Source organism: Sus scrofa, chromosome 6 (genome assembly GCF_054392235.1).
Source record: "Sus scrofa isolate SSC_HxYL_T2T_F1_AM1 chromosome 6, Sscrofa_HxYL_maternal_Yorkshire_Landrace_v2.0, whole genome shotgun sequence".
Lineage (NCBI taxonomy): Eukaryota > Metazoa > Chordata > Mammalia > Artiodactyla > Suidae > Sus > Sus scrofa.
Window position 1 is genome coordinate 39,673,462 of NC_139388.1, and position 72,089 is coordinate 39,745,550.

Below are 72,089 nucleotides of genomic sequence, written 5' to 3' on the forward strand. Positions count from 1 at the left end.
CTTTGTCTTCCTTTGGTCAATTATCTTGTTTTGTCTTTCACACCTGAACAGACCCAGGGCCCTCCCCCGATCTGCGTGCACATCATTTGGCCAAGATGAATTTCCAAGCGGAGCATGGCGGGAAGGTTGTCTAGACTTATTATGGCCTGGCACCTCCCCCCCCTTCTGACTCAGAGGAGTCTCTTTGCGCATGTGTAGTTGGGGTCTCCCTGACCCTGAGGATGGGGAGTGTTAGGGGCTACAAGGGGGCTCCTTGTTCAAATGGCTCATTGTGCTGACCTCGCAAGTAAAATATGAGGGCACAGTGACCCACGAGACTGACCACCTTGCTCAAGTGACATCCTGTTTTCGCTGCTGGTGCCTACTTTCCTAAGACCACCCTACCATGGGACACCTCACACCTCCAGCTTTCTCAAGAATACGAGACCACCCTACCACGTGGGACACCTCCGACTTTCTCATGACTACATGACCACCAGAGTCCAGCTGCAGGCGAAAGAGACACTACCACCACCCACTTCAGGGGATTCAATTTCCCATCCTCGGGGTATAAGAAGGACCCACCAGGGCGGGGGGCTGGCTCTTTTTCAAGGGTCAAGCACTCTCTCCTTTCCCTTTAATAAATTTCCTTCTCTTTGCCTGAACACCTGACTCGTTCTCTTTTTCTCTGCACTCACCTTACAGGGAGTACATGACATCTTTGTTCTTCTGTCCGAGCAGGGCTCTGCCCCCTCTTTTCATCCTGATTACCATTGTTTAACAAGTTTACAGAAGACAAGTACCAGTTATATGCCTTGTGCCTGTTGTTATTTCTTTTTCTTTTTTCTTTCTTTCTCTTCTTTTATCTTTTCTTTTTCTTTTTCTTTTTTTCTTTTTCTCTTGGTCTTCTTAGGGCCACACCCATAGCAGGTGGAGATTCCCGGGCTAGGGCTCAAATCGGAGCTGTAGCTGCCAGCCTGCACCACAGCCACAGCAACTTGGGATCTAGGCCATTTCTGCAACCTACACCGCAGCTCACGGCAATGCCAGATCCTTAACCCATTGAGCGAAGCCAGGGACTGAAGCTGCGTCTTCATGGATCCTAGTCAGATTCATTTTCTCTGAACCATGGCAGGAACTCCTGTGCCTATTGTTATTTATATCTTGAAGTATAGATAGGTGGCTGGTTGTAAATATTTGTCTAAAGGCCCACCTATCTCCTTCCTCGGGAGGCTAGCCTCTTTCTCATAAGAGGCTAGTGGTACCTATCTCCTGCCTCAAGAAGTGTTAGTAAGAGGCTAGTTTCAAATGTCTATCCTGGAGCCCAGCTATTTCCTGCCTCAATACAAGTGAAAATTTATAGATGCTTACTCTGTGTATCCTTGTGTCAAGAGCTTTACATGTGTCCTCTTATTTAATCATAATCATCCTGCAACTGGGAATGACGAATGTTCCCTGCCATATCTGTAAACAAAGGATGTTGCAGCCATCAAGCCATCACAGTACAGCTGTCCCTGAAGGAACTCATGTTGGAAACAGGATGTTCATCATTATGCCATCAGCCACGGCAGCCACGCTCCAATAGTGCACCCTGAGGAGACCCAGGATGGTAAAACACAGGATGCTGGCCCCAGATAGCTGACATACAAAAGGGATGATTTCAGTGAGCCCAGGCTTTTGCATGTTCCCATAAATAGGAAATGCTGAATTCATTAACGAGATATATATATTTTTTAATTAACAGTAATCTTTTGGGAGTTCCCGTCGTGGCTCTGTGGTTAACGAATCCGACTAAGAACCATGAGGTTGCGGGTTCGATCCCTGGCCTTGCTCAGTGGGTTACGGATCCAGCGTTGCTGTGAGCTGTGGTGTAGGTCGGTGGCTACAGATTAGACCCCTAGCCTGGGAACCTCCATATACTGCGGGAGCGGCCCTAGAAAAGGCAAAAAGACAAAAAACAAAAAGCAAACAAACAAACAAAAAAGCAGTAATCTTTTGCTATTCCTTACCTGGTTTTTGTTACAAAACCCCTATGAATCCTGGCTTCTCCCTTACCTCTACAGAGCAGTCTCTCAGAGCTTTTGAGAGGCTGTGTCCTGGGCTTAAGTCCTCAGTTTTGTCTGCCAAATAAAACGTAATTCTCAAATTTTAGGTTGTACAGTTTTTTCCAGTCCACACAAGCTAGGAGGGAGGTTTCATTATTATCTCCATGTTGCAGATGGGGAAACTGAGATGGGTGGAGGATAAGCAATATGTCAATAAGTAAATGGTAGGATTTGAACCCAGGTCCTTTCAAGTAGAGACACCAAGCTCTTAACCATTGGAATGAAATGAATTACAATGTCAGTGTAAGATGGAATATTGCACAGACATTGAAATTATGTTTTTGAAGAATTTTAGTGGCATGGGAAAATATTTTTGTGAGAAAAGCAGGTCATAAAACCTGCATATTGCATAATTTCAACCACGTCACATTATTTTTACAAATTTACAAACAAAAAAACAGGAAGAAAATTGTAACTTTTAAAATATTCGACTCTCTGCTCTTCTATACTTTCAACTTTGTCAATTCTGTGCTAATCAGAGGCTGCGGGTATGGGTACTATTAGAATATTTTATCGCAGTGTTTTTTTCTTTTCTTTTATTTAATTTTTTTGTCTTTTGGAGGCCACATCCATGGCATATGGAGATTCCCAGGCCAGGGGTTGAATTGGAGCTGTAGCTGCCAGCCTACGCCACAGCCACAGCAATGCCAGATCCTTAACCCACTGAGTGAGGCTAAGGATTGAACCTGCATCCTCATAGATACCAGTTGGGTTAACTGCTGAGCCATGATGGGAACTCCTGCAGTGTTACTTTCTTAAGACCAGACAAAACATATGGAAATCCAGATAACTGTCCAGAAGCAAAGAGAACTTCCAAAGTGGCGGGTCAGAAGCTGGGTGACTACCAGGGCAATTTCTAGATGGAATGATGGTCACTAGACGGGGGTGTAGACTGGGAAGGCAGCACAGCAGGGGGGGCCCTTCTTTTCAGGTCCCCAGGGCCCTCAGCACATTTCTTGATTCTCTCCCCAACATTTTCTCCTGCCTCCTTTTCTCTTCTTTGTCTTCTTTGTCCTCCACCCACTTCTTTCTCCTCTGGCAGATCTCCATCGGGCACGGAGATCAGTCACTAGTTGTGAATGGTTGTGTCTAACAGAGCGGGCATCTGTTTTTTTCCCCTCCTCAGCACATACCTTCCCTCCTTCTGGTAACAGTGGGACCCTGAGATCTCTTTGCAAACCATCTCTTCCCATAGGAGCTGGTGGAGCTGTCAATCAAGGTGCCTGCCCTCCCCTAGCCAGAGGATGGGCTTGTGACTCTGAACTTGGTTGGGTGAAGTCTAGTAAGACTCTGCCTCTTGAGCGGATGACACAAGGATAGAAAATTGAGAAAGCAGATCATCCTGGAGAAGACACCTCAAGGGGGCTGCTCCCTTGAAATGCTGATCTTCTTTGGGACCGATCCTTCTTGAAGCCTTGTCCTTTTGCTTTTCTTCCATCCCATAAACTACCCCAGACGCTTCCAAGTTTCATTTCTGTTGTTGCTGAGTTTGGCTTGAGTTGGCCGGTCTGACTCAGTGACTGTTTATACAAGAGTCTCGGTAAATTGGTTCAGACACGCAAAGGTTGTCATTTCCTCTTCTCTTCATTCGAGATCCTGTGGCCTGGACTTAATGTACCTTGTGTACAAATTGAGGAAAAGGCTGCCAGTTTGGCCACATGTTGTCCAGTCAGGGAGTGATCTTGTTTTGTGGTCTCTTCTCTTGACATTTTATCTTAAAAACTGAAGCCAAGGGTAAGGGTAGGCTGGCAAGGCAGCTGCTAATCTGGAGGGAAAGTTACATCATCACTTGGAAATATGGGGCCAGTGAGCTCAGGTATCCCTGGGAGCAACCTTACAGAACTGGTGGGAGGCTAATGAGTCTGCTCCACTGAGAGCAACCTTGCCCTCTGGGGACGATCAAAACACTCTATATCTTTTGTTGGTATTTTTTGAGATGCACACATAAAAAAAGTCCAGTGAGGAGTTCCTGTCATGGCTCAGGGGAAACTAATCTGACTAGCATCCATGAGGTTGCAGGTTCGATCCCTGGCCTTGCTCAGTGGGTTAAGGATCCGGCTTTGCCGTGAGCTGTGGTGTAGTTTGTAGACATGGCTTGGATCTGATGTTGCTGTGGTGCAGGCTGGCAGCTCCAGTTCCGATTCCACCCCTAGCCTGGGAAACTCCTTAAGCTGCAGGCACAGACCCCCAGCCCCCAAAAAGTTAAAAAAATAAAAAAGTCAGATGAAGTTTTAATTTTGAATAATGTATATCATAAGGACATTTACCTTTCATAAATGATTTTTTTTATCATCTGTTAAACCCTTTAATGTGATTCTATGTGGTTTTCCACTATGGGAAACTATGTCTTTTTTTTCCTTCTTTAGGGCCACACCCACAGCATATGGAGGTCCCCAGGCTAGGGGTTGAATGGGAGCTGCAGCTGCCGGCCACAGCCGCAGCCACAGCAACACCAGCCCCAAGCCAAGTCTGTGACCTACACCACAGCTCATGACAATGCCAGAACCCTAACCCACTGAGTGAGGCCAGGGATTAAACCTGTACCCTCAGAGAGTCATCAGGTCCTTAAAATGCTGAGTCAAAATGGGAACTCCCAAAGTTATTTTCTTTTAAAAAAATTAAGAGAGCTCATAGATATAAACAAGTACTATCCATTTTCTAAGTGTTTATATCTATGTGGTAAGTATTAAAGGCCTGGAAATGTAAACTTCTTCCAAACTAATATGTTACCCCTGGGGGTGGAAGAGGGAAACCAGAATTAGGAGCGGTAGTCAAGGAAACTTAACCTTGTTATTGGATATTTATAGTGGGAATGTATTTATATGTTGCCGATGAAATTAAAAACAAAATTTAGGAGTTCCCATCGTGGCTCAGTGGAAACGAATCTGACTAGCACCTGTGATGACACGCGTTCGATTCCTGGCCTCACTCAGTGGGTTAAGGATCTGGCATTGCCATGAGCTGTGGTGTAGGTTGCAGATGCAGCTCGGATCTGGTGTTGCTGTGACTGCAGTGTAGGCCGGCGGCTACAGCTCTGATTCAACCCCTAGCCTGGGAACCTCCATATGCCATGGGTCTGGCCCTAAAAAGACAAAATAAATAAATAAAAAGCAGGTAAAATATAGCAGCTCTGGTTGAGGAGGATGGGAGCCCTGCACCCCTTACCTGCTCCTGGAAATTTTCCAGATGTCTTGGCACTGAGTTTACTCCAAACGGTTCATGTTTCATTTGGGGAAACAAGGGCCACGGAATTCACTAGATGGCTTGTCTGAGGTCTGCAGTGTTATTTTCTTGATATCAGTCAAAACTCAATGAAAGCCAGAGAAATGTCTTTCTCTGCACCACTCCTCTTTCTGGATAGTTCTCGCAAAAGTCCTGGGGAGAACTCTGACTGGCCAGCTTTGATGATATCTCCATCCTTGAGTCAATCCCTATAGCCAAGGAAATGGAGCTCCCCAGTTGCCTTGGCCTGGTTCATGTGCCCATCCCTAAAGTGGATAGCCTGAGTGAGGATGAGGGGTGGTTCCCTAAAGAGATGCTGATCAGAGAGAAAACATAGGACCACCATATGACTGATGTCATGTCTGGCAAGAGTTCATGGATCCTTTACAATCCATCTTGGGTCACCTGTCCCAGGGACCCAAGGCAACATTGCTGTCTCAAAAGATGGGGCTGCTCCAAATGAACATCTCCACAGAAAAGAAAATCATGGACTTGGGAAACAGACTTGTGGCCATCTGATGGGAGAGGGAGGGAGTGGGAGGGATTGGGAGCTTGGGCTTATCAGACACAACTTAGAATAGATTTACAGGGAGATCCTGCTGAGTAGCATTGAGAACTATGTCTACTCATGTTGCAACAGAACAAAGGGTGGGGGAAAAAATGTAATGCATACATGTAAGGATAACTTGATCCCCTTGCTGTACAGTGGGAAAAAAAAAAAAGATGGGGTTGCTCTTTGGCCTGCACACTTTGGACAGAATGCTCTACTTGTTACTGTGGTTAGCTGCTCTGCCTGTTGCAGCGGGCTGGGAATACTCTTGGCCACAAGTGAACATAAAGCACCCAGTATTAAGAGCAAGTGCTAAGTAAGTGTGTGGGCAAGGATGTGGTCTTTACCTCATGACAGCAGTTACCTGGTTGCTAGTCAAAGAAAAAATATGTTGAAAATATGAGAGGGCATAGCCTTGCTGTTTTGTAATTTTTAAAATTTATAGCATTAAATATCACCCATTCTTCTTTTTACAGTAGATCATTTCATATATAAAGCCAAAGTCCAAGTTCCCGATGTGGCTTAGTGGAAATGATCTGACTAGTATCTGTGAGGATGCAGGTTCAATCCATGGCCTTGCTCAGTAGGTTAGGGATCCGGCATTACCATGAACTGTGGTGTAGATTGAAGACATGGCTTGGATCCAGCATTGCTGTCGCTGTGGTGTAGGCCAGCAGCTACAGCTCCAATTCGACCCCTTGCCTGGGAACTTCCATATGCTGTGGGTGCAGCCCTAAAAAGACAATCAATCAATCAATCAAAGCTAAAGTCCAACCACCACTCCTAATTCCATGACTCACTACTATTGCCAGTTTTTTTAAGTTTGACCTGTTAAATATACTTTTAAAGTAAACATATTTTTATTTAAATATTTTAAACATAAAATAAACTAAAAACTGTGTGTGTGTGCATGTGTGTGCACATCTATTTGTATTGGTGTGTGTGTATCAGTCAGGATGCGCTAGGCTCTGCTGTGGTAACAAATGATTCCAAAATTTCAGTGGCTTAACACTCATTTATTTGTCACTCCAGCATATATTTGACAAGTATTAAAGGGGATCTGTTTATTAGTCACTGAGGGACCCAGGCTGACGAAGGCCAAGAGAGGAAGGAAAAAATGATGAGATGTGCTGTTTGGCATCTTCCACCCAGAAATGAATCACGTCACTTCTCACATTTCACTGGCCAGAGCAAATCACATGGCCTTACCTAGCTCCCAGGAGAGGGAATCTTGTGCTTGGAAGAGCTGGAAATAATTGGTAAATAACACTAATGACTACTCCAGCAGATTTGGCATATTATCCACGATTTGTTATTTTTATTCAACAAAGTTTCTAGAATGTATCCATGTTGATCTAGTTCAGAATGATGAGTCAATAAACTGGACTAGGGAGTAGATGCAATATGATTCCAACATCCCTGAAGCTTTTCATCTCCACTTTAGTTCTCCTAACTATTCTTGGCCTCCAGTCCAGCAGTTGGTGAACTAAGCAATTCAGCCTGAGTGGGTTATTTAATCAGTGCTTTACAGATGCCCTGTGCCAGAAGATACTAATGATCCAAGAGGGCAAGGGAGCTGTTGTTCTGCCCTTGAGGTGCCTAGGGACTGATTCAGGGAGCAGTGGGAGGCCTCCTGCTGAGGTATGCATTGCCAGGGCTAAGAGCATCATGGCAGAGAGGAATCCCAGAGATTGGAACAGCCAGAGTGGGATTCCGGGAGGGGGTGGGGCTGAGGCTGGAAGGATGGGTAAGGCAAGGAAGGGCAGGAAATGTACAGTGGTCTTCAGATGACTCCAGTCAGATGCATCTCTAACCTCATTATTATCTGACCTTGAATGCATCTGTGCATCCAAGGCCCAACTGTGTCCCCCGAACCCGGTGTCATCATTGTCGGCAATGGCTACTCCAGGGTACCTGCACTAGAGTGTTGAGCCAAGGCCCTGCGGCAGGAATTTTCTTCCACATTGGGGCTTGACTAATCTTCTAAAATCCGTTCTGTGCCTAGAGCTAAAAATCATGGTCAAGATGACTTAAGAGGGTCATTGTTGAATGCTCAGTCTGTGTCAGCCCACTGTGAGGTGGGTACAACAAGCTCCATGTCACTCAATGAGTGAGCATTATGCGAGGAGGGGGAACAACACAACTGGAACTTACACACTGCTTGCTGCACGCCAGGCTCTTTTCTAAAGGACCTGGTGCGTGTTAATTCACACTTGCCTCCTGGCAGTCCATGACACAGCTGCTTTTATCATCCTGACATTACAGGTGAGGACGCAGGGCACAGACTGGTCAACACCAGCCCAAGGCCACATCACTGGGAAGTGGCAGGCATGCGATCCAGATATGATTTGAATGCAGGGGAGACTGAAGAAAGCTCTGCCTCTGTCTTGGACTGTTCAGGCTGCTATCTCAGAACATCACAGCCTGATGATGTGTAGACAAGAGAAGTGTATCACTCAGAGTCTGCGGGCTGGAAGTCCAAGGTCAAGGCACAGACAGATTCCATGTCTGATGAGGACCCACTTCCCAGTCATGGATGGCTGTCTTCTTCCTGCAGCTTCATCTGGCAGGAGTGAGGATGCTCTCTGGGGTATTTATTCACTTTTTTTTTTTTCAGGGCCACACCCACAGCATATGGAAGTTCCCAGGCTAGGGGTCGAATTGGAGCTGCAGCTGCCAGCTTACACCACAGCCATAGCAACACGGGATCCTTAACCCACTGAGAGAAGCCAATGATAGAAACTGCATCCTCATGGATACTAGTCGGGTTTGTTAACTGCTGAGCCATGAAGGGAACTCCCTCTGGGGTCTTTTTATAAAACATATCCATGAGAATGCGGGTTCGATCTTTGGCTTTGCTCATTGGGTTAAGGATCCGGCATTGCCATGAGCTGTGGTGTAGGTTGCAGACATGGCTCGGATCCTGTGTTACTGTGGCTGTGGTGTAGGCCACCAGCTGTAGCTCCGAGTCGACCCCTAGCCTGAGAACTTCATTATGCCACACATGTGGCCCTAAAAAGCAAAAATAAATAAATAAATAAAAATTAAAAATAAGAGAGCACTAATCCTAGACCATGAAGGCTCTATTCTCATGACCTGACAACCTCCTAAAGGTCCCACCTCCTAACATCATCACTAGGGAGTAGGTTTCAACATATGAATTTGGGGGAACACTCAGATTCAGTCTATAGCTGCCTCTCTCTGCCCACCTTGCAGTCCAACAGGCAGCAGCATTGTCCTGGGGCCCTAGTGTTACTGGCAGGTCCAGGTGGGGCTCTTTGGGCCTGGCTGGGGGTGCCCAAGCTGCCTGAGCCCCCAGTTTTCTTTTCATCTGACAACTCCTACTCCCAGTAATGTTGCCTGGTGAGTAGCTGGAACCATCTGCCTGTGGTTAATCAGACCATCTTTGCTGGTCTGATTAACCACAGGTCCTACTTGTAAATGCTTTCCAGGGGGAGGCAGAAGAGTGAAGCTTCTGGAAGGGGAGGGCACTTTCCCCACAGCAACCTGATGGCCACTCCTCCAGCCACTCCAGACCCCAGCCTGGCCTCAGTGGAGCTGATAGGAGAGTCAAAAGTAGGAGCCTAAGAAGAGATTCTTAACCTTTTTGTGCCATGGTTCCACTGGGTGGAACTTCCAGACTCCTTTGCGGAATAATAATGTGTACAAGTAAAATACATAGGACTGCAAAGGAAGCCAGCTATAATGAAATGCATTTACTGAATTGTTAAAAAAAAATCTGTGATATAGTAGTAGAGGTGTTACTTTCTTAACTCATAGAATAAGATCTAGAGGCAAGATTAGTGACTATAAAAATTTCAGAGGAGAGCAGACAGGGAAGGCCTTCCAGAGGATGTGGGCTTGCTCTGTGCTGAAAGGATGGGTAGGATTTGCAAAGACAAGGAGAATGGCACAGGATACTGAATGGAAGAGACTGGATCAGTGTCAGAGAGAAGGTGACTGAGCTCAGCAGAACAGAATAGGGGAGTTCCCGTTGTGGCGCAGTGGTTAACGAATCCGACTAGGAACCATGAGGTTGCGGGTTCAATCCCTGCCCTTGCTCAGAGGGTTAAGGATCCGGCGTTGCTGTGAGCTGTGGTGTAGGTTGCAGACGCGGCTCGGATCCTGCGTTGCTGTGGCTCTGGCATAGGCCAGTGACTACAGCTCCGACTGGACCCCTAGCCTGGGAACCTCCATATGCCGCCGGAGCGGCCCAAAGAAATAGCAAAAAGACAAAAAAAAAAAAAAAAAAAAAAAAAATGAACAGAATAGGACACAGAAACCCGGGGTATGTGAGTCACTATAATTGAGGCTGCAGGTCAATTCTAATATTTTGACTACTTCATATTACTATCAATGCACCTCCATTACAAGTACCTAAAATAATAAAAAGGCATTCAATTAAAAATAGTTATGTGAGTTCCCACTGTGATGCAATGGGTTAAGAATCTGACTGCCATGGCTTGGGTCCCTGTAGAGGTATGGGTTCCATCCCTGGCTTGATGCAGTGGGTTAAAGCATCCAGTGTTTTTTGTTTGTTTGTGTAGGTTTTTTTTTTTTTTTGTCTTTTTTGTCTTTTTAGGCCTGCACCCATGGCATATGGAAGTTCCCAGGCTAGGGGTCTAATCAGAGTTATAGCTGCTGGCCTATGCCACAACCACAGTAACTCAGGATCTGAGCCATGTCTGTGACCTACACCATAGCTCACAGCAATACCGGACCCTTAACCCACTGAGAAAGGCCAGGGATCAAACCTGCATCCTCATAGAAATCATCCAGTGTTGACATAACTGTGCTGGAACTCACAGCTGCAGCTCAGATTCAATTCCTAGCCCTTAGATATAGCAACATAAGCACAAATGAGAGAAGAAAAATAAATAATCTGAATATCATCTAAGTTAAAAACTGAATGTAAAAAGGCAAACCACAGAATGGGAGGATATATTTACAAATTATATGTCTGATAAGATATTTGTAATAGAGTATATGAAGAACTACTACAACTCAATAATTAAAAGACGAATCTTTTTTAGAGTTCCCTAGTAGACTAGTGGGTTAAGGATCAAGTGTTGTCACTGCTGTGGTGTGGGTTCAATCCCTGGGCCAGAAACTTCTGCATACTGTAGGCACAACCAAAAAAAAAAAAAAAAAAAAGATAACTCAATTTAAAAAATGGGCAAAGGATTTGAACAGTCAAGGTCAAGTCAAGTTCAAGGAAGATACACAAATAGCCATAAGTGCACAGAAAGATCGTCAACAGCATTAGCCATCAGAGAAATGCAAACCAAAACCACAATGGGATACCACTTTACACTCACCAGAATGGCTATAGAAAAAAAAAAAAAGATGTACAATAACATGGGATGGCAAGGATTGGGAGAAAACATACCTCATACACTGCTGGTAGGAATGGAAGATAGTGCAGTCACTTTGGAAACAGTTTTCCAGTTCTTTAAATGGTTAAACAGAGTTACAATGTGATCTAGCAATTCCACTCCAAGGTATATACCCAAGAAAAATGAAAATATGTTTCTACACAAAAATTTGGTCATAAATGTTCATGGCAGCGTTATTCATGATAGCCAGAAGTGGAAAAAATCCAAATGTTTATTAATCAATGAACAGATACACAAAATGTGGTGTATTCATACAGTGGAGTATTATTCAGCAATAAAAAGCACTGAAGTGCTGTTACATACCATAATGTGGATGAACCTTGAAGACATGTTATGTGAAAGAAGCCAGTCACAAAGGACCACATACAGTCTGGTTAGATTTTTTTTTTTTTTTTTTTTTTTTTTTTTTTGCTATTTCTTAGGCCGCTTCCACGGCATATGGAGGTTCCCAGGCTAGGGGTCCAATTGGAGCTGTAGCCACCGGCCTATGGCCAAAGCCACAGCAACGTGGGATCCGAGCTGTGTCTGTGACCTACACCACAGCTCACAGCAACGCCGGATCCTTAACCCACTGAGTAAGGGCAGGGACCGAACCCACAACCTCATGGTTCCTAGCCGGATTCGTTAACCACTGCGCCACGACGGGAACTCCCAGTCTGGTTAGTTTTATGTGAAATGTTAAAAATAGGCCAATCTGTAGAGAAAGAAGGTAAATTAGTGGTTTCCTGAGGATGGAGAAGATGGGTTGGGAAATAGAGTGGTAATGGTCAACAGATGTAGCATTTCTTTTTGAAGTAATGATTTTTTTCTAAAATTGTGATGATGGAAGAATGACCCTGTTAATACACTAGCAGTCACTAGACTATACACTTTAAATGGGTGAATTGCATGACAGATGAATTATATTTCAATAAAGCTGTTAAAAATACCAAAAAAAAATGGCAAAAGACCTTAATGCATACCTCACAAAAGAGGATATACAAATAGTCAATATGTACATGATATAATGTTCAACATAATTATCAAGGAAATGCAAATTTAAGGCATAATGAGATAGCACAATATACCTCCTAAAGTGCCCCCCAGAAAAACCCAACAATAGTAAAAAACAAGTGTTGATAAGGATGTGGAACAACCAGAACTCGCATTTATTGTTGGTAGTAATGGAAAATGGAATAGCTGCTGTATTTGAGTTCTCCAGAAAAACAGAAATTCACACACACACACACACACACACACACACACACATCCCAGGAACTGCAGGGTGAGTCAGCAAGCTGGAGACCTATGAGTGCCCACTGTAGTTCCACAGTTTGCGTCCAGAGGTCTGAGAACCACGCGAGCTGATGGTATACTTTCAGACCAAAGGCCAGCAGGATCAAGACCCAGGAACATCCAATGTTTCAGATCAAGTCTGAAGGCAGAAAAAAGCTATTGTCCCAATTTGAAGGTCATCAGGCAGGAGGAATTTTCTCTTACTTGAGGGAGAGTCAGTCCTTTTTGTTCTCAAGCCTTCAACTGACTGGACGAAGCCCACCCACAGGGAGGACAATCTGCTTTACTCAGTCCATTAATTTAAATGTTAATCTCAACCTAAAACACCCTCACAGAAACACTGAGAATAATGTTTGATCAAATGGACACCCCAATAAATTTGAGACATAAAATTAACCATCATGCCACTTAAGGAAATAATTTGGCAGTTTCTTCAAAAGTTAAGAACCTGCTTATATAACCCAGATATTCAATTATCAGGTATTAAAAAGGATGAAAACATATGACCACAAAGTGATTTATATTCAAATAGTCATTTAAAGTTTATTCATAATGGTCAAAATATTGAAACAACATAAATATCCACAAATAAGTGAGTAGTTAAATAAATTGTGTGGGCAAAACTCCTATATACTGGGAATAAAAATGATGAACCACTGTTGCATGCAATAACATGGGTGAGCGTAAAAAACATTATCCTAAGTGACAGAAATCAAAAGCAAAAAAAGTACACACTGTATGATTTTGTTTATATGAAACCGAGAAAAGGTAAACCTATAGTGGCAGCACATCTATAGTTGCTAATGGCTGAAAGCAGCAGTTTGAGGGGACAGGTGACTAGGAACAGGCATAGGAGAACCTTGGAGGGTGAAGAAAAAATTCGATATCTTTATTATAGAGGTGATTATACAACTGCATACACGGTCAAACTTATAGAACTGTATACATTAAACAGGTACTCAATTTACTTATGTAAATTATAACAATAAAATTAAGGTGAAAAAAGAAATGAATACTTTGGCTTCTCAGGTTGCCCTGTTTTCTCCATTAGTAACATTAACAAAACTATGTTATAACACAGAACATATTATACCAGGATATTGACATTGGTACAGTCCACTGACCTCATCAGACCTCGATCAGATTTCCAGTTTTACTTGTGCTCATTGTGTGTGTGTGTGTGTGTGTGTGTTAAGTTCTACATAACTTTATCACCTAGGTTGATACATCCAACACCACCTTAAGACAGCGACCAGCTGCAACATCACAAGGGTCTCTCCTGTTGTACTTTTATAACCCCTTCCTACTGGCTTCCCTTCACTCCTTACTTCTCCCCAATCCTTAACTCCTGGCTACCACTAATTACACCTCCATTTCTAAAATGTTGTCATTTCAAAAATGTTATACAGGTATTCCCGTTGTGGTGCAGTGGTTGGTGAATCCGACTAGGAACGATGGGGTTGCAGGTTCGGTCCCTGCCCTTGCTCAGTGGGTTGACGATCCGGCGTTGCCGTGAGCTGTGGTGTAGGTTGCAGATGCGGCTCAGATCCCGAGTTGCTGTGGCTGTGGTGTAGGCCGGTGGCTATGGCTCCGATTGGACCCCTAGCCTGGGAACCTCCATATGCCGTGGGAGTGGCCCAAGAAATAGCAAAAAGACAGAAAAAAAAAGTTATACAAATGGAAGTGTACAAAATGTAACCTGTTGTGATTGGATTTTTTTTTTTTTCACTTAGCGAAATTCTCTGGAGAGTTATCCAAGTTGTTATGTGGATCAGTTGCTCACCCCTTTATATTACTGAGTCGTGTATGGTGTGGTGATTAGTTCCATGTGTCAACATGGCTAGACTATACAGCCCAGTTATCCAATCTAACAGTAGTTTAGGTATTGCAGTGAAGGTATTTTTAGATGTGGTTAACATTTACAATCAACATTAACTAAAAGAGAATAACCTTGATAATGTGGGTGAGCCTCAACCAATCAGTAGACCTCCTTAAGAACAAAAACTGAGGTTTCTCAGAGAAGAAATTCTGGGAGTTCTTGCTGTGGTGCAATGGGATCAGCAGCATCTCTGGAGTGCAGGGACATAGGTTTCATCCTCAGCCCAGCACGTGGGTTAAGGATCCAGTGTTAAGTGGGTTAAGCAACTGTGGCTCAGATCTGATCCCTGGCCTGGGAACTCCATATGCCTCAGAGTGGCCAAAAAAAAGGAAAAAGGAAAGAAAAATTCTGCCTCAAGACTGCTGCATTGGGAGTTCTTGTTGTGGCTCAGCAGAAACGAATTTGACTAGCATCCTTGAAGAGGCAGGTTCAATCCCTGGCCTTGCTCAATGGGTTAAGGATCCGGCATTACTGTGAGCTGTGGTGCAGGTCACAGACATGGCTTGGATCTGCTGTGGCTGTGGCCGGCAGCCACAGCTCCAATTAGACCCCTAGCCTGGGAACCTCCCAGGTGCATCCCTAAAAAGACCAAAAAAAAAAAAAAAAAAGTTTCCAAGATATTTGCCTCCCCTGCAAATTTTGGACTTACCATCACTCACAATCATGTGAACAAATTCCTTAATAAAAATCTTTCCCTCTCTCAATAAAACATGTATATGTTTTCTGAAGAACTCTGGCTGATATACATGGCATAGTGGTATCACTGTTTGCTTGACTGTTCACCTGTTGAAGGATATCTGGGTTTTTTCTAGTTTTTGGCAATTGTGAATAAAGCTGCTTCAAAAGTTTGCATACAGGTTATTAGGGGAACACAGTTTTCACTCCTCAGGAATAAAGCCCAGGAGTGGAGTTGCAGGTCATAAGGTAGGTCCCTGTTTAGTTTTTTAAAAGAAACTGCTAAACGGTTTTCCAGAGTACCTGTAATATTTTACGTTCTTACCAGAATGTTTGAGTGAACCGGTTTCTGGGCATCCTCACCAGCATTTGGTGTTTTCACTATTTTTTATTTCAGCAATTTAAATAAGTGTCAGCAATATCTCATTCTGGTTTTTAATTGACATTTCCCTAGTGGCTAATGATATTGAACTTTTTTTTCCCCCTGATGCTTGTTTGTCACCCCTCCATCCTCTTCAGTGAAATGTCTGTTCATGTCTCTTCCCCAGTTTCTAATTGGATTGCTTGGCTTTTTCCTGTGGAGTTTTGAGAGTTCTTTATATATTCTAGACACTTGTCCTTTGAGGAGACTCCTCTCCAGCTGATCTGAACCCAAATATCCTCTGGGCCTGTGTGTGCTGTGGAACTTGTTTAACTTATGTCTTCGTTGCCTCCTGGAGTCTCAGCCTCTGCATGTGTTGCTCAGCACCCCGGAACAGGCTAGAGCAGAGCCCTGGGCCAATTTCTAGAGCTCTTTTTGTGATCGGTCCTCCTTCCTGGTCCTCCTTCCTTAAGGGAGGGCTTCTATCTCTCCAAACTCTGATCTGTTTCCTGAGCTCACTGACATGCTGTGATCTGCTGAAATTCTCCTCCGTGGAGTGTAGCCTGGGAGCTGCCTCCAGGCAGGAAGCCAGGGTGATGACAGGACCCATGCCATTTGTTTCCCTTCGCTCAGAGATCACAGTCCTGAAAACTGGTATCTCCTGGTCTTCTAGTTGTTTATGGTGAGAAGGTAAGTTTAGTCCCAGTTACTCACCCATCACAGGCGAAAGCATCAGTGTTGACTTGTGTACTTACAGCTGGTTAAGAACAGGGGAAGCACTGGGTTGTGCAGGTCTGGGGGTGTCTAAAGGTTTAGTGAGAAGGTGGATGAGTGGTACTAGCTTTCTTCCCCTCTTCAGAGCTCTTTGGAAACCAACTGGATCATGTCTGCCACAAAAATGTGAAAAATATCAAGGATCAGAGCTGAAGATGCAGATTTTATCTGGGCATGCTGGTCTTGCAGCAGAGAGGAGAGAGATTGCAAGGGCATGGCAAGACTCTTAAAGCCTCTGTTTTCAAGTGGTACATATCACTGTATACCCACATTCATTAGCCAAAACAAGTGACATGGGGTTAGGGTATATAATCTCCCATAGGTGAACCTGGTAGGGAGGGGAAGCAAATATTTTCATAATGAACAGTCTGCTGCACCAGTTCCCCAATCCCTTTTGTGGTTTGTGCTATTTATGCCCTGTTGAAATAGTTCTCTAACTAAATGTCATAAAAATATTCTAGGTAGGGAGTTCCCTGGTGGCTCAGCAGATTAAGGAACTGGTGTTGTCACTGCTATGGCTCAAGTTGCTGCTGTGGCACAGGTTTGATCCCTGGCCCAAGAACTTCTGCATGCCATAGGGCAGGGCAAAAAAAAAATTCTCCTATATGTTTTTTGGAAGACAATATTTACATTTGTAAAAAAAATTTTTTCAGTTCTGTCCTGTACTGGTTCCCTAGACTATATGTGTCCAGACATATGGAGAGTTAAAAGTCTGACTTGCTCTCTGCAGGATTTTGAAGATCAGGATATGGGCATTGCTTTTTGTTATGTGTAGACAAAAAATGCATAAATAAATAAAATGCAGTTATAAATATATTTATATTTATCTACACGTATCAAGTCACATACATTTGAGCCACATGGCTAAAGTCAAAATTAAAAAGCCCTGGGAGTTCCCATTGTGGATCAGTGGAAACAAATCTCACTAGCATCCATGAGGATGCTGGTTTGCTCCCTGGCCTTGCTGAGTGAGTTAAGGATCAGGCATTGCCGTGAGCTGTGGTGTAGGTTGCAGATGCGGCTTGGATCTGGCATTGCTGTGTCTGAGGCATAGGCCAGTGGCTACAGCTCCGATTTGACCTCTAGCCTCGGAACTTCCATATGCCTAAGGTGTGGTCCTAAAAAGACAAAAAAGATAGATAGAAAGAAAGAAAGAAAGAAAGAAAGAAAGAAAGAAAGAAAAAAAGAAAGAAAGAAAGAAGCAAGCAAGAAAGAAGCAGGAAAGAAAGAACAGAAAGAAAAATTAAAAAGTCTTGAAGGGAAGTCCAGCAGATCTTGGCGACAATCCAGACTCCCCCTTTTACTGATCCCTCTGAGTTTTGGCAAAAACTCATGAGAACTTTCCTCTGGGAAAACATCTCATAGTAAAGTTGGGGAAGGGGAAGGAAAGGCAAGGGGAGGCCTGAGGATCAAATGAAGTCCCTTTTGTAAATTGGACAGCACAGAGCAAAGGTGGAGGTCCTATGGATTTCACACAATTTCTGTGGGCAGGAGGCAGATGTACCCAAATTCCAAAGGCCCTCTGAGATGCCTTCTCCACACGGCAGCCAGAACACTTTTGCAAGAGTGTCCATCAAAGCACATCTTCTTCCTTGAAGCTCATCGGTGACATCTCATCATGTGTTGAATAAAATCTGAACTTTTCATGAAGGATGGACTTTGAGGCCTTGTTCCACCTAGAGCCTCATCTCCAGACACTGCCCCCTTCACACTTTGTGCTGAAACCTCAAGGACATTTTCTGTTTCTCAAACACCCCAAACTCTCCCCTGTCTCGGGGCTTCTAGAGCTGGGCACCCTTTTTCTTGGATCACCCCACTCTTCCTCCTGAACCGTGTCCACCTCCTGCCCATGACTGCTTCTGTCTTAGCCTGAAGGTTTTAGCCCAATACCCTCTCCTCTGTGAGGTCTTCTCACAGCCTCCCCTGCAAGGTCTCGGCCTCGGATTCTCTCTCCTTTTTTTTTTCTTGCCTTTTCTTGGGCCGCTCCCGCGGCATATGGAGGTTCCCAGGCTAGGGGTTGAATGGGAGCTGTAGCCACCAGCCTACACCAGAGCCACAGCAACGCAGGATTCGAGCCACATCTGCAACCTACACCACAGCTCACGGCAACGCCAGATCCTTAACCCACTGAGCAAGGCCAGGGAACGAACCCGCAACCTCATGGTTCCTAGTCAGATTCCTTAACCGCTGAGCCAGGATGGGCACTCCTCTCTCCTTTTTTTTTTTTCCTTTGGCTGGGCCCACAGCATGTGGAATTTCTCAGGGTAGGGGTTGAACCCACGCTGGAGCAGTAATCAGAGCCATAGCAGTGACAACGCTGGATCCTTAACCCAATGAGCCACCAAGGAACTCCTGGATTCCCTCTCCTTGATGGCATTTATTCCAGGTATCCACTCCCCAGGTATTCTCTCGCCTAATATGTCTCTCCTCTGCCGGACCGTGAGCTCCATGAGCTAAGACCTAAGTGTGTGTGTTCCCTTCCAATCCCCAGAACCTCCTGCAGGACGTGAAGTTGCAAAAGGAAACTTTTCTGATGTCTTTGGATGTTTTACCAAGTGCCAAAGTTTATTTAGTTTTAAAGGTTTAGGCTGCCCTCTAGTGGAGAATACAAGCCAAAATTCAGGCCAGGCTTTTGTTCTCTGTTTCTGTCATTGGGAGCCCCAGACTCTCAGCTCAGAGAAGCGGGGACCTAGCATCTCTCCTCTCCCTGCGTGGAGTGGATGTCGCGGGCTACCTGCCCACCGGGCCCACGTGGAGATCCCCACAACGGCGGAAGGAGGGACCCGCCTCCCCCACGGGGATGCCTCCCAGGATCTGGGGCCCTCCCCACCCTTCTCCAATGTTCAGAATTTGCAGTCTGTCCTCATAAACCCATTCACACGAATGTGCAGACACAGTCTAGTGTGGGACAGGGGGGCCACGCTGGGCTTCTGTCCCTCAAGGGTCAACAGCCTGAGCTGCACACTTTACAGTGTTTCTGTCCTAAGGGAACAGGTGGGCTGGTTTGAGTGGGGCAGAGGGTCCCCAGTACTGGCAGTGTTGATCCTAATTAGGTGACAGTACCAGTGATGAATCTGTGGCTCTGGGTCGTGGCGGGGGGCGGGGGGGGGTCCTCTGGGCAGCAGCAGCGGAAATAACCCAGACCTCGGCCACTTGACTCTAAACTTCAGCCTTTGGCTAATGGTATCATAATATTATATTTGTCCCTTTACTAAGCAACGTTTAGTAGAAGGTGCTAGCAACACAAAGACAAACATGACCAGGCACTTGCCTTCAAAGAACCCCAGACTCTGAGGCAACATCACGAGTAGAGTCGGCCTCCCTGAAATTGCAAACTGGTGGCTTACAGACGCATTTTATCTGGCTGACACAGTGCCTAAGTTTTTTGTTTTTGTTTTTTGTCTTTTTGCCATTTCTTGGGCCACTCCCGCTGTATGTGGAGGTTCCCAGGCAAGGGGTCCAATCGGAGCTGTAGCCATCGGCCTACACCACAGCCACAGCAACGCAGGATCTGAGCAGCGTCTGCAACCTACACCACAGCTCTCGGCAACGCCGGATCCTTAACCCACTGAGCAAGGCCAGGGATCGAACCTGCAACCTCATGGTTCCTAGTCGGACTCGTTAACCACTGAGCCATGATGGGAACTCCACAGTGTCTAAGTTTTTAAAAAGTAGTTGCCAACCTTTTAATATGGGAGATTTCTTATAAAAATCTAAATCTCTGGCTTCGCTTGGAAAAAACGTGACAACATGGGGTCCATTCCAACCACTTTCCATGGGACTTGCACTAATGTCCACTTCTCTTTGATTTTTATTTTTATTTTTTTGGTCTTTTATCTGTTACCAGGAGAGTGAGGGCCCAGAAGCCAAGGGAGGAAAGGCTGTGGTTGGTGTGTGTGTGTGTGTGCGCCCGCGGGTGCGCATGCTAGGCTGTCAATGTTGCAGCAGGTGCAGGGTGATGGAAGCCCAGTAGCAAACCACTGGCTGTTAAGAGAGGAGAGGAAAGCCGCTACCCCAGCGCAGTTTGGCACTATCCAGAAAGTGTGGAGGCGGCATCTCAAAATTGCAACTAAGCTTTGGGAAATATTTAGGGAAGGGCAGTGATTTTGAGTCCGTGTGTAGACAGCATATAAGGACCTAATGGTGATAAAGAGAGTGGACCCATTACTAGCACTGAGTCAGACCAGATATGTCAGTTGATCTTGAGTTCCTAGCCAGGGATCCATTCCCTGGAAGATATGAGGGGAGATTCCATGGCCTCTACAAAGGATCCTATTCTGCTCCAGTTATGGGGATGTAGTTTCCCCCTCCTTTTTTTTTAATGCTGTAGCCATAGCAACACCAGATCCAAGCTGTGTCTGAGATGCAACACCACAAATCAGGGCAATGGTGGATTCTGAACCCACTGAGTGGGGTCAGAGATTGAACCAGCATCCTCATGGATGCTAGGTGGGTTCGTTCCTGCTGAGCCACAATGGGAACTCCTTTTCCACCTTTTTTTTTTTACATGACCATTTTAAACAGTTCACTTGTCAACTACAGCTATATGTCCATCACCGTGATGAATACCATTATGACCACAAAATCAATAGAAGACACTCTCTAATGATGAGGAGCTTAATGTCTAGTTGGTAATTCCTATAGAAAGCAAACAAACAAGCAAAAAACCTAGAAACCAAAATAAGGGTGCATGATCATGTTATAGATTGTGTACAAATGTACCACATGGGACATTGAAGTATAAACAAAAGTTTCCCGAACCTTCGATTTCTCATATGTAGAAGGAAGAATTAATCCTCACTTCACAAGGCTGTTTGAAGATTAAAGGTTATAACTATTGTTATAGCGAAGAGCCAGGTACATTATATACTCTTAATAAATGTTAGTCAAAATATTAAAAAAAAAAAAGAGTGGAGATACAAAAAAGACTGGGAATAATGGATGCCACCCCACCTTAGGGCAGGTGGAAGGCTGTGATGGGCTGCAAGTGAAGGGATTGGAAAGGAAGAATTAAAAAGCCCTTTCCAGAGTTTCCTTGTGGCTCAGTGGGTTAAGGATCCAGCCCGGATTGCTGCTGTGGCACAGGTTGGATCCCTGGCCCAGGGAACTTCCACATGCTGTGGGTGTGGCCAAAACCAACCAACCAACCAACCAAAATCTTCTCCTTAGGATTAGGGGGAGGGCGCAGGGAAAGCAAACTCCCAAGATGTGTGCTCCTAAAAGGTCTCCACTTAGGGGAAAACTCTAAAACTTTCAATATAATCCATGCAAATATAAGTTTGGAAATGTAGCCCGTGTAATAAATGATTTGTCTTTAATAGAATTTGCAGCAGCACAGGTGTTTTTTTCTCTGACCCTGTGGCTGCATGTTCTTTTCCAAGACTTTTCCAGAAGCATTAGTTTGGGAATTCTCTTGATGACTGAGGAAATATTCTATAATTGAACTACTGAAGAGCTATGCTGTCTTCAAGGCCAGGGAAGAGGGCTGAGGAGAAATCCTGCCCCTTGTGGGGTTTGCGGGTGGAAGGGTTAAATGGAGAATTATAAGAAAGTCCCAATGCTAGTCTTGATTTTATTGTTGCGTGTGTTTTCACCTCCTGGTGCTCAACAAATATTTGTTCAGTGAACCAATAGCCATAAGGTCGACATTGTACTTGAGAGACAAAGAAATCTTGTTTCCTGGAGAAGCCAGCTGAATTAACTGCAGGTTGCTACAATCACCTCTCCTGGCTCCATTTTGTTTCAGCTGTGGGGGCATGAGAGACGCTAGTCCAAAGTTTTCCTTCAAGGCAGCAAGTGGAAATGTCTTCCCCGTGATAAATCTGTTATGACCAGGCTCTCGGCTTTTGGTGGGACTCAAACCACCATGTTCTGGTAGCCTCCGCTGTCCCTGGCCACCTCAGCTCCCACTACTCATGGCCTGGCAGAGGCATTAAAGGGTAGATGCAAGAATTTGACTGGTTTCTAATACAAGTTGTGCTGGGTTAAATTGGGCATTGCTTAATTGATTGGCGATTCCATTTGTTCATCTGTAGACTGGTAATAATTATATTTCCTGTCTCATCGGATGGCTTTTGAAGGTTGATTAAGATAATGCAGATACAATATGCAGGAAAGTATCTTGAACATAGTACTCAATAAATGTTAGCCATTATTACTGGAATTATAGTTATCTTTGATTAATAAGCATGGATAAAACATGCTTTTTATTTATTTTGCTTTTTAGGACTGTACCCGAGGCATACGAGAGCTGCAGCTGGTGGCCTATGCCACAGCCACAGCCACAGCCACAGCCACAGCAACTTGGGCTCCCCGCCAAGTCTTTGACCTACATCACAGCTCATGGCAACGCCAGATCCTTAATCCACGTAGTGAGGCCAGGGATTAAACCTTCATCCTCATGGATCTTAGTCAGGTTCATTACCACTGAGCCATGGCAGGAACTCCAAAACATACCTTTACATACTAGATATAACTTGACATTCTTTAAAAATATCTTTTATGTATAGGCAGTGAATGAAAGAGGGGAAGAGAGAAAAAATGAGAGAGAGATTGGTTTTTTTTTTTTGTTTTTTGTTTTTTGTCTTTTTAGGGCTGCACCCACGACATATGGAGGTTCCCAGGCTAGGTTAATCGGAGCTGTTGCTGCTGGCCTACGGCAGAGCCATGGCAATGCCAGATCCAAGCCGCATCTGCAACCTACACCACAGTTCACAGCAACGCCAGATCCTTAACCCACTGAGCGAGGCCAGGGATTGAACCTGCAACCTCATGGTTCCTAGTCGGATTCGTTTCTGCTGCGTCACGACGGGAACTCCCCAGAGATTGATTTTTGATGGTGAAAAGTTTGGAGCTGTCTAGGCCAATATACTGTTAGAACTGCAGATGATCTGTGAGGTGAAGTGACTTGCTCAAGTTAACACCAGTAATAATGGCAGAAACAAGTCTAAACAGTGTTTTTTGACTCTCAAGCCAGTGCCTTTTCCGCTCTACTCCATTTCCAGGTATGACTTGTCAGGTTTTCGCAAAACATCCCTAATTATGTCCTAATTCAACTTTGTTCAAGTGCCTTCTGCTCATCAAGAGCTTGGACCAGAATAGCAGTCCGCCCGGCCAGTAGATGGCGCCAAGGCACTGTCACTGGGGTGGGGGGAGGCTGAAGGGGGCGGGGCTCGTATGGAAAGAGGACCAGGCAAACTTTCTTTTAATTGGTCCAAGCGCCTAGGCCCATTGTCCAATCGGAAGCGCCTGCGTCATCACCTTACCCGGCTGGGCGGCCGCCCGCGGAAATTTGAAATGGGTGACGGGTTGCTGGCCGGTGGCGGCCTGGGGTCGGAGGCGATGGCGCCCGAGCGCACCCGCTGGTCAGCGGAGGAGCATCCGGCGCCTCTCGAGAAAGGTGAGTACCCGCCGAGTCAGGCCGGAGGAGCCGCTGCCTTCAGCGGACCGTGTCAGCGGCGGCCGGGGGTGGTGTCCAGACCCTCCGAGGGCGCTTGGGGCGTAGGCCTTCCGGACCCGGCTGGATTGGGTGGCGGCGGTGGCTGGGCGAGGCCCTGACTCACTCTCTGGACGTCGAAGTCGGACAGTACCCTTGGGCAGCTCCTGTCCTCCCTGCCCAATCTGGCCTCAGCTTCCTGGGGACCGGAGGGGGTTGGGTGGGGTTGCGAATTCCTACCCTGGCTGCCTGGGTGGGCCTCCTCGGGGCGTTTGTCTGTGCAGAATGGGCGCGTCTTTTTTATTTGCATCCTAAAGGAGATTATGAACTACACTCCCCTTTGGCGAAAGAGGAGAAATTTGTACGCTTGGCCTAGACAGCTGCACTCTACTTTAAAGGCAGATGACAGGCCCAGGGAGGGGAGCCAATTGGGGACAGTGTCTAAAGATAGAACCCAGGTCTGATTCTCACCTCTTACCTCTTCACGGAGATTCCACCCCACCCTCCACCCCCGATATTTTAAGCTGGTTCAGGTTTTGCTTCAGTATTTTCAGTTGTGTTGGTAGTGGAAGGAGTCCTGGAGAAAGAAGATATAAATGACTTGGAAAATTCCTCTACTAATCCCTCTTGTGGACTGTCAAAAGTCACTTGGCTTCAGTTTTCCCATCTGGAAAACAGGCAATGGTGCTATGGAGTGGTAAAGATGAAGTGAGATAATGTGTGAAAAGTGATACTTTCAAATTGGCTCTAAAGGATTGTGCTGTAGTAAGATATTTTTGTTGTTGTTAAGATACACATAACATAAAATTTACCATTTTAACTGTTTTTTAAGTGTACAGTTCATTGGTATTAAATACATCCAGATTGTTATGCAGCCATCACCACCATCCAGTCCCATAACTCTTTTCATCTTGTAAACTGAAACTATTCCTATTGAAAAATAACGCTCCAATCTCCCCTCCTCCCAGTCCCTGGCAACCACTTTATACTTTGTTTTTATGATTTTGGCTATTCTAAGTACCTCAATCAGTGGAATTACAGAATATTTTTCTTTCGGTGTCTGGATTATTTCCCCCAGCACAATGTTCATGCATATTCTAGCACTTGTCATAACTTCCTTTTTTTAAGGCTAAATTATTTTTCATCATATGTATATACCACATTTTACTTACCCATTCATCCATCAGTTACTTCTATGTGTTAGCTATTGTGGATAATGCTGCTGTGAACATGGATGTACAAATATCTCTTGGAGACTCTGTTTACAATCCTTTGGGTATATACCCAGAGGAGAATTGTTGGGTCATATGGTAATTGTATTTTTAAATTGCTAAGGAACCACCATACCAGTTTCCACAGAGGTAATACCATTTTACCTGCATACCAACAATGCATAAGGGTTTCTATTTCTCTACATCCTAGCCAACACTTGTTTTCCTGGTAGTTTTTCTTGGTTTTTTTTTTGGGGGGGGGATAATAACCACCTAATGGGTGTGAAGTGAAAGTATTATTTCTTTAACAAACATATCTGTATGTTATGTGAGGGGTATTGTTGTGGTTAACAACTAATTTGTTTAATTCACTTGATTGAAGTAGACATACGATTCTCACCTTCCCTTTTTAAAGGAGGTAACTGAGGCACAGAGATTGTCACACAGTAAGTAAGTAAGGTACTGATATCCTCGGAGGCTCAGGTGCATTGGTGTCTGTGAGCAGGAGACCCTTGTACACTTTGGTCATCTGTGGGGTCACATGATTCTGGTGGCCTGAACTGGGGCAAAGAATTGGAAGGAGGGAGGAAAGGAAAGAGAAATTAAAGGGGTGAGGGAAGAGAAAGACTGCTGCTAATAACAGCCTCAGACACCCTTCCTGGAACCGCTGGAAAGGACTTTGCCAGTCTAAATGCCACCCTCAGCATTGTTTATTTAATGGTCGTTTTGTCTATTAAAAACATCTTATTCCACAGAATTAGATATACCACTGGCCAAATAATGCCTTGTGAAACATAATTACATATAGCCCAGACCTAACACGATTAGCATTTTCTAATCCCTCCTTTAGCCACAGGCTTTGAAATTAGTGAGGAGGAACCTAGTAACTTTGGTGAAGTAAGCCTTATGCATTATTAAGACTCATGCATGTTTATTCAGGGGCAGTGACACGCTGATCTTATAGAAAATAAAGGGGGGGGTTCAATTTGAAAGGGAGTGTAGGAAATCACCTCCTTATTTTAATGCAGATTTGTGAAATTGTTTGGGGAGAGAAAATGACTGAAAGATATTTGACCATTGTAAGTTCTAGTAAGAATCATGGCTGAGTGATTTTCACTGAATTGAAAAACAACCCTCTTTCTTTGCCTCCCTGAGAAACCACATAGAACGGCAACAAAAACCTAACCCATGAAGGATTTTAAGTTCATATTGTTTTGAAGTAGAAGTTGGATTTGAGACATTTTCAAATTTGGAAAACTGTTCTTTCTTTCCTGACAATGTGAAAAAAAAAAAAAAAAGGGAAGTAAAGCATCATGCCCAAATATTAGTTTATATTTTGTTTGGGATCTCTTTTTTAAAATTTTTATTTTAAATTTTAATTTTTATTGTCTTTTTAGGACCGCACCTGCAGCATATGGAAGTTCCCAGGCTAGGGGTCAGATCAGAGCTGCAGCTGCCGGCCTACACCACAGCCACTGCAATGCTGGATCCAAGCTGCATCTGCAACCTACAACGCAGCTTTCAGCAATGCTGGATCCTCATCCCACTGAGCAAGACCAGGGATCAAACCCTCATTCTCAGGGATACTCCTCAGGTTCTTAACCTGCTGAGCCACAAATGGGAACTCCCTTGTTTGGGATTTCTATGCAAGGATGTAAAAATAAAAGTAGTTGATAAGCATTGGAAGTGTCTGGGATAGTCGAGCCTGCCTGTTTTGTTATTTTTCTTAGGTTTGTTACAAGATGACGATTCATGCAGTGATTGCAGCAGTCACGATAAACCAGGTAGTAGTTTACAAAGTTTCGTGCCAGAAGGAAAAATTCATTTCCCAGAAATGTTCCAGACAAGTCACCTTTTGTTCTATGAGCGATTCAGAGCTTATCAAGATTATATTTTAGGTGAGTAGGCCCTCTTTTTTGCTGCTTCTGTCTTTTACCAGTAGATTGTTTCAGTTCTTCAGACTGCCATTTGTTGGTTCTGAGAAAGTAGATTTAGGTGAATTTATTAACTTCATGCTGTCTGCTTTATGCAGTCCCAATTCTTACTGTGTTTAATTTGTTTATAGCTGACTGCAAGGCCTCTGAGGTAAGAGAATTCACAGCTGAGTTCTTAGAGAAGGTCCTTGAACCATCTGGATGGCGGGCAGTCTGGCACACTAATGTGTTCGAGGTGCTGGTTGAGGTAAATTTAATTCTGTTACTAAGACATTTGTCTCTGGCTAGAAACACTTTCCTTCGGACTATGATAGCCAAAGTGCTTATTTTTAATTAAGGTTTATGAGCTGATTGAAAAGAGCATGTTTTTCACATCTAATTGCCATGGTGTATGAAGAAGTATTCCCCACAAATTTTAAAGGCAGCTAAGGGGCTGCCAGGGAATTGAGGTGGTTTGTTTCCTTGTCCATTTTCAAGGGGAAATGGATTATAAACCTGTGACATGGGGGAGGTATTTGAGACCATTTAAAAAACAAAGAGGCTTAATTATAAAGTAGGTAAGGTTTGAATTAATTTTTTGCCTTCTTAGTTGTAGCTCATTAAAGTAGCTCAAACCAAACAGGCATTTAAAAACTAGCCTATTTTTTGCCCAACATGTTTGTAGGTATGTGGTACCTCTTAATAGTGTGTCCCATAGCAGAAAGTAAATGCAATCTTATTCTTCAACAGACTGGGCCTTTTACATTAAATTTGCACTCTAATTACAGCTGTGAATTTTTCTCAGTGTTTGTTAATTGGACCACAAAACCCCCTGTTAAACTAAAATGTAAACCAGAGAGTATGAATACAAGTTGCGGCTGTAGCTCCTTTAGGAAATGACATCACATCCTGCAGTGATTATGTACAAGGGCATGGTTTGCAAGCAGCCATGGATTTAAAATTTCGGGGTTGTGCTAGTATCTTTGGTTGCACTTCAGGCCTATTATTTTGGTTATGACAGTACCTGCCACTCCCCCACCTCAATTCTCTAAAAGCCATCAAAGTCATTGTTTTAAAAGAGAAGTGTGCCATTCCTCTGCTTAAAACCTCTAAAGCATCGCATTTACCAAAGACCTGGTGTTGGCTTGATGGCTTCTCATAGCACTAGTCACCCGTGAAAGCTGAGCTCCTTCCCAACAGTCCTGGTCTCCTTGCTCCTCCTCTTACCTTACCTCTTGCAGCCCCCACCCCATTTCCTTCCTTTGGCAAGAAACACTGCCTCTCTGTGCCTCCAACGTCCAGGCTTGTCTCTGCCTCAGTTCTTTTCCATCTTTCCTGCTCTTCAGATGGCTGCTTCCTTTTCATCCTTTTCATTGCAGTGCACAAGTGACTTCCCCTGACCCTCCCACTGAAGCCGGACCACCACCCCTGCTCATCATTCTCTGTCCCATACTTATTGCCATTTTGTTTGTTACAGTGTTAGCTCCATATGGGAACAAGCTACGCCTGCCTTGTTTATCCTTTACATTATGGAAGAAGGCACCTCACTCCCACTTCCTGCTTTAAAAAATTAAGCCTATGGAGTTCCTGTTGTGACTCAGTGGTCATGAACCTGACTAATATCCACGACGACATGGGTTCAATCCCTGGCCTTGCTCAGTGGGATAAGTATCCAGTGTAGCCATGAGCTGTGGTGTAGATTGCAGACACGGTTCGGATCCTACATTGCTGTGACTGTGGTGTAGGCTAGCTGCTGTAGCTCTGATTTGACTCCTAGCCTGGGAACTTCCATATGCTGGACATGTGGCCATTAAAAGCAAAAAAATAAAATATAAAATAAATTTAATAAGCAGCCTGTAAGTAGTGTTTTCGATGTGTCTGAATTTTTATTTCCATATGTTAAGTCACACTATTTTAAATTTCAGGTCACAGATGTGGACTTTGCAGCCTTGAAGGCGGTGGTGAGGCTTGCTGACCCGTACCTCTGTGAATCTCAAGTGAGCACTTTTACCTTAGAGTGTATGAAAGAGCTCCTGGATTTGAAGGAATACCGGTTGCCCCTGCAGGAGCTGTGGGTGGTATTTGATGATTCTGGAATATTCGACCAGACAGCACTTGCAATTGAACATGTCAGGTAGGAAGAGAGGTTGCTAAAAATAACCTTGTGGCCAAAAGCTTTGGATGAAATGCAGTAATTCTGGTCTGTGTCATACCTGAATTTAAAACTCAAACTGTAAGAGTTCCCATTGTGGTGCAGCGGAAACAAATCTGATCAGGAACCGTGAGGTTGTGTGTTTGATCCTTGGTCTCACTCAGTGGGTAAGGGGTCTGGCATTGCCGGAAGCTGTGGTGTAGGTCGAAGACTCGAATCAGGTCCTGTGTTGCTGTGGCTGTGGTGTAGGCCAGCAGCTGTAGCTCCGATTTGACCCTGGGAACCTCCGTATGCCATGAGTGCGGCCCTAAAAAGCAGTAAGACCACAAAACTCAAACTGTAAACTTGGTCACTGCAATATATTAAAATATTCAAAGATGGGGGAGTCTTTTTAAATTAGAAATTTTTAAAAAAATAGTAAAAAAAATTTCAGTTTCTGTTGGGGCTCAGTGGTAATGAACCTGACTAGGATCCATGAGGATTCGGGTTCGATCCCTGACCTCGCTCAATGGGTTAAGGATCTGACGTTGCCGTGAACTGTGGTGTAGGTTGCAGACACAGCTTGAATCCTGAGTTGCTGTGGTTGTGGTGTAGGCTGGCAGCTGTAGCTCCGATTCGACCCTTAGCCTGGGAACTTCTATATGCTTCGGGTGCTGCCCTAAAAAGCAAAAATAAATAAATAAAAAATATATATATATATATAATTATATATATATAATTTTCATTTTGAGATAATTTCAGATGTAGATAAAAGTAGTACAAGGGATTTCTGTATAGCTTTCTCTCGGGGTCCTTAAATGTTAACAAAAGTTAGGAGTTTCTTATTTTGGTTTGCATATGTTTAGGAACTGTCAGAAGTTCTGGATGCTAAGGCTATAGTTGGATATACTTGAGTATAAGAGGAAAGGAAAGAAAGTGAAGAAGGTGGCATAGCACCGCCTGGACACTGGTAAGACTGGCACACAGTGTTTTCAGGGAGGTGTCTGGCCAAGGAAGGCTTTTTCTCAGGCCATTTCCAGGACCCTTATGGGCTGTGAACATGCCTTTCAGCCGTCTTGGGTAGAGCTGTTTGCACTCGTACAGGCACATGCCTTGTCCCTTCAGTGGGAAGGAAAGCCCATGCCTGGATTAATAAGGTATACTTCTTTTAGTTTTTCAGATAAATTTTTTTTTGTTGTTAGATAGCTCCTAATATAGATAGTTCTTTTGAATCTTCTTTTTATATTTACTAAGGAAGGCTTATTTTTGACCATTTAAAAATGGACTTATATTCAACTATGAACTGGAAGACTGGAGAATATAGTGGTCGTATTAATAATGTTGCTTGGTGTTTTGTAGTTCAAAAGGTATTTTCCAATTTCTATACCATTAGTGACCCGGTTTTGCTGAGCTTACTATGATACTCTACCAAGAAGCAGAGTGTCTTAGGCTCTGATTCTGACATCTCATGGAAAATTTCTAATTGGGTAAAGATATTTAACCATAGGTATCCAGTATTAGGTCAAACAATCTAAATCTGAAGAACTGGCTTATATCCAGAACTAAAATAACTCCGTTATGTTTCTCTTACTTTAAAATCTGTTCCCCCGCAAAAAACGAGTTCTCTGGTGCCCTAGTGGTTAAGGACTTGGCATTGTCACTGCAGTGGCTCGGGTTATTGTTCTGGCTTGGGTTTGATCCCTGGCCTGGGAACTTCCACATGCTGGGAAGGGGGGGGAATCTGTCAACTGAAGCATGTGAAGGTAAAGGGATAATTGATGAGTTTAGGAAATGAGGAATCAGCTAATCACTTATGGGTATAGAAGCTGATAGAAAGACAAGTGTCTGGAATTAGTAATGATATTATTTAAAGGGGAGCCTGGCTAAATTTTTTAGATTCTGGTTAGTGTACAGGAAAGGTCAAATTATGAGAAGTTTTATTCAATAAATATTTGTGTCAGGTCCTGAGTCGAGGATGAGATTTGACTGGCACCCTAAACAGACACAGTAACATCACCTGGGAGCTATCAGTCTAAAGGTGGATGGTGAACCTTAATGAAATAATCACGTAAAGATATGTATGCAATTGGAAGCTGCAGTGAGAGCTATGAGGGATTACGGAGTGTTCTAAGACTAGGTCAGGTTGCTGTAATATGGTTATTTCCTGAGGAAGTGGTATTTGAACTTGCGTCTGAAGAGTTGGCTAGGTGAAAGTGGTTGTGGCAGAGTGGAGGTGGGGAACAGGCTCAGGAACTCAGTTTAAGGAGCTGAAAGGCCAGCGTGGTTGGAACAGAGTAATAGAAGAGACCTAGGAAGCCAGCTTAGAGATTATAGGAGTCAGAAGATGCAGGGCTTTGTCAGCCAGTGAATCAAGAGCAGTGGCAAACCTTTGAAGGCTTGTTTTTTTAGTGATCTTGGCCGCTCTTCCTCTCATGCTAAAGCTTTAGATTGTTCCTATTACCCAGAATCAGATCAGGCTGTCTACTTTTCTGTTTCTCTCTCTTCTCTCTCTCTCTCTCTCTCTCATTAGCTTTGGAAGCACATTAGAATCTCCTGGGAATTTTCTTTATAAGGGTATTCCAACTAATATATGAAGAATGAAGTATTTTGCAGCCCATAATAAAGTAGAGGTTCTAGGTATGATTATCAATGGCTGCTACAACCATCGGTGAGACTCTGATGGGGAACTTTGCAGCAGATGGATCAGACTGACTGTTGATCATTCTTGACCTCATCATCATAAGAGATGAGCAGGTATCTTGTGCTTCCTGATGAAAGTACACTATACCTACCTTGAAGTATTGCCAAAAAGTCTTTCCTAAAGATCATCAAGTCTAGCTCTTGCTATCAGTTTACTAGAAATAAAGGAAATAGAAGAACATGTGAAAGGATCCCATGGGGATGCAATCAGTAAAATTCAAGTGTGGCAAACTGTTAAATTGCAGGAGTTCCCTTTGTGGCTCAGCAAGTTAAGGACCTGATGTTGTCTCTGTGAGGGTCTGGGTTTGTGTTCCATCCTGGCCTTGCTCCATGGGTTAAGGATCTGGTGTTGCTGCAGACTGTGGTGTAGGTCGCAAATGCTGCTCCAATTCAATCCCTAGCCTGGGAATTTCCATATGCCACAGGTTCGGCTGTAAAAGTGAAAAAAAAAATTTGCAGGATGAAAGAGAGGGAAGGATAATCTGTAGAATAAAAGTGATTTGATTAAATTCCATGTCTGACCCTTGTTTGAATCCTGATTTGAACAACCTGACTGTAAAACAACAACAACAAAAGATAATTGGGGAAAATTGAACACTGACTGGATACTTGGATATCAAGAAATTAAAACTTTAGATTTATTTTAGAGATGCATAATAAAAGTTAATGAGTGGTATGTCAGAAATTTGCTTTAAAATAATCCAGTGTCAGGATGGTGGGGATAGGAAAACAGAGAGGTAAGTGGGTAGGGTAGAGATAAATAAGCTTCCCATGAGTTGATAATTGTTGAAGCTGGGTGATTGGTACATGGAGTTCATGATGCTACTTGCTCTTGTGTATGTTTGAAATTTTCCACGATAAAAAATTTGTTAAATCACTTGGGGAGCTGTATAAAGGTATGGATCCTGTACACTCCCTACGCCTTTCCCCACCCAAGAGAGTCTGATTTAATAGTCTGGGATAGCTTGCAAATTCATTTTCAACAGCTTTGCAGGGGACTCTAACGTGCAGCCTGTGTTGAGAACTACTGCTTTATATTATGTCCCAGGATAATCTCATCTTTTGCTTTAGCACCATCAGTATGCTGATAACTTCCAGATTTATGTCTCTAGCCCTGACCTTTTTCCTTGAGCTCTGGACTTGTACATTCATCTGCACTCTTGACATCATCCACTTGGAGTTCAAATAGGCATCTCAATCTGAACATGGCGAAAACTATTTTCAACCCTAAACTTGTTTCTTCTCGCCCAGTCCTTTCTATTTTAACAAATGGCACCACCTTCCACCCAGTTACAGTTGGTCAACAAATTGTTCTGATAAAAAGAAGGTCCTGTTGGAACAATGTTGTAGAAAAACTTCTTTATTCAGTCCAGAGAAGTTCTCATGTGACTCATGACTATTGAGCCTAACAAACACACAGTCTTTTTTTTTTTTACCATAGTTGATAGAATTGTTTTGATTTATCTTTAGCTCTCACCCCTCCAAAACCCCAACGTTTTGAGCCAGTGATTAAATTTGAGGGATGCTAATTTCCTTTTCAGGTTTTTTTATCAAAATATTTGGAGGAGTTGGGATGAAGAAGAAGAGGATGAATATGATTATTTTGTCAGATGTGTTGAACCTCGATTGAGATTGTAAGTATTTATTTATTTTATTTTTTGGTTTCTTTTATGGCCATACCCACGGCATATGGAAGTTCTCAGGCTAGGGGTCAAATTGGAGCTGCAGCTGTCGGCCTACATCACAGCCACAGCAGTGTGGGATCTGGACCGCATCTGAGACCTACACCATAGCTTGTGGCAACGCTGGATCCTTAACCCACTGAGTGAGGCTGGGGATCAAGCCCCAGTCCTCATGGATACTAGTTGGGTTCGTTACTGCTGAGCCACGATGGGAACTCTGAGATTGTTAAGTATTTATTAGTGGCCTTATACATGATGGGAAAAAAATAGCTATTTGTGGTTTAATTTCACTTGTGGTCTGTGTGGGTGTGTGTGTGTGTGTACACTCCAGAGTCCTGCAGATGGAAACAGACTGATATACAAGGAGTATAACCCATGGACAAGTTATTAAACTTGTACAAGTTCAGAGAAACCTACTTTTATCTATTTTTTTAAACTTTTTATTTTTTTACTTTATTTTTTTCAGTTTAGGCTACCCTGAGGCATATGGAGTTCAGATCCGAGCCATAGTTGCAACCAACTCTGGATCCTTTAACCCATTGTGTGGGGCCAGGGATTGAAATTGCATCCTGGTGCTGTAGAAACACCACCAATCCCACTGTGCCACTGGGAACTCTGAGAAACCTACTTTTAGTGTTTCTAAACCTACTTTTAGTGTTTCTAAAGTCTAAAAGCAGAGAATTCAAGAACATGTAAGTTAATAACTCACTTGTAAATTTGAATAAAACTCAATTGAGCCAATATGTTTTAAAAAATTTGTTAAATTCAAAGACAGTTCTTTGAAAACAGTGAAACTAATTGAATTATAGGAGATATTTTTCTTTTTGGCCACTGTGTGCAGCAGCTTGATGTGGGATCTCAGTTCCCAGACCAAGGATTGAACCTGGGCTAGGCCACTAGGGAGTTCCCTAGGAGAACTTTTTTTTAAAAAAGAATACTTTTAAAGACATATAGCTTAAAGTTTCTATAGTAAAACATACTAGGCTACACAGACTAACCTCAGAATGTTTTGTCAAGTTCTTATCCTTAAATCTTATTTGACAAATAGATGAAAATATTAAATAGTTAATGGTGAATAAAAATTTCCTAAATACCTAAACACATACCTAAATAAACAAAATACAGAAACACATTCTCCTGATTTATCATATTTTGGTAGGGAAAAACCCTTTTGTTATAAAAATACCCCCAAATTAACCGTGCACCTCAAATAGCTGTCCTGAAGATTTTGTTAAATGTGGCATTCAGTCTTCCACTAGATGGTACTGTAAGACCAGGTAATTTTTTGGTGCTTATACGTGTTAATTCAATAGGCAGTGCTGCAGTAAGAATATATTTAGACCTTGCATGCCCCCCCTTTCCAAATTTGTAGAAGGTAATCTTTTTCCTTACGTAAAAGATGATTTGGTTATATAAGACAAGACAGTAACCCTTTACATTTGTGTGGAACCCAATTCGATAAGTTGCTCTTAGTTTAAATAGTAAATAATAAAGAATATGTGAGGAGTCTAATTAATGGTTCTACCTGGTTTAGAATTTTGCATGTCTAATTTTTCAGCTTTTCATAAATCAGCTATGATTTCTATTTAGTCTTTCCAATTTTTTTCATTGTGCACTTCCTAGTTTCCCATAGTGTATTCAATAAAATGCCAGAATTTCAATAAGCTTGCATATTTTCTAGTTTTGATACACTTGCTCTTAAAGAGCAATGATTGGTTTTGATTGAAGGGGAATGTAGTGGTAGATGAATATCGTGTATCTGGCAAATTTGGTCTTTACTTGGAAAAACTGTATTTTGATTTGACAGCCTTACATGTTCAAACAATAAGAAATGATTTACATACACATCTTGTACATCACTGGCAGATGGGAAAGCATAATGGAGGAATTGTTCTCCGTTATGGAGAAGAAACCATGGTACTTAATGGGGAAACTGGAATGTTATCAAATATAGGCAGATTCTTTGTAAGGTCCCTAGGCTAAGACAGGAGTAGAGTTTTATCCACAGGCAAGATTTAAAGGGAATCAAACCATATTGTTTTGATTTTGCTCTGTGAAGTAAATATTTTTCCTATCTAATTCAACACACTGTGCTTCAAAGCTTATGGGTTTGAGACACAGATGTTGGTTCATTTCTTTCAGACTATGAGGCATCAGTTTAATGAGAAGAAATAAGCTGATTGGCATGGATATTGGAAATGCTAAGAAACTTATTTTGAAATTTGAGTCTTAATCTTCATAACTTAATAGACCTGATCAAGCAATCAGTGGTTTGGTCCCCAATTTCTTGTTTGCCAAGTGGATTTCTAGAATATCTTTAAATGAGTACGGATTAACCAGAGCAGACAAAATCCTTGCTTTTCAAGCTTCACCTAATTCATGTACTTGAAAAGTGGAGAAAACCGTTGTTTTATTTATTTTAAATATTTAAATATTCGCTGCATTTTGATGTAAATTTGTTTAGGATGTAGTTCTGTTTTTTCCCCCTTTATCTGTTTTAGAGCATGATGAAGTTAAGAAGACATATCTAAGTTCTCAACCTTGGCTGCACATTAGAATTCCCCAGGGAACTTTAAAAAACAAACAAAAAAACCCTCTGCTTCTAAAAACCAATTTGATTGGTCTGGATGGGAACCTGGGCACCTATATTTTTAAAAGCTCCCCAGTGATTCTAACATGCAGCCAAGGTTAAGCAGCTGTGGCCTGATTGAGTGTACTTTTAACTGATAAATAAAGCAATTATGTTAAAGCTACAGGTAATGACAATAATATTGCAGTTTATTTTTAGATCCATTAATTTCATATACATTAACTTGATTATTCATGAATTATTACATCTAGAAGTACATTTTTGTTCTGTCTATATATTTGAGAAGGTATATAAATAATAAACTTTTAATGCCAATAAGGGTGTCCAATACAAGGTTATTTTGTTTTAATCACTCTAGTAATAACAACTTATTTTTTTTCTCAGAATCTCAAGGCTTATGTTTTTGAAAAACTCTAGCAATATCCTGAGGGAATACTCAGCATAATTTTGCTCATAATTTTTTTTTAAAGTCTGTGGGAATGATAGTTTATTAAGCTACCTAGGGTCAGCTTATGCATGTGGTAGTCACAGATTGGGCCTTGAGAGGCTGACAGCAGTATATGGATGAGAGAGCAACAATTAGTGATCAGCTGTATGCACATTTGCCTCTCAAAGCAAGAATGTCCTTGAGGTCAGTGATCAGTCTTTTCACGTTTCACTTGAAATCTTACACAATGTCTTCTATTTCAATCGAATGTTCTTTTTTTTTTTTTTTAAATGGTTGATTTACAATGTTCTACCTGCTCCATAGTGTTTTTTTTTGTTTGTTTGTTTTTTGTTTTTTTTTGTCTTTTTGCTATTTCTTTGGGCCGCTCCCACGGCATATGGAGGTTCCCAGGCTAGGGGTCCAATCGGAACTGGAGCCACCGGCCTACGCCAGAGCCACAGCAACGCCGGATCGTCAACCCACTGAGCAAGGGCAGGGACCGAACCCACAACCTCATGGTTCCTAGTCGGATTCGTTAACCACTGCGCCATGACAGGAACTCCTCCATAGTGCTTTAAATACAGGGAAGGACAAGGTGATTTGAATCATTTTATATTTTTGATCCTCTAAATGTGGTCATGTAAACATTGTTATGAAACTGTTTGGGGTATCTTCCTCTGCATCCCTACTTCCAGATTACCCTCTGCCACCTAATTATTGATTTGAATCTAATATATGGAAAATAGTTTCTCATTAAGTAATGATTACAAATTGTACACCATGAACTTTCAGTGTTTCAAAAGCACAAATGTGGAGTTCACTTTGTGGCTCAGCAGAAACGAATCTGACCAGAAACCATGAAGTTGCAGATTCAACCCCTGGCCTCTCTCAGTGGGTTACAGATCCAGCATTGCCATGAGCTGTGGTGTAGGTCACAAATGCGGCTCAGATCTGGCGTGGCTGTGGTGTAGGCCAGAAGCTACAGCTCCGATTTGGTTTGACACCTAGCCTGGGAATCTCTATGTGCCTCGGGTGCAGCCCTGAAGAGACAAAAAGACAAAAAAAAACCCCAAAAAACAAAAAACACAAATGCTTGGATCTGAGGGGAAAATAGCAACTCCTCAAGAGAAAAATTAGTGATGTTAATGAAGTGGTTTTTAAAACTTTCAGTAGCTTCCACCTATTTAGAAAGATTTAACATGTTCCTGAGTTTTATGCCGTAAAACACCTTTCTTATGGGTGTTAGCTTCACAGTTTTCCGAAGCATATCCTCACTGTTACATGGGCTGTCTTAATGATGGGAAAATGTGTCTGAAAGGCAAAGAGATTTCATTTTGCTTTTAAACTTTCAGGCATTATGATATTCTTGAAGACCGAGTTCCTTCAGGACTTATTGTTGACTACCAAAATCTGTTGACTCAGTGTGAGGAGAGTTACAGGAAATTTTTAAATCTGAGAAGCAGTCTGTCAAATTGTAACTCGGATTCTGAGCAGGAAAACATCTCCATGGTGGAAGGGTTAAAATTGTATTCAGAGATTGAACAGTTGAAACAAAAGCTAAAACTCATTGAAAATCCTTTGTTGAGGTACGTATATCTTTGTCATTCTTAACTAGTTGGCATCTTTTCTAACCAGCTGTGTTACTGAGAACTGACAGGTCTGTTTGGTTGTTTTTTTTTTTTGTTGTTTTTAGATATGTATTTGGTTATCAGAAGAATTCTAATATCCAAGCGAAGGGTGTCCGTCTAAATGGTGAGAAGATCACTCACGTGGTGTCTTCCACTGTGACAACGGGTCTGCTGCAGTCCCTGCTCAGGGACAGGCTTTGTCCAGAGCCTTGTAAGGAAGAAATAGAAATTCAGGTAAAAGTAGGGCTTCTTGCTCCAGGTAGCTTTATTCCTTTTGATTTACCCCAGGCTTTCTTGAATTCTGCAGGGTGTTCACAGGCGTTTCCCAGAGCTGGTTTTCTGTGAAATGAGAAGTAGAGAGAGCTCTGCTTTTCCATAGCACTAGTCACTTATCAAGCATGCAGTGGGCTCAGTGCATAGCCAAGGAGCTACCTACATATGCCGTTTTGGCTCCTTTTTCAAAGTGAAACATGAAGGCACCTGGAGTATTGCTCAGGTTGCATTTGGGGATATATATCTGCAATATGTTGTTGTTGTTTTCTAGTTCCATAGTGATCCGTTGTCTGCTATAAATGCCTGCTATGAGGGTGACACTGTTATTGTTTGTCCTGGCCATTACGTGGTACATGGCACATTCTCCATTGCTGACTCCATTGAGTTGGAAGGTGAGTATGAAGAAGACACAACCAAACTCTTGCATGATATACTTAGGAAAACCATAAATCTCTGATCTTGTTGAAGCTCCAAGAACTTGATTTCAAATGAGTTGCCTTGAAACGTTAAGGGCTGTTGAAACATACAGGGGATTGACTCAGTGTTTGAGCAACTTGAGGTATGTTTCTTTGTGACATTTTAAGTGTTGGGAAGATGAAAATAAAGAGAAAAAAGACCATTAAGAAGAAGCATATTTCCAGATCGTAGGTGGTTGATGAAAAGGAAATCTAATTTCTAGAATTAAAAAAAACACTCCCAGCAATATTATTTTAAAGTTTCGTACTTTTAAATTTGTTGTCACTCTTACTTCATATGTGTTGTGGATATGTTGGTGCATAGTTTTTGTTTTAAATTTAGCTTATTTTTGTGAGAAGTCTAGGTCCAACTTGAAATTAGACCAACAAATTCTAAGGTGTACTTTTAGAACATTGATGTTGAAAGATTCTATTAAAAATAAATAACTTTATAGCAGTTATAATCTTTTTTTTTTTTAAGAGCCAGACCCATGACATGTGGAGGTTTCCAGGCTAGGGGTCAAACTGGAACTAGCTGCCGGCCTACAAACAATCACAGCAATGCCGAGTCTGCAACCTACACCACAGCTCATGGCAGGGCTGGACCATTAACCCACTGAGCGAGGCCAGGGATCGAACCTGCATCCTCATGGATCCTAGTCAGATTCGTTAACCACTGATGGGAACTCCAGCAGTTATAATCTTATTGTACATTGAGAGTGAGTCCTAAATGTAGGTTATTTTACACCTTGGTCCTCTGTATTTCCAGAGCACTCCACATTTAGATGCACCTGCTCAACTCTTTACCAAAAGAGCTTCAAGTTAGCAATAAGGCTTGTAATGCAAAAAATTGTATATCATTATGGGACTGGTGCAGCTGTTCACAAACTGCTTAAGCCATGTTCTTTATCTTTATCTTGTCAAAACTTCTTAATGGAAGCAAGACTGGGAGTTTAATGTCCTGCTGTTCACTAGTATATCACCTCACCCCCTTTTTTGTTTTATGTATGTAATTTTTGTTCTTTTTCTTCTCCAATATTTGATATATAATAGATGAGTGCTTATAAATAACACATCTGCAGGATAAATCATTGCAATAAAAACACTTTATTTTTTTGGCATAGTGCAAACAGCATTGCTATTATAGATTGTGTGCGTAAGCATTCTTCCTAGATTGGTGAGGAAATTATAATGTAATTGCCAAAGTATCATAAATAACCATATAGAATTCTGAAAGTTAAGTGTAAAAATGACTAAATTTGTGAGCAGAGGGCATTTCTGAAAATTTAGGAAATCCAGATGGTATCTCTAGTGTGAATATATGGGGTACTTGTTCATGAGTAAAATAAAAGTTTATCTGATAGCTTATCTGATCTACATCTGTACTTATAACGAGTATGTATTGAGTACCTACTCTGTGCAAAGTATTAACAGAATAGGATTTTTCTTTCTTGTTTAGATTCACTTAAGTGATAGCTTTGTGTTTTAAACTGCTAAGAATATATAACTTTGTAACTTTGTTTATGTGATAATCTGTTTATTCTCAATATTGGCTGTTCTTTTCATATTTTAATTTTTCTAATGATAAGTGATAGTTATAAAAATGTGCAAAATAGGTGTGGACACAAAGAATCAGGCAAAAAAAATAATTTACTTATAATCTAGTCATCCAGAATCCACATAGCATTCCCGTGTGTGTGGAGTCCTCTAGCATTCTCCAGTGCCCCTAAAGGCTTGTCTGTACTTTTTTCCCCCCTTTTTATGGCCACACCTATAGCATGTGGAAGTTCCTGGGCCAGGGGTCAAATTGGAGCTGCAGTCTACACTATAGCCACAGCAACACCATATCTGAGCTACATCTTCAATCTATGTTGCAGCTTGTGGAAATGCCAGATCCTTAACCCACTGAGTGAGGCCAAGGATCGAACCTATACCTTCACAGAGGCAATACCGGGTCCTTAACCCTCTGAGCCACACAGAACTCCTTGTCTGTACTCTTCAAACAGAAAACTTTATAGGTTTTGCCTGTTTAATGTAGTTAATTCTTTCATTTATTCAATTAAAGACTCAGCTTTAGGCCTTCTCGTCGTGGCTCAGTGATTAGTGAAGCCAGCTAGCATCCATGAGGACCCAGGTTCGATCCCCGGCCTCGCTCAGTGGGTTAAGGATCCAGCGTTGCCGTGAGCTGTGGTGTAGGTCACAGACACGGCTTGGATCCCTCATTGCTGTGGCTCTGGCGTAGGCTGGCAGCTACAGCTCCGATTGGACCCCTGGCCTGGGAACCTCCATATGCCATGAGTATAGCCCTAAAAAGACAAAAAGACCGAAAAAAAAAAAAAAAAAAACCCTCAGATTTAGACAGAGTTATTTCTCACAGCTTTGTCTTATGTGGTTCTTTTTTACAATGAAAGTCAGACAAAGTTCTCCAGTTTTCTGATGCTCCAATTTTTTTTTTCTTTTTAAGGCAGCACCTGCTGAATGCATATGGAAGTTCCCAGGCTAGGGGTCAAATGAGAGCTGCAGCTGCCAGCCACAGCCATAGCAACACAGGATCCAAGCCATACCTGTGACCTACATCACAGCTCACAGCAATGCCAGATCCTTATCTCGCTGAGCAAGGCCAGGGATGGTACTTGCATCCTCATAGATAATAGCTGGGTTTGTAACCTGCTGAGCCACAGCAGGAACTCCTTGATGCTCTGCTTTTTTATAATCCTAATTCAGAGGTCTGGTCTGCATTATTAGTTTAAGTTTTGTAGAGAACAATGTTTTTACTGGTTCGCAAGGTAAATTTTTCCAATAGCTAAAATTTTTAAGTCAGTTTGTCAGATTTTTAAGTCGATCTGTTTCAGAGAGTATAAAAATTAGAAAATCTTGAGCAATGCTTAGGCTTTTTTCAGACCTAATTACATTAGAAAAATGGAATCTCAGAGTTGGACTCAATAAAGGCTAAATACTTTACAGCTCTTTGACCCAGCTGTGAGTACTTAGGACTATTATCATTATAATTTTTATAGCAGTTTTATAAGTGAATTTAGTGTTGGAACTGGTATGAGATGGTTGATGGCGGGGTAGTCTTCTGATACATGGGCAAATTGAGGAATTGTTGTTATTGAAAATTGTATACTTTGGTATAAATTAAACAAGATATGTAGAGAGATAACTAGATTTTATTTAAATGCAGATAGGTTGACTGATGTCAAATATCATTTGAAGTCATTTGAAATAGGCAAACCTATCATAGTAGTTTTGTGCTTAAGACATTTCCCCTTTCCCATCTTAAACGTTCTTGCTTTCTTCCTTAGGATATGGTCTACCAGATGATATTGTCATAGAAAAGAGAGGCAAAGGAGACACTTTTGTGGATTGTACGGGTGCGGATGTTAAAATCTCAAGCATAAAATTTGTTCAGCATGATGCTGTGGAAGGAATATTAAGTAAATATCTTTATATTTCATTTACTATTTGTTGAGGCTTTGAAGGAAAACTTTACTTTCCCTGGAAGGTAGAATTTAATAAAATACCACTCTTGAGTAGTATGGAAGGCTGATTAATTATTTATGTGCATAGCTGGATGACTTAGGAAGCTTACTCTAAAGTGAAAAATAGTTTAGGCTACTCTTGAAAATTATTTGTTAGTTTAATATTTGTTTCTGTGTGGTCCTATTTTTCCTTCCAAACATTCTGGTATCATTCTTGGTATCCTTGACTTAGTCCTGGACTCAAACTAGCTATCTTCACATTGAGATAGTATTTGTTTACTAGGATCTGTTTCCCCTGTCTTGAATCAGGCCTCCTCTTCTCCCTTCTAGGATACTCATGAAAATTACTTGCTGATACTTTTTTTGTAATGAGTAGTGCTTTTTTTTTTTTTTTTTTTTTTTTGCTTTTTAGGGCCACCTTTGTGGCATATGGAGGTTCCCAGGCTAGGGGTTGAATCAGAGCTACAGCCTCCTGTGGCTCAGTGGTTAATGAAACTGACTAGTATCCATGAGGACATGGGTTCAATCCTTGGCCTTGCTCAGTGGGTTAAGGACCTAGCATTGCCATTGCCCTGAGCTGTGGTGTAGGTTGCAGATGTGGCCTGGTTCCCGAGTTGCTGTGCCTGTGGTGTAGGCTGGCAGCTACAGCTCCAATTTGACCCCTAGCCTGGGAACCTCCATATGCTGCGAGTGCAGCCCTAAAAAAAAAAAAAAAGACAAACAGAGCTACAGCCACCAGCCTACGCCATACCCACAGCAACATTAGATCCGAGCCACATCTGTGACCTACACCACAGCTCACCACAACGCCAGATCCTTAACCCACTGAGCAAGGCCAGGGATCGAACCCACAGCCTCATGGTTCCTGATTGGATTTGTTTACTCTGTGCCACAATGGGAACTCACAGTAGTGCTTTTTTTTTTTTAATATGATTTTTATTTATTCCATTATAGCTGGTTCACAGTGTTCTGTCAGTTTCCTACTGTACAGCAAAGTAGCCCAGTCACCCGAATAGTGCTTTTGAACTTGATTTTGCATTTTCGAGATCAGGCATTCTTTTTTAAGAATTCTGCTTTTAGATTTTGGAAAATAACTCAAAGTCGTCATCGTTTTATAAATTACGAATTTGTAATTCCAATAACAGAGTTTAAAAGAGAAGTATTTAGACTGTATCTAGTATCAGCTCTACGTTATTTCTAATATTGGAAAAGATATATTCCTTCTTAAAGCATTTGATTGCATGTTTTCATCATAGTCATTCATCGTGGCAAGACTACATTGGAAAACTGTGTTCTGCAATGTGAAACTACAGGAGTCACTGTACGAACATCAGCAGAATTTTTAATGAAGAACTCAGATTTATATGGTGCCAAGGTATGATAATCTGTTATCCTTTGGGAAAGTAGTTTAGGTTTATGCTGTAAATAAGTAAATAAAATAAGAAAATACATTTAAAAAAAGAACTCTTGTTCTTCTTTTTTAAAGAGGTTCAGATACTTACATGTACTAAGTTGGCCAAACTCAATTGTAAAAGGTTCTTCTTAGCATTTTCAAAACAGAGATTAGGAAGAATATAATAAATCTCAGTTATCTGTCTTACCTTTTTTCCCCCCCTCTTTTCTTATTGTCATAACTTTAAAAGAAATTAGACTCTTAGAGTTGTAACTTTGTAAATGATGTTGTAGCAGTTGAAGTTTGGTTGCTTTTTTTAAATTAGATTTATATTTTGAGATAACTGTAGATTCACATGCTATTGTAAGAATAGAGAGAGAGCCTGTTTGTGTACCTTTTACTGGTTACCTCTAATTTAATATCCTCCAAAAATATAGTACAGCATCATAACCAGGATAGCATTGATTCAGACAGGTCGAATATTTTGATCACTATAAGCATCCATCATCTTTCCCTTTTATGGTCATAACTACTTACCTGTCCTTGTGACACTTGGCACAGTTCTCTGGAGCTCCATCCAGGTTGTTGCATGTACCAATAGGTTCTTCTTTTTTTTTTAATTGCTGAACAGTGTTCTGTGTGTGGTTGTTCCACAGTTGAACTATTCACCTGTTGAAGGACATCTGGGTTGTTTCCAGCTTTTGTCTTTTGTCAACAAAGCTGCTGTAAACAGTAATGTACAGGTTTTTGTGTGAACATTGTTTTTAGTTTTCTGTGGTAAATGCCTAGGAGTGCAGTTGCAGGTCATATGATTAGTTGCATGTTCACTTTTGAAAAGAAACTGCCAGGAGTTCCCGTCGTGGCACAGTGGTTAACAAATCTGACTGGGAACCGTGAGGTTGCAGTTCGATCCCTGGCCTTGCTCAGTGGGTTAAGGATCTGGCATTACCATGAGCTGTGGTGTAGGTTGCAGACGTGGCTCGGATCCCCGTGTTGCTGTGGCTGTGGCGTAGGCCAGTGGCTACAGCTCCGATTTGACCCCTAGCCCGGGAACCTCCATATGCTGCGGAAGCGGCCCAAGAAAAGGCAAAAAGAAAAGAAAAAGAAAAGAAACTGCCAAACTATTTTCCAAAATAGCTGTACCATTTTATATTCCCAGTACGATCCAGTTTCTCCATATGCTAAGCAGCATTTGGTATTTTCACAGCTTTTAAATTGTGTGTAGTTTTAATTTGCATTTCCCTAGTGGTTAATGATGTCAAACCTTTTTTCATATACTTATTTGCCATCCTTATCTTCAGTGAAATGTCTGTTCATGACTTTCACCCATTTTCTTTTTCTTTTTTTTTTTTTTTGTCTTTTTTGCCATTTCTTGGGCCGCTCCCGCGGCATAGGGAAGTTCCCAGGCTAGGGGTCTAATAGGAGCTGTAGCCACCAGCCTACGCCAGAGCCACAGCAACGCGGGATCCGAGCCGCGTCTGCAACCTACACCACAGCTCACAGTAATGCCGGATCCTTAACCCACTGAGCAAGGGCAGGGACCGAACCCGCAACCTCATGGTTCCTAGTTGGATTCGTTAACCACTGCGCCACAACGAGAACTCCTCACCCATTTTCTATATGTTTTTTCTTTTTTCTTTTTATATGTTTCTATATGTTTTTTCTATATCTTTCTATATGTTTTTTCTTTTTTACTGTAGAGTTTTTAAGTTCTTTATATATGAATCTCCAATTGGGTATGTGGTTTATAAATATTTTATGCTCATGTAACTTGTTTTTTTCATTATCTGCACATGGGCTTTTACAGAGCAAAGTTTTAAATTTTGATGAAGCCCAGTTTATCAGTTTTTCTTTTTATGGGTTGTACTTTTGCTATTAAATGTAAGAACTCTTTGTCTAGCCCTGGAGTGTAAAGATTTTATAATTTACATTTTACACTTAAAGTCATGATGTATTTCTGAGTCAGTTTTGGTATAAAATGTGAATTTTAGGTCAAGGTTCATTTATTTGGTTATGGATGTCCGATGGTAACTGTACCATTTTTTGAAAAGTGTCCTTCCTCCAATAAATTGGTTTTGTATTTTTGTCGAAATTAATTTGAGTATGTTTGTGTGGGCCTTTAAAAAAAAAAAAACAACAATAAACTCTTTTTTTACTCTTTTTTGGCTGCCCTGCTGTATATGGAGTTCCCAGGTCAGGGGGCAGATCTGAGCCATAGATACAACCTCAGCCACAGCTGTAGCAATGCTGGATCCTTAACCCACTGTGCTGGGCCAGGGATTGAACCTGCATCCCAGCATTCTCAAGAGGCAGCCAATCATTGCACTACAGTAGGAACTCCTGTGTGGACCTGTTTCTGAATACTCTATTCTGTTCCACTGATCTCTGTGCTTACCCCTCCAATACTTTCGCTATATATTAAATTTTGAAATTCTATCGACTCTCACTTGTCTTTTTTTTTCTTTTTCTTTTTTTTTGGCTTTTTAGGGCTGTACCCGCAGCATATGGAAGTTCCCAGGCTAGGGGTTGAACTGGAGCTGTAGCTGCCAGCTACAGCCACAGCTACAGCAATACGGGATCCAAGCCATGTCTGTGACCTGTACTACAGCTCACAGCAATGCTGGATCCTTTAATCCACTGATTGAACCCGTGTCCTCATGGATACTAGTCAGGTTTGTTACCACTGAGCCATGGTGGGAACTCCTCACTTGTCTTTCTAAAAATTGTTTCAGCTATTCTAGTTCCCTTGCCTTTCAGTATACATACATTCTAGAAAAATCTTGTCTATATCTACAAAAAATCTTGCTAGAATTTTGATAGGTCTTTCAGTAAATCTATATATCAGTAGAAGGAGAATGGGCATCTTCTTTTATTTTGAGTCTTTCAATCTGTGAACATGGTATATCCCTCTGTTAATGCAGATCTTTTATTTCTTTCATTAGCATTGTGTAGTTTTCCACATAGAAGTCTTGTATGTGTTTTTTTAGGTTTGTACCTAAATACTTCATTGTAAGTGATAATATATTTTTAATTTGTTGTGCTTATTGCTAGTATATAAATACAATTGTTTTCATATTCATGTTTATATCCCATGACCTTGCCATCCCTTCTTACTAGTCCTAGAAGTGTTTTTGTAGATTGCATGGAATTTTCTACATAAATATGTCATCTGTGAATAGAGACCGTTTATTTCTTCCTTTCCCATCTGTAAGCCTTTTGTTTCCTTTTTTTGATTTATGGCACTGACTAGAACTTCCAGCAACATGCTGAGTAAGAGTGGTGAGAGGAGTAATCCTTAACTTGGTTCTGAAACTAGGGGGACTATATTCAGTATTGTACTATCAAGTGTGAAGTTTTTTGGGAAGTTCCTTTGTGGTGCAGCTGGTTAAAGATCCAGAGTTGCTACAGCTGTGGTGCAGGTCACGACTGTGGCTCAGGTTCAACCCCTGGCCCAGGAACTTCCACATGGCATGTCCAAAAAAGAAAAAAGTGTGGAGTGTTTTTTAGTTTTATTGAAGTGTGGTTAATTTACAAGGCTGTGATAATATTGCAGTACAACAAAGTGACCCAGTCATACAAATATACACATCCATTCTCTTTCAGATTCTTTCCCACCTAGATTATCACAGAATACTGGGTAGAGTTCTCTGTGCTATATTGCAAGTCCCCATTGGCCAATTGTTCTATATACCTCAGTGTGCATATGCCAGTCCCAAACCCCTGGTCTAGTCCTCTCACCTTTTGGTAACCATAAGTTTTCCAAAGTTTGTGAATCTGTTTGTGTTCTGCAAATAAGTTCATTTGTATCTTTTTTTTAAGATTCCACACTTAGGTGATATGATGTTTGTTTTTCAATCTAACTTCACTTAGTATGATAGTTTCTAGTTCTATCCGCATTGCTGTAAATGGCATTATTTCATTCATTTTCAAAGCTGAGTAATTTTCCATAGTATATATGTCCCACATCTTCTTTATCCATTCCTCTGTTGATGGACATTTAGGTTGCTTCCATGTCTTGGCTATTGTAAATAGTGCTATAGTGAGCACTGGGGTGCATGTATCTTTTTGAATTATGATTTTTCCTGGATAGATGCCCAGTAATGAGATTGCTGGATCATATGGTAGTTCTATTTTTAGATTTTTGAGGATCCTTCATACTGTTTTCCACAGTGGTTGTACCAATGTACATTCCCACCAACAGTGTAAGAGGGTTCCCTTTTTTACACACCCTCTCCAGCATTTATTATTTGTAGACTTTTTGATGATGGCCATTCTGGCTGGTGTAAGATGGTACCTCATAGTAGTTTTGATTTGCATTTATCTAATGATTAGTGATGTTGAGCACCTTTCCATGTGTTTTTTGGCCATCCATATGTCTTCTTTGCTTTTTTTTTTTTTTTTTTTTAGGGCCGCATATGTAGTATATGGAAGTTTCCAGGCTAGGGGTCAAATTGGAGCTGCAGCTGCCAGCCACAGCTACAGCAATGCAGGATCCAAGCCATGTTTGTGACCTATATCACACACAGCATATAGCAATGCCAGATCGTTAACCCACTGAGTGAGGCCAGGGATCAGACTTGCATCCTCAAGGATACTAGTCAGGTTCTTACCGACAAGCCACAATGGGAACTCTTGCCATATGTCTTCTTTGGAGAAATGGCTATTTAGATCTTCTGCCCATTTTTTGATTGGGTTGTTTGTTTTTTTGATACTTAGCTGCGGGAACTATTTGTCTATTTTGAAGATTAGTCCCTTATTAGTTGCTTCATTTGCAAATATTTTCTCTCATTCTGTGGGTTTTCTTTTTATTTATGGTTTCCTTTGCTGTGAAAAAAAATTTTTTTTTTCTTTGTAGGGCTGCACCTGTAGCATATGGAAGTTCCCAGGCTAGGGGTTGACTCAGAGCTGCAGAGCTGCAGCTGCTGGCCACAGCAACAGCCATAGCAGCTCAGGATTTGAGCCACGTCTGCAACCTACACCATAGCTCGTGGCAATGCAAGATCCTTAACCCACTGAGCAAGGCTAGGGATTGAACCTGCATCCTCATGGATATTAGTCAGGTTTATTACCACTGAGCCACAATGGGAATTCCTTTATCCCTTTATTTTCATCCTGTATTATTGTGTTTGAAGTGAATTATAGGAGTTCCTGATGAAGCTCAGTGGGTTATGAACCCAGCTAGTATCCATGAGAATGTGGGTTCAGTCCCTGGCCTCGCTCAGTGGATTAGGATCCAGGGTTTCCATGAGCTGAGATCCAACTTCTAGCCTGGGAACTTCCATATGCCACACCTGCAGCCCTAAAGAAAGAAAAAAAAAAAGAGAGAAAAAGGAAAAAAAAAAATTAAGTGAATTTATAGATAGTGTGTAGTTTGGTCTTTTTTTTTTTTTTTAATGATTTTTGGTTTTTTTTCACAGTCTTTTTTTTTTTTTTTTTTTTGGTCTTTTTACCTTTTCTAGGGCTGCTCGCATGGCATATGGAGGTTCCCAGGCTAGGGGTTGAATCGGAGCTGTAGCCACTGGCTGACGCCAGATCCATAGCAACACAGGATCCAAGCTGCATCTGCAACCTACACCACAGCTCACAGCAATGTTGAATCCTTAACCCACTAGCCAGGCCAGGGACCGAACCCGCAACCTCATGGTCCTAGTCGGATTTGTTAACCACTGCGCCAGGATGGGAACTCCCCACAGTCTTATTTTTTAATCCACTTTACCAATCTCTGTCTTTTAATTGGGGAACTTTTAATCCACTTTACCAATCTCTGTCTTTTAATTGGGGAACTTAGGTCATTTACATTTTTTGTAATTAATGTAAGTCTTTATTTGGCAATTTTTAAGTGCTTGTCTGGGTATTATAGTATATATGTGCATAACTTACCACTGTTTACTGATGTCATTTCACCAGTTTAAGTGAGGTATAGTTACCTCCCTCAGCATTTCTTTTCTTTCTCTGTCTATAATGTAATTTTCTTCAATATTTCCTCTCTATACGTCTAGAACCACATTAGATAGTATTGTTTTTAGTTTAAAAAGTCAAACATGGGAGTTCCCTTTGTGGCTCAGTGGTAACGAACCCAACTAGTATCCATTAGGGTGTGGTTTCTATCCCCAGCCCTGTTCAGTGGTTAAGGAGCCAGTGTTGCCATGAGCTGTGGTGTAGGTCACAGATGTGGCTTGGACCCCTCGTGGCTGTGGCTGTGGTGTAAGCTGGCAGCTGCAGCTCCGATTCAACCCCTAACCTGGAAACTTCCATATGCCACAGGTGGTGTGGCCCTAAAAGGAAAAAAAAAAAAAAAAAAAAATCAAACATAATTTAGAAACTCAAGAAAAGGAAACCTATTTTATTTACTCATATAATTTTTCTTACTGAGTATTTTCTTCCTTTTTGATGTCCTAAGATCTCCCCTTTAATTGTATCTTTTTTGTTATTAGGCTTGGTCTACTGATGACAAATTCTCTTCATTTTCCTTCATCTTAGAATGTCTCAATTCCCTTCATTCCTGAAGAAGATTTTCATTGGCTATAGGATTCTAAGTTGACAGTTCTTTTTTTTCAGCCCTTTCAAATTTCTTCTATGTCACTTTTTTCTGGTCTCCATGGTTTCTGACGAGAAATCCTCATTTGAATTTTTCCATAATAAATAAGGTGTTGTTTTTTCTGTAACTTCTTTTAAGATATTTGTTTTTTGTTTTTCTTTTTTTCTCTATTCCCCCCCACACACCCCTCCCTTTTGTTCTTAAGCTTTCAGAATTTTGATTATGATGTATCTTATGGATTTCTTTGAGTTTATCCTGTTTGGACTTTTCTCACCTTCTTGAATCTGTAGGTTTAACATCTCATACCAAATTTGGGAGTTTTTAGCCATTTGTTTGAATTTTTTTTTAGCCTTACCTTCCGTTTCTCCTCCTAAGACTCTGTTGACACAAATTTTGAATCTTTTGTTATTGTCCCACAAGTCTATGAGGTTTTGTTCACTTTTCTTTTTCAGTATATTTTCCCTGTTGTTCAGACTGGATAATTTCTATTGTTATTTCTTCCATTTTACTGATTCTTTCTTTTCTGCTATTCTAAGTTTTTTATTTCAGTTATGGTATTTTTCAGTTCTAAAATTTCCTTTTGGTTCTTTATACTTCTGTTTCTTTACCGAGGCTTTCTATTTTCTTGCTCAGCCTTCTATTTTTCATTTGTTTTAAATATTTTTATAATTGCTCATGAAAGCCTTTTTAAAGTGGCTTTTAAAGTCATTGGCAGCTAATTCCTACATCTCAGACATCTTGTTTTTGGCTTCTATTGATTGTCTTATTCAGTTTGACATCTCGTTGCTTGGTATGACAAGTGATTTTCAACTGTAACTTGGACATTTGTATTATATTATGAGATTCTGAATCTTCTGTTTTAGGTGGGCTTCTCTTACACCACTGCAGCAGGGTGTAGAGTGGAGGGTAGTACTTTGTTACTGCCAGGTGGAGGTCGAAGTCCAGGTACCCTCTTTGGCCTCCACTGACATCCAGGTTGAGTGGGAAAGCTTGTTTCTGCTGGATGGGGGGTGAGAATTTCCGCTTTCCACATGTCTCTATGACACTCTGGCACATGGCAGTGGCCTTGTTACCGTGGCAGTGGTTAAAGTCCAGATCCTCCCCAAGGCCTGCTCTGACACCACCTGAATAGGGAAGAGGTGAGGCCCCTTGTTAAAGGTCAGGTGGGGGTACAAGACCAGGCTCACTGGGTAGTCTCCACAGGGAGGGGGCCTTGTTATCAGCTGGTGTGGATGAAAATCCTTTACCTACCCCAGTGTGGCTGTTGGGGTGCCTGGTCATGGCCTCAAGAGGGTGGAAGTCTAGACTCCCCTTTGGAATTTGCTGGCATAGGTTGGGGGTGAGCCTCTGTTTTTTTTCTTGTGGTGTTTGGTTAGAATAGAACTGTTATTGTTTCAAAGTTTTCTGTCCTTCCAGACTGCCTGGTCCTTTGACTGGCGAGAACAGGCTTTAAAGAGGCATTCTGGTCTGTCTGTCTGGTGTTTATGGATTGCAAGTTTCTTTAGCTTCATGCCTGAGAATATCAGATGAAAAGAAAACCCAGGAAGTGCACCACTGTTTTGGTGTCACTCCTCAGGTGTAGAAGTGTCTGGCTGGTCTGCCTTCTTTACTGCATTTTTCAATCTTTCTATGTTGGTTTTATATATATTGTCCATGCTTTTTACTTGTTCCATCATCTTAGAAGTGGCAGCCTCAGAGTTCCCATTGTTGCTCAGTGGGTTAAGAACATGACTAGTGTCCATGAGGATGTAGGTTTGATCCCTGGCCCCGCTCATTGGGTTAAGAATCCCGCTGCACGCTGTGGCGTAGTTCACTGATACAGCTCAGATCTTGCGTTGTTGTGGTTATGGTTGTGGTGTAGGCCGGCAGCTGCAGCTCCAATTCACCCCTAGCCTGAGAACCTCCATATGCTGCAGGTGCGGCTGTAATAAAAAGAAAAAAGTGGCAGCCTCTTCAGTTCTTTGTAGTTACCACATATTCGTTCAGTTCATAGTATATTTTGTACATGATTGTCCCATTAGGTGGCTGCTGATTTATTCTTCTAAGTTTTTCAGTATTCTTGATAATTTGCTATTTAACTGTTTTGTTGTATATGTATTTTTTAGTGTTATAACTGTTAAGTCTTTTTTTTTTTTTTTTTTTTTGTACATAACTACAAATTGAAGATCTTAGCTGAAGGCCCATTTTGTAGATATTTTTACCTGTGTAAAAAGAGTTATACTGGTGTGTAGTGGACCATCCCACTACATACATGTTTTAGTAATTGCTAAAGGGGGAAGTAATGAATATGTTCTCATGGCATACTGCTATTCTTAGGGAAAAAACTCAACGTACACGCGATAGATGTGTCATAAATGGTTACTAGCAACTCTTATTCCAAAAATTATTTTATAAATAGTTTTAGAGGTTTGAGTGAACCATTTTTACTTACCAGAGTGCCTAGCATGGCATCAGGATATAGTGTATTCCTAATACTATTACACTTTTTTGTTGGTACCATGTGGTGCTAAGGGACATTTGAATTTGCTACTAATTTAACAGGTGTGTGGCCATGGGGACATTAAATGTTTTAACTCATAGAAGTGATTTTCAAATTAGATTGGGATATCTTTAACCTGGTATACTTTAAAAAATACAGGGTCTTTTTTCTATCTACAACCTAACAATATTTTACTAGAGTTGAATACTGTTCTCCAACCAATTGAGTATTTCTCAGAGGATGGTCATTTTTATTAGTAAGTGCATCTTTCAACATGATTGTTAAATGACTTTGGGGTGAGCAGAGTCAGAAGACTGATTTGTTCAGAATGGAAGAGAGTGAAACAGTAATCAAGTGTTGATACTCTGAGCCATGGTTTTGTGTGTGCATGTGTGTGGTATTTGAAAATGATAAATGATAGACAACTTGCTGGAAGCGAAACAAATGGGAATGTTGATTAGGAATTTCTAATGAAACTTTCTATAATCCACTTTACATTTGCACTGTGTCAAAGTCTAGGAAGAGATTGTAATAAACCTTCTTTTATAGTCCTGCCTCTTTAAAACTGATTGTCGGAGTTCCCGTCGTGGCGCAGTGGTTAACGAATCCGACTAGGAACCAAGAGATTGCGGGTTCGGTCCCTGCCCTTGCTCAGTGGGTTAATGATCTGGCGTTGCCGTGAGCTGTGGTGTAGATTGCAGACGCGGCTCAGATCCTGCATTGCTGTGGCTCTGGCGTAGGCCGGTGGCTACAGCTCCGATTCAACCCCTAGCCTGGGAACCTCCATATGCCGCGGGAGCGGCCCAAGAAATAGCAACAACAACAAAAGACAAAAGACAAAAAGACAAAAGACAAAAAAAAAAAAAAAACTGATTGTCACTCCCTTAAAATGTAACTTGTAGGGTGCTGGTATCGAAATATATCCTGGGAGTAAGTGCACCCTGTGTGACAACGGGATCCATCACTGCAAGGAAGGCATTCTCATTAAGGTGAGCACCTGCGGAGACACCCTCTTTCCAGGTTAGAATGGTTTTACCTAAGAAATAATTATGTTTTATTAAATTCCCATTTTGGATTCTATTGGGTTTTGGTTTTGAAAAGCATAAACAGTATATAAATCTTAATCATATAAGTAGTTGGTAGTTGATAGTCTTTTGTGAGGATTCTTTGCTGTCTCTAGATCTGCAAAAGTGACAGAGGACTGCTGTGTCCCTCAGAGCTCAGGCTGCGCTACCACATATTAATAAGCATAACTTTCTATTTTATTTTTAGATTAGCCTGAAAAAAAGTGAGAAGCTTTTTAAAGTAGGCAGTGTTGAATGTACCAATTTCTTAAAACGTTTGTTTTCAATGTCACAGGACTTCTTAGATGAACATTATGACATTCCCAAAATATCCATGGTGAACAACGTCATACATAATAACGAAGGTTATGGTGTTGTCTTGGTAAAACCTACAATTTTCTCTGACCTGCAAGAAAATGCCCAAGATGGAACTGAAGGTATGCTATATTTAGTAATTTTCAAAACAAAAACCAGATCTGATTTATTTTATTTCACCATTAAATTCTGATCAAAGATATGATCTTCTCTTTAAAAAAGAATAGCTGGCATATGCTTGGGCACAGAGATAGAGAGGCCTGGTAAAGCTATAACATTATGGAATCTCAGAGTAAAAGAAACTTTCTAGATCACCTAGTTCAGCTATTTTTTCAAAACCTTGATGTGTGGTTTCTGTGGTCATGCAGTTCCCTTCTTATCATGCTTGGCTTTCTGTGAGTTTGTAGAGTAAGGATAAGCCTATGATGGCAATGCTGGCTCCTGCTGGCATTTGTTAAGGATGGAGGCAGATAAATGAGTGTGCCAGGTTGACGACTGCATTTGTGGAGGGGATCAGAGTTTGCCTCTATTTTTTATTTGTAGAAGTAAATGCTTCCTTGTTAGCTCTCTTTCTTGGCAACAAAGCTGAGCTACTCAGTGGGAAATTCATGAATTTCAAGCCATGACCCAGATCATTATGATATCTCAGTCACAGAGAGGTATTATGCATTATCATGAGTGAAGAAAGTTTAAAGGATGATAAACAGTCCTTCATGCTTCAGGATCCATTCTGGCTATCCGGTCTTTTTCTCCTTAGTTCTCTAGGTCAGAAGTGCAGGTGGGCTTGGCTGGGTTATCTTCTTAGGGTCTCACAAGGATGAAATTGAGGGATCAGCTGGGTAGGCTCTTATCTGAAAGTTCTGCGGGGAGAATCTCCTCCCAAGCTCATTTATGTTGTTGGCAGAATCAATTTCCTTGAGGTTGTAGGACAGAGTTCTTGCTCTCTCTCTCTCTCTCTCTTTTTTTTTTTTTTGCTGGCTGTTGGCTGGGGGTTGCTCTCAATTCTTGCCCCATGACCCCCTAAGCAACAGAGAACCTTCCTTAGCAAATCTCTCATGCTTTGAAACTCTTCATGCTTTCCTCTTCTTCATCCAGTCAGGGAAAACCCTACTATTAAAGGGTTTTGTGATGAGGTTAGGTACACCTGAATCGCCTCCTTTTTCTTAAGATAGCTGATTAATAACCTGAATTACATCTGCAAAGTCCCCTTGCGATTGCTATTTAATGGTCATGAACATAACACCAGGGAATAAGCATCATGGGGCCATCTAGACTTCTTCCTGTCAGAATTCTGGCAGTTACTTTAGTGCTGTAATTAGCTGCTAGATTGAGAGTTCCTTTAGGGAAAATAGCACTGTTTTATTTATCTTTGCTTCTAGCTTCTAGCACGGTGCTTAGTGTAATAGTAAATGTCCAGGAGATGTCTTCTGAGTGAATGAAATTCAAAATAGGTGGTTCTGGAGTTCCCGTCGTGGCGCAGTGGTTAACGAATCCGACTAGGAACCAAGAGGTTGCGGGTTCGGTCCCTGCCCTTGCTCAGTGGGTTAACGATCCGGCGTTGCCGTGAGCTCTGGTGTAGGTTGCAGACGCGGCTCGGATGGCTCGGATCCCGCGTTGCTGTGGCTCTGGCGTAGGCTGGTGGCTACAGTTCCAATTCGACCCCTAGCCTGGGAACCTCCATATGCCGTGGGAGCGGCCCAAAGAAATAGCAAAAAGCCAAAAAAAAAAAAAAAAAAAAAGGTGGTCCTGGAGTTCCTGTCGTGTCGCAGTGGTTAACTAATCCGACTAAGAACCATGAGGTTGTGGGTTCGATCCCTGGCCTTGCTCAGTGGGTTAAGGATCCGGCGTTGCTGTGGCTCTGGTGTAGGCCGGTGGCTACAGCTCCGATTCGACCCCTAGCCTGGGAAACTCCATATGCTGTGGGAGCGGCCCAAGAAATGGCAAAAAAAAAGGACAAAAAAAAAAAAAAAAATAGGTGGTCCTATATGAGGGTCACGAACCTTGGTATGAACTGAAGACAGCTGCTCGTTGAGATTCTTAATGGCAGAGAGTTTATAAACTCTAGTCAGGTGACAGCAGGAATCCTTGGCAAAAAAAAAAAAACCTTGAAAGCTATGATAGACTGTGGGAGGAGATATGTTTTAGTTGGCTAGTTTGTATATTTAACTATTTGTTAAAATTTTTTTGTTTCTTCAGAAAACAAAGCACTTAAAATTCAGACAAGCGGAGAGGCAGATGTAGCTGAAAGAGTGGATCTAGAAGAATTGATTCAGTGTGCAACTGGCAAAATGGAGCTTTATGCAAGAGCTGACCTTTCTGAGCAAGGCGAAGGCAATTATGAAATTGTAAATGAACTAGTTGCTGCCTCCACACAAAAAGGCCAGATGAAGAAAAAAAGGCTGAGTGAACTTGGGATCACTCAAGCCGATGACAACTTAATGTCGCAGGAGATGTTTGTTTCAATTGTGGGGAACCAGTTCAAGTGGAATGGGAAAGGCAGTTTCGGCACATTTCTTTTCTGACCACTATGATGTAAATAGATAGCAAAATATTGGATTTTTGCACATGCTGCCCCAAGAATCACTGCTGCTATTGTACTTTGCTTCATGTCCATATTTTGTGTCTGATATATTCAATTGGGTATGAGTGAAATGTAGATTTATTTCTGTCTGCAGATGTTGTACATAAAACACTCTTTACAAGCAGGATCATACAAACACGTAAAATAGAAAATATTTGGAGATTTCTTCTCTGGAAAGTCTTGCTTGCTCAAACACATAGTTCTCATGTTAAGCATATTAATAACTTTCTAGTAAAATACACTTTAGCACTTCATAGAGGAGGAAGAGAGGCAGGGAATGCAAGGTGAGTGTACAAAAATGCAATATGTTGTCCAATGTGCAGTATTCTTATAGTTATCTTTTTATCCCAATTATAACGAGTCTAATCTCCATGCTGTATTTGCAGAATACTTGTGTTAAAAGCTTTTGTGATTGGGAGGTTATCTGCCTAATCAGACTTATTACTGAGAATCTGAGTGGGATACCTTTTTATGTTGAACTATGTAATAATCAAAATAGCAATAGATAGCGTGGCAGGTTTGAAACAAGTGAAATGCATTATTCAGAGCTAATGCATACATAGAGCATTCTTGCTGTCGCTGAATATGAATGATTAAAAAGAAGGTGCTTTTCTTTCACCATAACAGTATTCTGATCAAATTTGTTCCATAGTCAAAGGGATTACCTGTACAACCTACACCAGCTCTGTGTGCTTGGTATTATATTGTAAAACACAGCTTTTAAAATATTTATATTTTTAAAAAGTATATGTGACATTAATATTCCTACTGATTAAAATTGTAATGATGAAATAATAAATTGAATCTTGTTATATTTTCCAAATGCATCATGGACATGTGCCTGTCGTAGCATGTGTCATCCTTTGAAGTACATATAATAGTTTAATGTTTCAGAAAGAGTATTAAAATTTTTCCTCAGCGCAGTTGTGTCTTAAATTTCAATAAATTGTAATTCTTTTCAGGTGCTACTAAATGTAGAAGGATATATGTTAGATTTTTTGTTTGACCATTGAAAGGCATTTTTCTTTTACTCTTTAAACCTATTGCAAAAGTAATGCTAATTAATTCTGCATTGGAGTTCCCATCGTGGCTCAGTGGTTAACGAATCCAACTAGGAACCATGAGGTTTCGGGTTTGATCCCTGGCCTTGCTCACTGGGTTAAGGATCCAGCGTTGCCGTGGGCTGTGGTGTGGGTCACAGATGCGACTCGGATCCCGCGTTGCTGTGTCTGTGGTGTAGGCTGGTGGCTGCAGCTCCAGTGGGACCCCTGGCCTTGGTACCTCCATATGCCACGGGAGTGGCCCTAGAAAAGGCAAAAAGACTAAATAAATAACTAAATAAAAATTCTGCATCAACTTGAGCCAAGTAGTTATTTAAGAACCATTTACTCAAAACAAAACAAAACAAATCAAACTGGCTTTCTGATTGAATTTCCATTTTTATCTTTAGTTTAGACTGTGTATTTTCTTGTAACTTGCTACAGTGTCAAGAGAATGACAGGTAACAAGGTAAGGAAAATTAATGCCTTCTTTGTTCCTTGTTAGAGCATGATGGTTCTTCAGGTTACATTTCTATCTTAGTTTAAATCTAACCTTATATTAACTTTTCAAATTACAAGTTAATAATGAATAGGCCTACTGTATTCTTATTTAAGTTACATAGTGTACATATTGCCTCACTGGGGAGAGTTGAACATCTCAAATAACTTAGTGCAGGGGGTATAGAGAGGGCCCTGGAGGGATGTAGATTTGACATTTGAGTGAAAACACTGATGTGGAAAAAAGACTGTCCTGTCCTTATGGTCTACCCTTAGTGTGACCTTGAATTTATGGTAGGTAGCAAAAGCGCTGTACCTTGACTTGAGTATTGCTTTTTTGAGATTCTCTAGAATATCTCCTTCAGTTTCTTATTCTGTGGTTGTGCCACAGATGAATATATTTTCATTCATCAGCCAGAGGTCATTTGATCTCAAGTGTGTATATCCTACTTTTCTAGAACTTCAACAACTTCTAAGAGTGAAATGTCCACCTTCTAGATTTGGCTCTTTAAGGGACAACTGAAGAAGATACATATGTAACTCCGATGAGCACCTAAGGAGTAATTCCACTTATGTTTCTTTATAATTCTATTTGCTGTTTCTATTTTTATTTCTTTCTAGGAAAGAAGGTTCCACCGGCTTCCATGGAAGATGGGATGAAATTGATAGGTCTTGATGCAGATGTTATGCATGGCATTTACCTTTATAACATTTTATTCTGTGAGTAAGAATTTTTATATGTATACATGAAATTTTTAAAGTTGTAACGTGTTAAAAGTGAACATTCTCTGCTTTTCCCAATTCTCACTATTAATGGAAAAAAATACATCCTTTAATTAAAAAAAAACAAAAAAACACATGGTATAATAATGCTCTGAAAATTACGTTTGCTATTTTCCCTTAACCTATTATAGAAATCTGTGCCTGTGCATGCAGATCCACCCCATTCTTTTTAATGATTGTGCTATACTTCTTTGTCAGAATTCCTTCTTTTGTAAGTGATAAAAACCTGACTTACACAGGCTTATGAGGATTGGTTCCTGGAACTAGGAGGTCTGAAGATTGGAAGCTGATTTGGGGCATGGTTGGGTAGATCCACCCTTTTCTTCGTTTTGCCTTTCCTGGTATTGGCTTCATCCTCAGATTGGTTTATTTTGTGTTGTCACAAAGATGACCTTCAATAGCCCCAGTTTTTGTGGTCTCAGAAGGGAGAGAGACCTAGCACTTAGTTGGCTCTGCTATCTTTCTGCTTATCCTTTGATTAGTCACTGTAAATCTGAGGGCTGCTGTATCTCTTCCCATTGAATTACATTCCACCTTCATGGAATAAGCCTTATAACTGACTCTCTCTCCAGGTGGTAGAAGAGTGGTTTCTAGAAAAAAGGGGACTTCTGTTACTAGAGGAAGAAGGAAGATCTGCTTGGCAGGCAAAAACATGGATGCCTGCTAGAGTTGGGTGATTCATAACAACCTATTCCCCTGCATTTGATGGGTACACAGATTTCTAGTTTTTCATTATTACAAATAGATACACATAAAAGGATGCTCGTGCAATAATTGTGATTTCTCTAAGATTTTCTATGGTTGGATTATTGGATGAAGACTTTTTGGGTTGAGGATTGTGGATTTAAATTTTGATAGCTATTGCCATGTTGTCCTCTTAAAAAAAGAAAGAGCACTGGTTTACACTCCTATCAAACAGTGTATGGGGGTGCCTGTTTGCATACTCTGATAACACTAAATATTGTCACTTAAAAAAAATGCTTATGGAGTTCCCATCGTGGCTCAGTGGTTAACAAACCCGACTAGTATCCATGAGGACACGGGTTTGATCCCTGGCCTTGCTCAGTGGGTTAAGGATCTGGCATTGCTGTGAGCTGTGGTGTAGGTCACAGATGTGGCTCACATTCTGAGTTGCTGTGGCTGTGGAATAGTCCGGCAGCTACGGCTCCAATTAGACCCCTAGCCTGGGAACCTCCATATGCCTTGGGTGTGGCCCTAAAAAGACAAATTTAAAAATTTAAAAAATACGGGAGTTCCTGTCGTGGCGCAGTGGTTAACGAATCCGACTAGGAACCATGAGGTTGCGGGTTCGGTCCCTGCCCTTGCTCAGTGGGTTAAGGATCCGGTGTTGCCGTGAGCTGTGGTGTAGTTTGCAGACGTGTGGCTATGGCGTAGGCCGGTGGCTACAGCTCCAATTCAACCCCTAGCCTGGGAACCTCCATATGCCACGGGAGCGGCCCAAGAAACAGCAAAAAAAAAAAAGACTGAAAAAAAAAATTTGACTTGTGTTTATTAGATTTGCATCTATCTTTTTTTTTTTTTTCTTTTTTGGCTACCCTGTGGCATATGGAGTTCTGGGCTCGGGATCGGATCTGAGCTGCAGTTGTGACCTATACTGTGGCTGTGGCAACATCAGATCTTTTAACCCACTGTACCAGACTGGGGATTGAACCTGCATCCTGGCACTATAGAGATATCACTTATCCCATTATGCCACAGTGGGAACTCAGAGATTTGAATTTTATCATTATATTTTCATATATCTATTTTCCTGAAAATTGTCTGTTCATATCCTTTGCCTATTGTTCTATGAGTAGTTTGGCTTTGTTATTGATTTATAGGCAATTTATATAGTGTGGCTTTTAATCCTTTAATATTATAGATATATATGTATATATGTTGTATATAATATATAATGCACATGAACACATACAAAAAATTCTTGAAATTCCATTGTGGTGAGGTGGATTAAGGATCTGGTGTTGTTACTGCAGCGGCTCGGGTTGCTGTTGTGTGGGTTTGATTCCTGGCCCAAGAATGTCCACATGTTACGGGTGTTGGAGAGTCTGAGCTTTGTTTATGGTATAGTCATCCTTCATATCCATTGCAGGGGGATTGGTTCTAGGAATCCCCGAGATACCAAAATCTGGGGATACTCAAGTCCTTTATATTAAACTACATATTAATTATGTAGTATTTGCACATAACCTATGCACATCCTCACACATACTTTAAATCACCTCTAGATTGCTTATAATACCTAATGCAAGTGTTGTGTAAATAGTTGCTGGCATGCAGCAAATTCAAGTTTTGCTTTTTGGAACTTTATGGAAATTTTTTTTCTTAAAGTTTTTGATCCACGGTTGCTTCTATCTACAGATGTGGAATCCACAGATGTGCAAGGCCAACTGTATTTTGTTTTACTTAAGTTTTAAATATTAATGTATAATCAAATCTACTTTTCTGAACCTTGTGACTGGTTTCCATAGGGCTTGTCTACTGCAAGGTTATGAAAAGATTTTATGTTACCTTCTAGTACTTTAATAAGCTTTTTAAATTTATATTTCTAATCCATTTATAATTTGATTTTATGTATATTATGTAGAACTCTTTCTCTAAATGGTTAGCGAGTTCTCTTGGTATTGAATATTGAATAGTTCATTTTTTTACCCACTTAATTGAAATCATACTAAATTCTCATGTTTGGGGAGTTCCTGTTGTGACTCAGTGGTAACGGACCTGACTAGTATCCACGAGGATGCGGGTTCGATTCCTGGCCTTGCTCAGTGGGTTAAGGATCTGGTTTTATGGTGAGCTGTGGTATAGGTTGCAAACACAGCTCAGATCCTGTGTTGCTATGGCTGTGGTGTAGGCTGGCAGCTGTAGCTATGATTCAGCCCCTAGCCTGGGAACCTCCATGTGCCAAGGGTGCATCTCTTAAAAAAAAAAAAAAAAGAATTGTGGAGGTAGCCCTATACAAACTCCTAATAAACTCCAGCTAAGTATATATATATATATATATATATATATATATATATATATATATATTCTGTTACAAGGGTCCACATCACTAGCACTCAATCTGGATTATCTAGAACTGTTTTCCAGCCATCCTGCCTAAGCAAGTTGTTTTTCCTACTAGGGACTTGAGGAAAATGTAGCTTAACTCCTATTCCATTCTTATTTTTCGAAACCTTGGCTATTAAGCTGCTTTTTTTTTTTTTTTTTAATTACTGTTTATCAGCTTTTTTTTTTCAGCGCCGCCGCACGCATGGCATGTGGAAGTTCCCAGGCTAGGGGTTGAATCAGAGCTACAGCTGCTGCATGAGGCCAGGGATTGAACCCGCATCGTCATGGATACTAGCTAGGTTCTTAACCTGCTGGGCCGCAACAGGAACTCCTCATTGTGGTTTTAATTTGCAATGGCCTCTTGATTAATGAAGCTTAGCATCTTTTCCTGTGCTTAGTTGCCATTTCTAGTTCTTTAGTAAAGTGTCTATTCAAATCTTCTGCCTACTTTTTTCCCTTTCAAATCAGGCTGTCTTATTGACTTATAAGGTGGGGTTTTTTTGTTTGTTTATTGATTTTAAATTCTGGATACAAGTTTTTAATCAAATATATGTTTTGCAAGTATTTTCTTTCTGCCTGTGGTTTGGGTTTTAATTTTCTTAACAGTACCGTTTGAGCAGCAGAAGTTTAAATTTTGATCCAGTTTATCAATATTTTCTTTTATGGTTCATGCTTTTTATGTCTTATCTGAAAATCCTTTTTTCTTTGATTTTCTTACCTTCTTTTGGTTGAGGGTTTTTAATTTTTTTAATGTATCCATTTTATCTCTGCTATTAGCTTATTAGCTAGTTATATATGTTATATACACATAAATTTATATATATATAAATTACACATCTATATTATAGATAAGTATAATAATTACATATTATATATATGTATATATCTATATTACATATAGATACGTAATTTTTTTTCTCCCAATTAGGCTCCAGGTCAATAGTTCTCAACCGGAGGCAAGTTTGGCCTGCTATCCCCACCTCAAAGGGACATTTACCAAAGCCTGAAGATATTTGTGATTGTTACAACTGGGAGTGGGATGCTAAGGTATTTATTGGTAGGTAGAGGCCAGGGATGCCATTAAACACCTTACAGTACTACCCTCACATCATGGAATGACATTTTGGCTGAAAATGTCAATTGTGCCAAGATTGAGAAACCCTGCTCTAGGATGGGGTTCAGCAACTTTTTCTGTAAAGGAGCATATAGTAAGTATTTTATGCTTTGTATGTGTGCTCTGCCTACGTGGTCTTGTATCTCCTTTCATCCACCCCCCTCTAATATGTAAAGAAAAAAAATTCTTAGCTTCCGAAATGTACAAAAGTAAGTAGTAAGAAAGATTTGGTCTTTCGACCTGAATTTGCTGATCCTGCTCTAGGGTTTACAGTATACATAAACTATCTTCAAGGAGTTCCCGTCGTGGCTCAGTGGTTAACGAACCCAACTAGCATCCACAAGGACAGGGGTTCCATCCCTGGCCTCACTCAGTGGGTTAAGGATCCGGCGTTGCTGTGAGCTGTGGTGCAGGTTGCAGACACGGCTCAGGTCCTGTGTGGCCGTGGCCGATAGCTACAGCTTCAATTCAACCCCTAGCCTGGGAATGTCTATATGCTGTGGGTGTGGCCCTAAAAAAAAAAAAGAGACAAAATAAAAATAAAGATAAAATAAACTATCCTCAAGTATTTTATCACCTTATGTGTAAGGTCCATTTTCTTCTTCTATCCTTTGTGCTATTATCAAACATTTTTCTCTTACATATGTTATAAGCCCCTCAGTATTTGGCTGTTATTTTTGCTTAGAACTATTAATCTTCAAAAAGATTTTAAAATATGTTTTTCATAATAATGTATTTACCATTTCTGGCATTCTTTATTCGTTTGTATAGATCCAAACTTCTATTTGGCATCATATCCCATGAATAACTTTCTTTATCGTTTCTTTTGTTGACAGTGAATTCTTCAGCTTTTGTTTGTCTGAAAATGCCTTTATTTTGTCTTCAATTTTGAAAGATGACTTTTGCTGCTTAGAGAATTCTAAATCGACAGCATATCTCAGTAGTTACAGATGTTGCTCCTCTGTCATTTGGCTTGCATAGTTTCTGGCAGGCCAACTGCTATTGTGAATTTTTTTCTTCTGGCTGTTCTTAAGATTTTATCACCGGTTGTCAGCAATTTCATTACTCTGTATCTTTGTGTGGATTTCTTTGCTTATTCTACATGGCATTCCTTGTATTTCTTCATTGTTTGAGATTATTTTTTTCTGTCCTATCTTCTCTCTCTAGTTTTTCTTTCCTTGACTCTAATTACATGTATGTTTCTCGGTTGTGTTTTGTCCCTCAGGTCACTAATGTGTTATTCCTTTTTCAGTCTTTTTTTTTTTTTTCTGTGTTTCACTTTGGGTGGTTTCTAGTGCTGTGTCTTCAAGTTTACTGAAATTTTCTTCCACACAGTTTAAGCTGATATTAATTCATCCAATGAATTATTCATTTCAGATATTATATTTTTTATCTCAAGATGATTGGGAGGAACCTCTTTATATTTACTTTCTCTCTTAAACATGATCATATTTTCTTCTATTTTCTTGATCATATAAGGTGTATTTATAATAGCTGTTTAGTATCCTTATTTTATAGCTTTATCATCTCTGCTGCTTCCGGGTCTATTTCTATTAATTGATTCTTCTCTTGATTACTGGTCATATTTTCCTGTTTCTTCACTGTTTGCATCTTTCTTTCTTTTTTTTTTACACTGTTTTGCGAAGCATGTCTTCAGATTCTTTTCCCATAAGACCATCACAGACTATTTAAAGTGTTGGCTTGTTTTTGTTTGTTTGTTTGTTTGTTTTTAGAATGCAGTTATTTAGAATCATTTGAATCCTTTCAGTGTTTGCCTGTAAGCTCTGTTTGGGCAAGTCCAGAGCAACCTTTAGTGCTAATTTATACCTCCTCCCCTTCTGAGAAATCTATCTGGTGCCCCATGTATTATGAGGTCTTTTCACTCTGGCAGGTAGGAGTCAAGTTTTTTCCATTTATTCTTTTCTGGTGGCCCTTTCCCCAGCCTTGAGTAGTTTCTTCTCACACATAGTAGGTTGATACTCAACCAAAAAAAGGGGACCTACTGCAGGTTTCTGGCGCTTTCTGTGCATCTCCTTTTCTAGGACTCTGCCTTCCTTCTGAGTGGCTTGGCCTCTAAACTCTGATTTCTGTTTCCTTATCTTAGTGAATCTACTGTGCTCTTTGCCCCTCCCTATACAGAGGCCTGGAAATTGCTTCCAGGCAGTAAGTTGGTCTAGTTGTGTTTCCTTTCTCAGGTATCACAATCCTCTGTTGTCTGATGTCTGGAAAACCATTGTCTCACGTTTTGTCCATTTTTCTAGTTATTTAAGGCAGAAGGGTAAATCTAAAACTTGTTACTCAGTCTTGGTCAAAAGTGGACGTTTTCTTGATCCTCCAGTTTGGCACCATATCCAAAGGAAATGGGGGACTCCACATTAGTAGCCAGTTAGTAACCAGGTCATGTTTCTGAGTTTCACTAGCTTGTTTATGTTGAAGTCTTTAACTGGAATGGTTGGTATTTGACCATAAAAACATTTTTGGAGCATTTAAATAAAGGGGGCTGGGGCTAGGGTGGCTTTACAGGGCATTAAATCTTTAAGTTGAACGCATTCACATTTTAGAATCTTAGCCAAACCTAAACTGCTTAAATCCAAAATTAGGAGTTTTCTGCATTCAGACCTATTTGTGTGGGTGAGGTCAGATTTCATTGGTAAATAAAATCCTGTCTTATTAAGAGCATGTGTAAGCTCACCATGTATGCTTTTGGAGTTCAGCTTACTTTTAGGCCAGCTGGGCTGACAACTTTCTCACTGAAATAATCTTGGTGTATAGCTCTTTAAAGGCCATTTTGTATAAAATTGGACCAATTTAGCAAGCAATTAAAAACCAATTAGAATCTTTGCATTATTTTCATGGGAATCATAATGCATTGTGAATGTTCTTGCAAAATCAAGTATCCCTAATTTATAGTTAGTCCTCGAGCTAGAGGCAGCTCTCTAGGTGATAGCTGGTGATATTTTCCATCAAGGCTTTTAGGAATTCAGAAACTTTTATTTTAGATCTCTCAAACTTTCTGAAGGTGTTAGGCATACTAACATTGATGTGACTTCTGGTGCATTAATAAAGTGCTCCTGCACTTCGCTTTTCTTTAGTGCTTGCAAGATACCAAATGAGTTGCAAGGAAGATGAGCAGTTTAACACTTTCAAAGGTAATATTAAGCTTTACAGCCCTAGGAATCTATTTAATTCCCTTTCATTGCTTCTAAAATGCATTTCAAATCTGTTGTCATTGGTAAAATGCTCAGAGTCATTGGAGAATTATTTTTGACTTGGTGTTTATATCTAAAATTTGCTAGTGAGACAAATCCTCTCCACTCCTGGAGGAAATTAACATTTTGTCTTTTCAATATGGTATTGATATTAGGTTAGAGCTTACAGTTCCCTGGGTTCTTTCAATTTTATGGGTTTAGAAAGGCTAACTGATTTCATATTTCTGGTTTTTGGAAAGTCACATTGTCTTGGTCACAGTTTTCCCTCTAAATCCAACTTTCTATTATTTGAAGTAACCATTTTGTTAAGCCAAGTCTCTGTAGTTCCCTATTACATAGATGTTGTCCATTAATTTGAGAAGCAGAATCAACAGCTGTAATTCTTTTTTTAATCAGTGTAAAACACATTTGTCCAGACTGTAATTGACGATTCAGCAATTGACAAGGGAGGGTTCTGCCTGGCTCTGTGGAATGTAATGACTAATTTGCTGATAGAGGGATGCTGCGATGAGGGGAGGGGGAAATCTGCTCTATTGAACACTATCACCTAAAAGCCTTTCTGGAGGGGAGGCTGCTGTGCACCGGTTATGTTAGATAAGTGCTTACACTGTGAAATTAACTGCATAATGTCATATGGAAAGATCTGAAAATATTAAAGCAAATACTGACAATAGTAAAGCTAAATCACTTCTCTCAAGACAGAAATGTTGGCCTACAGGTATTTTTCTACAGTATGTATTAGAGCATCTGGGTGCTTCAGGAAAGAGATTGGGTCTCTCTCCATATCCAATTTGTGAATTTTTTAAGGATGTGGAAAATGGCAGGACTGTAGAAGGCTCTCAGAAGATACTATTTTAGAGATCATGGAAGTGTATGAATATCTCAGCACCTTAGCTTCTAGAGAGTTTAAGGATAATTTCCATGGAAGATGAAGGTGAAATTATTTCAGGCTCATCACTCACGGTGTTTGCCGTGAATACACATGAGTTTGAGTACTGCAGTATATTACCCAGCCATTTCCAGAGACCAAGCATGTAGGGTCATTATTTTAGCCCCTTTCTGTTCTTTCTCCATGCCAGCTCTGTAAGATGACAAGGATAGGGCATTAGACAGACGATGTCTCTCAGCCCTTAGCTTTAGAATCACTTGGTCCACTTAAAAAAACCTTATGCCTAGCCTCCCCCCAACCCCCATCCTCACAAGATTCTGAATTAACTGGTCTAGAATCAGTTCAGGCATAGATGATTTAAAAGCAGGAAGCTCCCATGTGGCTAAGCAGTAAGGAGCCCAACTAGTATCCATGAGGATGCAGGTTCTCGCCCTGGTCTCGCTCAGTGGGTTAAAAGATCTGGCGTTGCCGTGAGCTGTGGCGTAGGTCTCAGATGCAGCTTGGATCTGGCGTTGCTATGGCTGTGGTGTAGGCTGGCAGCTGTATCTCTGATTCAACCCATAACCAGGGAACTTCCATGTGCCACAGCTGCTGCCCCAAAAAAGAAAAAAAGAAAGGGAAATACCCGAGGAGATTCTGATGTGCTATTAGGATTAACCACTGGTAGAGGGAAGATTATGCAGTAGGAATAATACAGCTTTGCTGACATGCTTTGAGTTGATTTCAGAAGGGTTAATGTCTAAGTCTTTTCACTATTTATGACATGTCTGAGTATAATAACATCCCCCAGGGACTTACCTGTAGAGTGCTCTATGTGAGGCGTTCTGCTGGACATTGAGAGAAAGTAAAGGATGTGTGAGATCTAGCTCCTGCGTCCAAGGAACTTGGATAGGGAAGTGGGGAAACTCCTAGAAAAACTCCCATGCTATCTCACATGAAGTGTCAAATGATCGGCCAAGGTATACAGACAAGGAGAGAGTGCTGCAGCCTGGGTGGTAGTGTGACCAACTCACCAGTTTACCGGGGGACATTCCTGGTTCTAGTTCCATGTCCTGGGAAACCCTTCCATCATCCTACAGTGTTTAAGGCTTCTTGGCAGTCATTGGAATATGTCTTAAAGGGGCGATTTAGGTCATGGTAAAAATAATAATTGCCTCTATTAATTCTCCACACACATGCCTCTTATGACCCAGCAGTTTTACTCTCAGCCATGTAGACCTGCAAGAAATGGATTCACAGCAGCATGGTTCATACTAGCTCCAAACTGCCAACAACCTAAACCTCTACCAACAGGGGAATGGATACATAATTGTGGTGTTTTCACTGACTGGACTATTACATATGCCATGGGTGAATTTCCCAGATATGGTGTTGAGTGAAAGAAGCCAGACATATGGAGTTCTCATATGGAGTGGCACAGTGGGTTAAAGTTCTGATGTTGTCAGTGCAGTGGCTCAGGTTGCTGATAACAGCGCAGTTTCAATTCCTGGACCGGGAACCCCTGCATGCCATGGGTGTGGCCAAAAAAATAAATAAGAATCCAGACATATAAAATAGCAGAATCCATTCAATTCTATTTATAGAAATTTTTTTTTTTTTAAGGCAAGCCTAATCTATATGATAGAAGAAAGAGTAATTGGTTATCTTTGGTTGGGGGCTATTCTACAGGAAGGGAGCTTGAGGAAGAACTCTGGTGTGCTAGAGAGATTCTTTTAGATCTTGGTGGTGGTTACATGGACTGTGTGTGTGTGTGTGATTTCATCAAACTCTTCACTTAAGATTTGTGTACTTTATTGAATGTATTATTTCTCAAAAAAAGTTTTTTTTGAGTGCTACTATTTCTTGAGTGCTGCCTTTGTGCCCTGCACCGTGTTAAGCGTTTTAATCCACACAAGAATCCTGCCCAGTGTGGGTATTGGCCACTTTAAGTATTAAGCCCAGAAAAGGTAAGGGAATTTCTCTTGCCCACTAAGAAAATATTTCTCAAGGAGCATTTCAAGAAAGAGCAGTGCTGGAGTTCCCGTCGTGGCACAGTGGTTAATGAATCCGACTAGGAACCATGACATTGCAGGTTTGATCCCTGGCCTTGCTCAGTGGGTTAAGGATCTGGCGTTGCCGAGAACTGTGGTGTAGGTTGCAGATGCAGCTCAGATCCTGCATAAGCTGGTGGCTACGGTTCTGATTAGACCCCTAGCCTGGGAACCTCCATATGCCACGGGAAGCGGCCCTAGAAAAGGCAAAAGGACAAAAAAAAAAAAAAAAAAAAAAAAGAAAGAAAGAAAGAAAGAGCAGTTCTGTCAGTGTTATCTGTCAAAAGGACTTGTGGTGAAATAAGTTTGGAGGGCCCTGTGTCTGAAAGCGTTCTGTGTACCCCTTTTCCTGCGGGGTGCATGTGTCAGTGTGCATCGTGAATTCCCAAAGGATGGATGTGTGGGAAAGGGGTAGAATAAGCAGCATTTGCCAAACCTACTTGATCACAGATATTTTTTTGGGGGGGAGGAATGTTAGGGAAGTTTCAGAAACCCTTCCCTCTGCCATTTAAGCAAGGGCCCTTCCTTGGGAAAGATTTCCAGCTGTGGTGCCGGGCTGTGCAGGGAAGCAGTAACAAGGAAAGCCAAAGGAGTCCCCATCATGGTGCAGGGAAAAGGAATCCGACTAGGAATCATGAGGTGCGTGCGTTGCCTGTGGCTGTGCTGTGGGCTGGCCGCTTACAGCTCCGATTGGACCCATAGCCTGGGATCCTCCATATGCTGCGGGTGTGGGGCCCTAAAAAAGCAACAACAACAACAAAAAAGGAAAGTATCCTAAGAGGCTTATTGTGGTCACGAGGACTTGGAGGGGAGAGGAAGGGCTTTAATTAGGAAACTTCACTGTGATCTCAGGGTGAGTCAAAAAGGTTTCAAGTTGGAGAGCATAGCAGTCATGAGGGCATCACCTATAGCAACTGCCCTGGGGAACCTGATATCAGGTCAATAATAACTTCCTAAGAAATGTTTCACTTTTATTCTCAAAAGTCTGACAGGCCCTGTTAGATCTGAAGTCACTACCTAGGAAATTTTTTTCTAGGCTTGACTCTTTTTCATTACCATTTAACCTATTCTCAGAGTCACCAGTTTTCTAATGGAATGGGCCCAGGACTTTGGTCCAGATCTCCCATCCCCTGGGCAGGGCTGGTGGTTGTAAATGGAGCAGGGTGGCGAGAAAAGTTGTCAGGAGGCATCTTTTTGGGGAAAATCTTGTCTCACTGTCTACACTGAAGAGCAGGGGAGTTGGGGGGCCAGGATGAGGGGCTCCTGTGTAGGTGGTCACTTTTGGCTCCTCCCAAGGTTAGCGAACCTGTCCTCTGAGCTGCTGGGTTACAAAACTGGTCCTCTGGAAAGGTTATGAAGAATAGAACTCAAGATGTGTTGCAGGAAACAACTTAATCTAGTGGGAGGAATGGAGAATTGGGGAGCAGAAGATCTGGACCCCAGACCTGGATTTTCTGCCGCCTGGCCCATGTGGCCTTGGGCAAATCCCTTCCCATTTCCCAGATTCCCCCACCTGTGGAATGGTTCCCATCCTGCCCCTTTCACACATTCACCAGGACAAAGCCACAGGACGTCAGTGCCAGGGCTCTCTCCTTATGTTACTTTTTTGATTAATTCTAAAACTTTTCTTTCTCCCTCTCTTTTTTGGGGCAGTTAAGTGCCCACTGACTAATTACTAGTGATGATGTTATTCCGTCCTCAGTAAATGTTGGCTGGCAGTTACTATGTTCCAGGCACTGAAGGAAGAACTTGGGGGACAAGTTGGCTTGTGGGACAATTGTTAGTGCCTTCTTTTGCGAGTGTGAGCCAGTGAGCCTCAGGGATGTTAGGCTGTCCACCTTGGGTCACACAACTGAAAGTCCAGCTCAGAGCCGGCTGACTCCAGAGACTGAACTCTTAACCCTTTTATTGGCTTTGCTGGGACAGACCTGACGGTATAAACCGAATTTGGGGTGCGGGAAAGAACTGTAGCAAGGACCCCATACCCCACCTAGGGACCAAGTGGATGAGCCAATTGAGACTCCTTCCCCCCCTTTTTTTAATTGAGGTATCATCGATACACTATTACATATGTTTCAGGTATACACCATAGCGATGCATGATTTTTAAACATGGTCCATTTATAGTTATTATAAATATTTTAAACACAAAATTTATAGCATTATAAAATATAGTTATTATAAAATATTTCCCTTGTTTTACAATATATCCTTGAAGCTTATTTATTTTATACATAGTTGTTTGTACCTCTTAATCCCCCACCCTATACTGTCCCTTTCCCACCTCCCCTTCCCCCATTGGTTTGTTCTCTGTGAATCTCTTTCTTTTATATTTGCTAGTTTGTTTTCATTTTTAGCTTCCACATATAAGTGATATATAGTATTTTTTTTCTTTGTTTGACTTATTTCACTCAGGGTAATACCCTCCAAGTCCATCCGTGTTATTGCAAATGGCAAAATTTCATTCTTTTTTATGGCTGAGTGGTATTCCATTGTGACTATATAAATATATCACAGCTTCTTTATCCATTCATCTGTTAATAGACACTTAGGTTGCTTCCATATCTTGTAAATAATGCTGCTGGGAACACTGGAGTGCATCTGTATGGTTTCTTTGGGAAATGTCTTTTCAGGTTTTCTGCCTATTTTTAAAATTGGGTTTTTTTAATGAGGATTTTTATTTTTATTTTTTCCATTATAGCTGGTTTGCAGTGTTCTGTCAGTTTTCTACTGTAGGTGACCCAGTATACATTCTTTTTTTCTCACATTATCATGCGCCATCATAAGTGACTAGATGTAGTTCCCAGTGCTATACAGCAGGATCTCATTGCTTATCCATTCTAAAGGCAATAGTTTGCATCTATTAAGCCCAAATTCCCAGTCCTTCCCAATCCATCCCCCTCCCCCTTGGCAACCACAAGTCTGTTCTCTAAGTCCATGAGTTT

The 72,089-nt window shown here is 41.3% G+C and overlaps 1 protein-coding gene across 2 annotated transcripts; it reads left to right on the forward strand.

Annotated features, from left to right (window-relative positions):
* The first annotated feature begins 23,501 nt into the window (after positions 1-23,501).
* Positions 23,502-57,312, forward strand: SHCBP1 (SHC binding and spindle associated 1). 2 transcript variants are annotated; one of them, XM_021094249.2, is made up of 13 exons: positions 23,502-23,615; positions 26,593-26,760; positions 26,928-27,043; positions 28,701-28,909; positions 33,148-33,240; positions 37,658-37,891; positions 37,999-38,167; positions 38,478-38,598; positions 41,967-42,098; positions 43,400-43,518; positions 53,456-53,542; positions 53,913-54,054; positions 56,129-57,312. In XM_021094249.2, the coding sequence occupies exons 1-13, from the start codon at positions 23,513-23,515 to the stop codon at positions 56,452-56,454; spliced, it is 2,019 nt and encodes a 672-aa protein (XP_020949908.1). In that variant the 5' UTR covers positions 23,502-23,512; the 3' UTR covers positions 56,455-57,312. The 2 variants fall into 2 exon arrangements, 1 of the variants encoding a protein (XP_020949908.1); XR_014805962.1 differs by lacking the exons at positions 53,913-54,054; positions 56,129-57,312 and having other exon boundaries at positions 38,478-40,473; positions 41,185-42,098; positions 53,456-53,483.
* The last annotated feature ends 14,777 nt before the right edge of the window (positions 57,313-72,089 follow it).

What these genes read in the sequence shown, in the direction of transcription:
- SHCBP1 (XM_021094249.2), top strand. Translation starts at nt 23,513, where the DNA reads ATGGGTGACGGGTTGCTGGCCGGTGGCGGCCTGGGGTCGGAGGCGATG. An exon ending in GTTGAACCTCGATTGAGATT is followed by an intron (nt 33,241 to 37,657) that starts GTAAGTATTTAT and finishes TTAAACTTTCAG; the next exon opens with GCATTATGATATTCTTGAAG. An exon ending in AGGAAGGCATTCTCATTAAG is followed by an intron (nt 53,543 to 53,912) that starts GTGAGCACCTGC and finishes TCAATGTCACAG; the next exon opens with GACTTCTTAGATGAACATTA.